The sequence below is a fragment of the Crotalus tigris genome, unplaced genomic scaffold (assembly GCF_016545835.1).
Source record: "Crotalus tigris isolate CLP2741 ecotype Arizona unplaced genomic scaffold, ASM1654583v1 scf7180000023713.2527936, whole genome shotgun sequence".
Taxonomy (NCBI): domain Eukaryota; kingdom Metazoa; phylum Chordata; class Lepidosauria; order Squamata; family Viperidae; genus Crotalus; species Crotalus tigris.
The window spans coordinates 1,483,938-1,543,270 of NW_024100135.1; the positions used below are offsets into that span (position 1 = coordinate 1,483,938).

Consider the following 59,333-nt stretch of genomic DNA (forward strand, 5'->3'; position numbering starts at 1 on the left):
TGATTCTACAGTTAAAAATTCATTTTTTCTCAATCTACATTCAGTACTTCATAATGATAAAGTGTTCCTCACAGTCTGTGTTTTGCCCTGAGAGGCTTCCGTCTAGCCACTCTGCCATAAAGCCCAGATCGGTGGAGGGCTGCAGTGTTAGTTGTTCTTCTGGAACCATGTCCCACACAGGATCTCTGCAGCTCAGTCAGAGTGACTATCAGGTTCTTGGTCACCTCTCTTATTAAGGGCCTTCTCCCCCAATTGCTCAGTTTGACTGGGTTACCTGCTCTTGGAAGAGTCCTGGTTGTGCCAAACTTTTTCTATTTGAGAATTATGGAGGCCACTGTGTGCTTAGGAACCTTCAGTACAGCAGAAATTTTATTGTAACTTTCCCCAGATCTGTGCCTTGCAATAATTCTGTCTCTGAGCTCTGCAGGCAGTTCCTGTGACCTCATGACTTTTGCTCTGCTACAGTATGCATTGTCAGCTGTGAGGCCTTCTATAGAGAGGTGTGTGCCTTTCCAAATCATGTCCAATCAATTTAATTTATCACAGGTAGACTCCAATCAAGGTGTAGAAACATGTTAGCAACAATTAAGAGAAATGGGAGGCACCTGAGCTAAATTCCAAGTGTTGTTGCAAAGGGTCTGAATACTTATGCCAATGTGATATTTCATTTTTTTTTCCTTTTTAATAAATTTACAGAGATTTCTAAAATTCTGTTTTCACTTTGTCATTATGGGGTACTGAGTATAGATTAATGAGAAAATAAATGAATTTCAATAAGCGTAGAATCAGGCTGCAGCACAACAAAACTGACAAAAGTGAAGGGGGTCTGAATACTTTCTGAATGCATTGTATATTTGTTTGTGTGTGTGCATGTGTATTCTTTTGACAGCGAGCATTGGAATTTCATTTTAATGTGTGTCATTGTGTACACAGAAAAGTAACAATAAAGATTATCTTATCTTATATCTTATCTTCAATGGGGCATCTATTTGTTTTCTTGGCAGTTCATACTGGTAGTATTCACCAGCCTTCAGACTGCATCCCCTGCAGGAACATATATGGGATTTTAAGTTCTTACTTGATTCAAAGCAGAGGTTCAGTGTGTAGCAAGGCTTGTATCTGCCAGTTTATTTGCTAGATATATTTCTTCCTGGGCCAGGGTTTTAGTTATCCATGGTTTTAATTATATTTAATTATTTATGGCTAATATACATTGCCGTAAGATTGCTAGAAGTACAGCCAGTACAAAAAAAATTCTGAGGTGTATTATGGAGGGGCAACTAAAATCATATGAGACAGATTTGTTTATCTGAGCTATAGCTAAAGTCAAATGTTGACATTTCCATATAAAGACATATACCAGGGGTGAGAAATGTGTTAATGCCATACTCTACTTGAACTTTGCGCAGACTGCCGGAAAACCCTGCCTAATTGCAGTTGAACATTAGCAGTGATTTGGATTTCAGCAACAAACCACTGGGAAATACTTTCTATAATGTTTAGAATTGGTGAATTACTTATTTAATAGACAAGTGGTTCTCAACCTGTGGGTCAGGACCCCATTTGGGGTCAAATGACCATTTCATGGGGGTCGCCAAACAACACAGTCCACCATTTTTCCCCCTTTTCCTTAGCTGTGCTACTCCCTTTTATTCTATTGGCTTTTGAAAGCCAATAGAATAGACTCTCTTGAATAGAGTCTAATTCTATTGGCTTTCAAAAGCCAATAGGAATTGTCCAGGCTGTCTCTGCCCTGCTGAGCCCACCAAAAGTCCCATTCTGCAAACGGTGCTGCACCAGTTGAGTAGTCCTCGACTTACGACCAGTTGAGTAGTCCTTGACTTACGACCGGTTGGGGGTCGCGGCATTAAAAAGGTTGAGAACCACTGTAATAGACTGAATGGTAGTATAGGAAAAACAACATCAATGCATGAAAACTATTAGATATTTCACATGATAGCAAAATGGATCGATGCTTGTTTTCTTTATTATATAACCATGCCCATACACATGCATAGCTTTGTTTTGCTTTGAAACATTTATTTTTAATTTTTAGAAAAAATGAACTATAAAGAAACCATTTTACATTGAAATAAATTGTCCTATCTTCCAATGCCTCTCTTCTACATTCTAGAAGGTCTTTGACTTGCCATTTCCAAAAATAAAACATGTGTTTCAATTATTCATGTACTTAATTTAACTATCAATTACTATTTTAGTTAATTGTAATCCCAACCCCATGGGATAAGATATCGTCAATATGTTGATGATACTCAGCTTTACATTTCCATCCTGGTGACCCAATGATGCTGTAACTGCCCTTTCATTGTTCCTGGAGGCTATGGGGACCTGGATGGGGGACAACAAGCCTCAACTGAACCCTGGTAAGACAAAGTGATGTGGGTATGCAGAGCCTTGGGATCTGGAGGCTTGTCGTCTTTAGTTTTTGGATGGGTGGCACTACTAGTAGCCCCATATAGAACATGTTGTAATAATCCAACTGTGGGATGACCAGGATGTGAGTGACTGAGCGCATGTGAGGTTCAATTGGTACACCACATGAAATTGTGTGAAAACTTTTGTAGCCACAAATTCCACCTGCTATTTGAGCAGGAGTCATGAGTCTAGGACAGGGGTAGGCAACCTTGGCTCTTTTATGACTCGTGGACTTCAACTCCCAGAATTCCTGAGCCAGTATGGGAGTTGAAGTCCATGAGTCATAAAAGAGCCAAGGTTGCCTATCCCTGGTCTAGGAGAATCCACAGTTTGCACACTGGCTCCTTCTGGGTGTTTAACCCCTTCCCAAATCTATGTGCATTTGTATGACAACCAGGACAACCCCATCGTCTACACCCATTATTCAGTTAAACATGTTTTGCTGCAGGACCAAGAAAGGTAGAGCCAATGTGAGAGCCAATGTGGTATAGGAGTTAACCAGGATTTAAAACAGAAACTCCATCCTCAACCAGAGACAAACATGGGGTGATTCTCGGACAGCTACTGGACTGGCCCCAGTGCATACTTAGTGGGCCAATGATATAGATATGTTGTTCTAGACATTTTTTAGCTCAAAACCTATCTGGGATAGGGCAAGCTAAACTAAACTCTACCTAATCTGTTTTTTGCTACTAGTCTTCAAGAAAAAGAGCTGGAAAGAAAGAAGAGCCGATTAAAATAATATTTCTCATTACCCATTGCTAAGGCTTGGTAGCACAGAACAGAACCTAAGCCACATCTATTACTGAACTGCCTACCTGGCCAGTAGTGAAGAACCTAGTGATATAATTTATTTATGAGACTTATTTATTTATGAGACTTATACACCGTTTTAAGTGCAAGCACTCTCTAAGCGGTGTACACCAGTAAGCAATGTATATATATATTTACATTGCCCCCAACAATCTGGGTCCTCATTTTACCTACCTCGGAAGGATGGAAGGCTGAGTCAACCTTGAGCCGGTGAGATTTGAACCGCTGACCTGCTGAACACAGTCAGCTAAAGTGAACTTTGCTAATAGTTTCCTGACACAAGTGCTTATGGGATAGCAGGAAGTTCCTGAAGAAGTAAGTGGGGAATTTGCATTTCCTAAACAAAAACTTTTGACCCAGTTACTGTGATTGTAGACTATCAGAACTGCTGGTAAGAAGATGTGACTAGGTTAAGCATGTGGATGGGACAGGGCCACCAGCTTTCAATCCAACCCAAACAACTCATGGGGTTATTCTTGTGGAGAAAAATTGGAGAAGGGAGAATTATGAATAGCTCCTTGAGCTTCTGTAAGAAAGGCAACATAGAAATCTATTCTACAGTATATATTTAAAAGAATAGATAACCATGGGAATAACAGAAGACCGCTGGAAGAATTCAAATGGGAGGAATCATATGGAGAAGATTTTAAAGCCATGGTCTTGATCCACTGGCCCAAATTTACAATTTCCTATATATTTTATAAATTGTTTTAAGGCAGAAACCAATGTTAGATTTAGATTTGTTTAAATAAGGGGCTCTTTCTCTTTCTTATATCTACCAAATAGACACTGAAACACATTTTCTACATCTGATGAAATAACTGTCATGCAATCTTATGAAAAAATGGTCATTTGTCACTAAGAGACCAAAGGTCATATTAAGATGTTGTAATTCTGTATTTTCTTGTCTAGTTTACAAAATACATTATTTTTCAAAATACTGTAAGATAAATGGGTCAGTATGGCACAGCTTAAAGAGAACTGCCCTTAGGTTGGAGAAACCTGGAATACTTCTGGAGAAATAATGTATTACTCAATTGCCTTTCCTTGTATACAAACCTTTATACAGAGCTTAGACAATTTTCTCGTACATTTGTTACGTGCCATGTTTTTTCCATCAAGATATTGGCCTTTTCTTTCACCCCAAAAATAGCATAAGGAAGTAAATAGTTGCCAGTACAAAGAGCCATCAGCTTGGAAGCAGTACCTAACTTCAATTTTCTGTCCTATTCCTTTTAGGTCCCTTATTATTCTGTACTGCACTGCAAAATATGGAAGGCGTTGTGTTGGTGAAAGCAACCCTTTTGTCAGTCAAAAAGCTTGTTTCTCTTAAGTAGTAATCAACATAGATTTCTCAAGAGCTGCTTTGACAAATGAATTACTTTATTTCATTATCTGATTATTTATATCCCGCTTTTAATATTTTTACAAATAACTCAAGGCGGAGAACATATCCAACACACCTTCCTCTTTCTATTTTCCCCACAACATCAACCCTGTTGGGGGTTGGGCTGAGAGAGAATGACTGGCCCACAGTCACCCAGCTGGCATTCATGACTAAGGGGAGACTTGAACTCACCGTTTCTCGCTTTCTAGCCTGTCGCCTTAGCCGACAGGTTCTTCTTTTGGATTGCACTGTCAAAAGCCTAATCAGAAGGACACAGAGGCATGTTATCAAAAGACATATGGATCAAGTGCTCCAGGTACGTCCGTGGCTACCAGATAACTGTCTCAGTCCAGAAGTAATCCAAGAAAGGAGCTTCTAGGTGGTTATTCAAGAAACAGTACAGTTAATCTGAAATATGTATGTAAATAGATGAGCTTGGTTTTTGGCAAAGACTACTTTACCCCCTTCAACCCAACTTCTTTCTAGAGACATTTCTGCTAGATATCCAGGAACAGCTCGAAATCGTAGGCAGGTGGGTTGGAAGGAGAGGTTTGACTTTTCATAAGAACTGCATCAAGAGGGAGTTTTACAGCTGAGCAGAGAAGAAAGAGTATGCTGTATTATGTAGTCTTCCAGTAGAGCATTGCAGACACCTGGTGGCTATTTAGACAATTACATATGGCAGAATTAAACTATTTCATATTCATATTCATCTATATTTTGAATTAATTGTTATATTAAAACGGGTGGGTTAGGTCTCCCAAAGATAGCAAGGTTGGCACCTAGCTAAACAAAAAGGGTCCAAACTGATCTCCACTTCTAGACCAGAACATAGCTTTAAGGAAATCAACAGATGATATTCTTCATGGCTGGAGCTATGCAGATTTCCTGCCAATTGTTGAAGTGCCAATTCCTACTACAAGAGCAATCAGGGCCCCTTCTCTAAATTTAACTTCCTTTTTTTAAAGAGTTCTCTGATTTTGGTTTTTTCCAAAGATACATAAAGAAATATGTAGTTCACGATCTATTGAAATACTCAATAAAGAACTATTTTCTTATGGTTGCATTTTAAGGGTTTGCAATTTTTCAAACATTTTACCTATTATTTAATAAGCAGGTTTTTATTTATTTACTTTATCAAATTTTGAAATCATCCATCTTTCACACAGAGGGACTCTGGACAGTGTATATCAGTGGTTCTCAACCTTTCCACCTTGGTGGCTCTGTTGGTGCGAGCAGCAGGCACTTGCATGTAGCTCCACTCACGCGAGAGGAGGGTGCTTGAGCAGAGGGAGCTTGTGCTCACACACGAACCTCATTCATATGAGTGGACGGTGCTCATGCGTGAAGCTCCATTTGTGAGAATGGAGCTTTGCACGTGAACACTCTCCACTCGCACCAGTGGAGCTCCATGTGCGAGTGCAAGGGTCCTCCACTCACCCGTGTGGAGCTTTGCATAAGCACGCTTCCCCATCGCTCTTGCGCTCCAGTTTTGAACAAGTTGCAGCCCACTACTGGGCTGCAGCCCTGGGGTTTGGGACCCCTGGTATATATGGACTGAACTGAGGTTTGTGCCCTTTTGTTTTGAAGGGTAATGAATTAAAATTACCTCCACATCCCAACTCCATGGGATTTAAGCTGTTGCAATTATGAAAACAAGAATACTTCCAAATAATTCTGAGGTGACAAAAAAAGCCCTGGGCATAAATGTTTTGTCTTGGTGTGCTTGATAAACAAATCCCATGAAAAGAAGGAAGCCCAAATTGAAATGAAGACTTTGACTGCACTATCAAACTAAATAGAAGGGCCATGTAGTACCTCTCAAGATTGGTGTTAGCCTTACTTGTAAGGGAGTAGCAAGGTTTTTGAAGCAGTGGCACCAGCAGATGGGTCCAAGAGGGTTCCAACTTAAGTCAGCAGCATCTTGACACATTGCAAAACAAGTCACATCCCCAACACATCATCATATACCTCAAAGGAGTAGAGTTTGTGGCCCAGTGCTGTTTTATCCTTCTGACAGAAGCTGGAAGCCACTATGGGCACTGCTACTTTGAGTTCAGAGAAAGATGGGTGAATTTAAAAATAAATTATGGCCTATATATGCTGTAGTGACTAACAGTCACACACATAATAGTTTAAAGATGCCTAAAATTGTTGATAAAATTATGCGCTAAATTAATACATTTTTTTGCATCTGCAATGTCACAACCTCACTCACAAAGCAGCAATTTAAACACTCACATGAGTTGAGAAAAGGGAGAAAGTCAGTTATATTCATTGGCAAAAGATGGTTAACTGAAACATCAATTATAAAACAGAACTAAAAAACACAAGTTTACCAATAAGTTACTTCATGTTTCTACATCAAAACAAACATTCAATATACTGTAATAACAAAGAGCAGAATACTTTTACATATATCAACATTACCAAAAGGGATACTATTTGTACAGCATTTTCAGATTTAGTTAACATCAGGACGAGTGTTCTTCAGTTCACAGGAGGAATCTTGCTTTGTGTGTGTGTGTGTGTGTGTGTGTGTGTGCGCGCGTGCGCGCGCGCACGCGAACACACACACAGGTAGGTAAACAGATGGTTTTTTGTATTATGTTGCCATTTTAGCTTTGTACTTACTTAAGATAGAAATCACACATAAAGTTAATGAGATAAAAATCATTTATATCACAGCTACCATAATGTGTGTGAATTTCTCTTCCCAGACATCTTGGTAATTATTTCCCAGGCCATTTGGAGGCAACAGATTATTTGCTGTAGCCTAAATATTAATTTGTTGCATCCAAATGGGAAATAGTTTTCAAGCAGTGTTGCAGAGGAATCCGAAATTCTCTGGAAGCTTTACCAATTAGAAAACAGACACAATTTCCAGGGTTGCCAACCACTACACAACCTTTCCTGTGACTTGCAAGAGATTGGATGATGAATTTTAAGACACACACACTGAGTCATGTAGCATTATAATATATACTATACAGCAGTGTTTCTCAGTCTTGGCAGCTTGAAGATTGCGTGGACTTCAACTTTGAAGTTGAGAAACACTGCTATACACTATTTCATTTATGGTTCGTGTCAACCAGAAACTGACCACCTCAGAATATGACCCAGAATCTTTGACTATGTGCAAGATTCCATAGCAAACCAACAAGAATTCCTTCACAGAAGAGGAAATGTGAAGATAGTTCACTGAAGACAGAAAGTTCAAAAATCCCCCCTATTTTATGTACATTATTTATGGAGGCTTTGATCTGAGGGGGAAAAATAGTGATTTGGGATAATTACAGGCATGAGAAATCAGGAATCACATTACAGTAATTGGAGTAGTTTTACATACAGAACTCAGTAGCATGCTAAAATACAGGTTTTAGCAAACACATGTGTGATGGCCCCAGCTGATGGGTGAATTCAGTTGCAGTTGAATTATCTTCTTAAATGTTAACTGTTTGTCTGGGTGTACAAACTCCAGCTCATGTCATTTCAGTGGTAGTAGTTGCTGAAGGCATGCAAAATATACAGCAGGGTAGTGATAAACGCAAAGAACTGAAAAAGGAAAAAATGGCAACGTTATTACCTACAATTTCCCCATTCCCAAAGCAAGTTAGCATATCAGACTAGGAATAGTTTTAAATTCAGTTTCAAATTCAGTTTCAAAATGAGGCAAAAACTAACCTTACACCTGTTTCTCTCTCAGCTACCCAACTTGCTGGGTTGTTGAAGGATAAAATGGAGGTGAAGAAAATCTGACAGAACACAGTAGAAACCAGTTTTGTCACATAGTTTTTAACTTTCCAGGCTCCTGGCCTCTAAAGGTGTTAGCTGTAGTCCCTCCCCCCACCGAAAAAAAATCCAGGTGACAAAGAGCAGGCCTTCCTAATGAACCATGAGTTTCTTTGTATAGCTGTGGCCTGGAAAGCAGATTAAATTTACCATTAATCAAAAGGAACATATGGGATGAACAAACCATCTTACGCCAGCAATGCTTCTCTGATGCTCAGGGCTTTGTCTTCCCCAGCACTCAGGCTCCTTGTTGAGTTAAACTCCTACAGTCTGATGGAGTAGTTTAGTATTCAAGTCCCTTTCATTGTTTACACTCATCCACATCCTGAATTAATTACTTTATTTATTAATTGGAGAAGTTAAATATAGAACAATTGACAAGTCAATATATTTTATCAACTCTAGCTCTGTATTTTCATGTCTTGTTTGGCTACAACTGTATGCCAAAGGAAAAAGAAGACTTCTTCCATAGAAAAGTGTTCTTCATTATAAATCCAATATTAAATAGGTAGGGATAGACATGCTTGAGCCAAAGCACGCCATGTCCTACGTGAAAGTTAATACTGCTTTACAACGGTGGATTAAAGGTACCGAATTTGAAATTATATTATGATGCGGTGGTTTTAACATTAATTAGCGACTGGGTAAATTTGACAAATCTTGAGGTACTCCATCTAGAGGGATGGGACTTACTTTTTGGGTGGCATGCCTATTTAATATTTAATAAAAAAGTGGATTGGGCTTTCAAATCTCACATTTTAAGAATTTCCTTACTTAGGATTTGGAGAAAATATTATAAAAGTGATTTTAAAGTACCATTATGGGCTATACCTTGGCATGCGATAGAAGGAATAAAAAGAGGTATTAAAATAGATATGGTGTCTTATAGACACCTACTTAGTTGGGATGGACAAAATTGGCAGTTAAAATCACGGGAAGAGTTAGCACAAGAAAATATTATTTATTCTTGGTTTCAATATAGGCAATTAGTAGATAGATGGAAGGTGGATTGTAAGGTAGGTTTTCTCAGAGAAGATGAAAATTTTATTAGGCAAGTGAAGGATCAAAGACAAACTCATATTAAGAGAATTTATGAGGTTCTAGTTGAATTGGACTCAGAAACGGAATTAATTAAAGACTGTATGATTAGATGGGTGCAGAATTTTGGTGAATCAGTTCCACTGGATACTTGGGAAATTATTTGGGTGAGAAATGTCAAATTTACACAAGCACAGAATTTAAGGGAGAATTTTTATAAAATGTTTTATAGATGGCACCTTGATCCACAAAAAATGTCTTTCATGTACCCTGACCTACAGCCTAAATGTTGGAGATGTGGTTGTTTGGATGCCACCTATTATCATATTTGGTGGTCGTGTAGAGAGATAAAAGCCTTCTGGATTAAGGTATGGTGGAATATTCAGAGAATTTTTAGTAGGAGGGTAAAATTTACTCCACAACTATTCTTGTTAGGTATAGTTACTGATTGTGACACAAAGGAGGTTACATTGATGTTAAATTTGATTACAGCCGCAAGGCTGTTAGTAGGACAATATTGGAAGAAGGAATCTTTGCCTACAATGCAGGAATGGTTTCTTAAAGTGTCTTATTTGGCAGAAATGGCAAAGATTTCGGCTTTTTTAAAGGAACAAACGCAAGAGAATTTTCTTGCTGTTTGGGATAAATGGATAAAATTTATACAATTTAGATTGGATATTAAAAATACTATATAGCTTTTCTATAATTTTTATTTTCATATATATATACATATATTTCAGTGTTATATTTTTCTTTTTTTATATATATATATAATTTTTTTAAAAAATTCTTTCTTAATAAAGCCTATATTCTGCTCTGGGAAGCTCAGAGGGGGGGGGGTTTGGGGGGGGGTTGGGGAAGGGGAGTTTTGTTATGTCATGTTTAGTTTTTTTTCTTTTGTATATGTTGTTTTTTGTATTATTATTTTGTTTTTCTGTAAAAATTTATAAAAAATTTTAATTAAAAAAAATACTGCTTTACAACAGGGCTTTGTTCATACTTGAGCCATTAAGAGTCACATTTGGCCTTTGATGGGGGGGGCTGTATTCCAAAAGGTAACAGTTGCAGCCAAACCAAAACTAAATTTACAAATTTGTAATGTAGTTTAATTTAATTTACTCATATTAGGTGCCACCTGATAAGGGGGCTCACAGTATAACAAAAATGTTTTTAAAATCAACAAAAACAGATGAAAAGAAAGAAAGAAGAAAGAAAGGAAGGAAGGAAGGAAGGAAGGAAGGAAGGAAGAAAGAAAGAAAGAAAGAAAGAAAGAAAGAAAGAAAGAAAGAAAGAAAGAAAGAAAGAAAGAAAGAAAGAACACTTTTTGAAATGTTGAGCCTAGCAGGGGCTGCCCTGCTATTTTCATTCTGGTTCCAGCAATAAAATGTCACCAGCAAACACTGAAATGGGAGGTTTCGAACAGAACAGATAGATGCTCAGGTGATGTGAGATTCTTACTGTGGCTGCAGTATTGAGCTGATAGTAGCGAGGGATATGTACTGTTGGCACTTCAGTCTCTGAACGGATTGTTGCATTTGCCTGCAACACAGCAGCACTCAAGTAAAAAATGCCTGTGGCTCCATGGTAAAGGCTATCCTAAAAGAAGAGAGAAGTAGATGTGGACAGTGTTAAAAAAAAACATTAAGGAAATGTGGAATTCTTCAGCCTGTAAAGGTCATTATGCAGAATTGCCCATTAAGTACAGACGAAAGTCATCCTGGTAAGCAGCCCATTCATCATCTGAGATACCCACTTCAAATCTCTTTAAGCTGCAGGAGTTGTTGTCACTTACCAGAATTTTCCAGGATTCAAAGTTTTTATGGAAGCCAAACAGATAACTCAGGAGGAGCAGGAAGGAGATGACAAAGGAGCTGACCGAGACGTACATGACCCATCCTTGCAGCAAAGGGAAATATACATTGGTGGCTGCTACAAGGATCCAAACCCAGCAACCAAAGATCTATCAGGGTGAAAAAAGTTGAAATACAAATGATTATCACTAAACTTTTTTCCATTTCATTTCCATTGGTTTAGTCTCTGGTTTATGCCTTTATTTATTTATTTGGTTGATTGGTTGATTTATACATTTCATTAAAGTGTAACTCTGGAGCAGACAGCTAAAGTACAAATAACACCATCATATAAAATGATCTATCTTAAAACAGCACAGTAAACACACTGACAGCAACACATTGATGCACAAAAAGTCCACCTGAAGCTTAGTTGGACAAGAATTCTTTTATATGTAATCTTAAAAGTTAGCAGGCCACTGCACCAATCATTGTTGGACCATTGCAGTGTATCTCAGGCTCTAAAAACTGAATGTGTGTGAAACCAGTTCTAGCTCTTCCTTGTCCAGGATTATATTGGCTATATAAAGAATGACCCTCAGCAAAAATAAGTATTTGTATTATTTAAATAATGGATTGTAAATATCTTTGTAACATGCTGTTATGATAATACGCAATATCAGCAGGATTTTTTTCCTAAGAAACGTCTAGTCCAAATTAAAAATATTTCCCCTGGATAAATAATATATGCATATATTGTGGTTAATATGAAGCAGACAAAGTTCAAAACCACCAATAATTTTTTTCAAAGAGGGCACAAAAGAGAACCAGTCCCTCATCTCTTTCTTTATTTTTTCTTTGAACAAAAAAATGACAGAGCAAAAACTTTTTTAAAAGGTTAAATCAAGAACAACATGTAAACAAATGTATAAGAGAGAGAAAAATGAACTAGAGAATGGCAATAGAGTGTTTATATTATAAGAATGTACATTGAATCCTAAGGAGAAATACTAATATTTTAAACATTTATATTCAATATTTCCATCCTGAACAACATATGGTACAAACCAAGGTAATTCGTTAAGAAAACTGTTGTTAAAAAAATAAAAACTGAAGATGCCAACTGGGGGAAAGGGGTTGTCAGTTAATGTCTATTAAATCCAATTTTAAGTAAATGAAGTAATTAATGTCACTTGCACCACTGAGTCATCATTTGCACAAATGACATAAATGGATGCATATTCCATTGAAACACCAATTATGGTGTTACAGTATCAATTGTCCAGTCTGCTTTGGAAATTAAAATGTGAAATAAAACCAAAATCTGAAGAAAAGTGCAAAGTAAAATTTTGTCAATTGCATTCAAAGTTCACTAAATGGAAGTCTGAGGAATTCACCCTATAGCTAATAGCTGGTGACCAAACTGGACTATAATTATTCTTCATTGCAAGGTTTTATCAATGATAACATATCACTGCTACGTTATCTGCCAAAACAATTTCCAAAGAGGGTCAATCTTATTATTGAAGTATTTTGAAAAATCAGTAAATGACAAGTTATCTACTTTAATGTTGTTTTTGCTGCTGCTGCTGCTGCTGCCACCAGAGCATTTTTGAAAATAGCAGATGGAAGGAACTAGGACGTTCATTCATTCATTCGTTTGTTCATTCGTTCGTTCGTTTATTTGAAAGCTTGATCTTTTTTGTCTATTATTTATTTATATCCCGCCTTTATTATTTTTACAAATAACTTAAGGGAGTGAACATTTCCAACACAACTTCCTTCTATTTTCCCCACAAAAACAACCCTCTGAGGAAAATTGGACTGAGAGATAATGTAACTGGCCCAAAGCCACCCAGCTGGTTTTCATGGCTAAGGCAGAACTAGAATTCAGGGTCTCCCACTTTCTAGCCCAGTGATTTAACCACTATGCCTAACTGGCCTTATGCAATAAAAAGGGAGCTATTTGCTGTTCTATTTGAAGCAGTAAAATATCTATACAGTTTGACATGGAATAGTATTTTGTAGTTGAAAAAGAGTACATCATTTTTTCTCATAGGTTTACAGGTTTATGTTAAAGCTACCTCCCAGGGCTGATGCAATCAATTAATGATACAATTACTCATCCAAGATCAACCACACCCTTTCACATTCATGTTCAGGAATTCAATCATCTGATTACTTAATTTATTTATCTTATCTTGACACTGGAATATAGAAACCAGAACCTGCAAGGTTCTACACTAATTTAACAGCAAAGGTGTGTATTGGCAGAATATAGAATATATGATTAGAATATGAAGTTGGCTTCATATTCCAATCACATTTGTTCTTTGTGAATTTGGTAGAAGGTTAGCTCCATGACTAATGGCCAAAATGTTTGACTTGATCTATCTCCTTGGTTATGAACAGCAGGACAATTATGAAAAAAACTGTGTGTCAAAAATGTATTAAAATTTGCTTAAAATGGTAACATAGTTTAGTCTATTTTTTTTCTAAAAATGTTCAGACATTACAAATCTTTTATTTAAAAAAGCAATGTGCATAATTATAAATATTTAAAATGACTTATTCCATAGAGAATAAAGCAGCCTTGCAAGTATATAAATAATTGTGCTAAACAAAGGGTGATCTTAGCACTTTAAACAACAAAATCCCTCATCCTCATCACCACCATCTGTCACCATATTCTGAGCAGTGGAATAATAGTACATTTATAGTTCAGTTTTGTGCATATTTATTGTATTCAGCGAGGTTTCTCCTTTTAGAATTGTGATCTAAATAATCATCATATATACTTTAAAAGTATAATATTATATTAGGATCAACATAAATTTGAATTCCTGTCTCACAAACAGCCTGCTTTATTCTTATCCATTTCTCACTCATCTTGACTGTGATTGTCCTCAAAGGGAAGGGTGGACAAATGACATCATATGCATCATTATGACAGTGCAAATGATACTATGACATCATTCTGCTTATACAAGACCTCTGGCTGGCTTAAGATTGCAATTCTATCTTTCCAGACAACAGTTGCATGTATACTTGCTTTTATGTGCAAGCTCTATGTAAACATGCATAAAGTTATGTTGCAGATGCACCTACCTATTTTTCCCTGCTAAAGACACATGTTTCTAAGCTCTCATGCAAAGAATTGTGTTACATAGGCACCAGTACCACAAACCTAGCCAGGTTCAGTGTTACATTTGTTTTGGTGGATGCCACCCTTGAGTGATATTGACTACCTGTTTTCCCTGTGTGTCATCAATAAGCCATTTCAACAAATACGCATTAAAATAATAGCCAATTGCAATCATGATCAACCAGACCACAAGCCTGCCTAGTCCAACATTCTTTTTCTAGTCCAACATTCCCATGGGAAATAGGACATATTAACATCTTCTTTGTTATTTCCAGCAACAAGTATTAAGAAACATGTTGCTATTCATTGGATAGAGAGGGAGAGAAAGTGTAGGATAAAGGTTAAGCCTAAGAAGGCTTCTCCAAGAATTATAGCAATATGTGACGATCTAAACTGATTGTAGAACAGGACATAAATAGATCTGGCCACTATTTTACCCAATCTTCTCCAATTCCAGGCTATATTAATAATGAATTGAAAGCAAATGTGATTATCTCCCTAATACTAGATCCTAATAAAGCAAATTCTTGGTATTGATAATATCCCAAGACTTGTCTCTGGCATCTGTAGGTATAACAAGAAGAAACAACTCACTCAAAATCTTGAAGAAGTCAATGTAAGCAAAATTCTGGGCTGAACAGGAGCAGTGATCTGATATCTGATTCTGATCTGTTTTGCACAAAATGTCAATTTAGAATCAGAAATCCTTAAATAGGACTTCCTGAAATATTATATGTATAAAACTAGTTATTATTCAGGGAAAAGATTATGAAACAGACAAGGAAAAACACCTATGATTACATTTGGAAGATATATCATTTGTAAAAATATTTCAGCATGAACAGATTGTGCCCCTTAAGAGTCATTAATTCCAAAGAACATGATTGCCCTGCAATTCTCTTCGTCTGTCAGGTTCTTGTATACCTATTTCAGCATACTTTGTAATGGTATATGCAGAGGTACCCAGCACTCCCACTTCATTTCCAAGAAAAAAAGGGGAAAAAAACTTGATCTGAAGATGTTGAACTCTTTATTACCCACCAACCGGCACACACCCATGGAATGCCAGTGAGCAAGGATCACTGCCAAGAAAGCTAATGCTCCCCCTTGCTGAGAAATTATCAGACAGGTTCTTCAAGGTGGAGAGTGTAGGAATGCGCAATGAAAATTCAAAGCATTCAAAATGAAAAACTCCACATATTATTTCAAAAGCCATAGTGTTATCTATGTTATTTTGTTTCTAAACTGCAGGTTCTTTCCAACTACATTATAATTGTAGTTTCTACAAATTCTCAAAAAATAATAGCTGGTGCAAAATTCACATATACAAACACCATGTTGTACAAAACTACATTCTAAACTGAACCAGCCTGGTGCAGGTTCAAGTCTATTCTTAGCTAAAGTTATTACATTTTGTATGAATCATTTTTACTTTACAGAGTTGTTATAATATATTAGCGTATGTAGCTTTGAGCTCCTAGATAGAAGAAAGGTAGGATAAAAATGCAATTAAGAAAAAAATGTGATTTAATTGAGCTGAAGCTAGTTTTGAGTGCAGAATATGCTGCTTTAGTGACATTGTCTAAGTTGCTTCTGCCACACACACACAAAAAGGAAATAAACATCTGGGACCCATATGTGCTTGAATATTTTAAGGGACAGGAACAAATAATAAAGATTTAGGGTAACAAAAATCAAAAGGTATGTTCCTGCATTTCATCCTAACTTACCACATAAGCAGCCTTATTTCACTTTATATTTAGTTTTTGTCATGATATTCTTCATGAATAGCTTTCCTTGCCCAATACTCAAAGAACTAAATATTAATTTAAAATATATGTATCATGCAGAATTATAAATTTTAAATTGACCTCTTCCCATAAGCTTGTTATTTGTAGCAATTCACCAAACTTTCATGTTGCTTTCTCATGGCAACTGTCAATCATTGTGTCAGTTGTGAAAATGATAATGAAAAACAGAAACCCTCTTTTCATTTTTTTTTATTTTTATTTTTTTTTTTTTTGCCTGAGCACAACCATTGTTACTATAGTCATTGGGTTCTTCTGTTCTATCATGAACTTGAAGATGCATTGCCCACATTGAGTAATGGTTTCTGGAACAATATTACAAAGAAGGCATTAACTAACATGCCTTTTATTTTCTTGCTTGCTTCATTTTTATTATAAGCCGTCAGCCCCACAAGGTAGACCAGACAAAAACATCAACTCCACAAGAAGGCTAAAACTGTTTTTATTAAGATTCACCATGATAACAGAATCTTCAAGTCTGGTTTTAATGTACCCTTCCCACTTTTATACTTCAGTGAATTAGGGAGGTCTCTGTCTGTACTGCTTTCAAATGTTATCTGAGTAGCTTGGACTTAAAATATATTTTACCACTGGTTGCCTTGGCAACCGAGATTGCATCAAGGTAATCTTCCTTACTATTTACACAATCTTTGCTGAATAGTTTTCATATAAATAAAAAATACACAAGCACCCATGCGTGCACACACAGAAACACACACACACAACTCCAGTTGAGTTAAAATCCATGCCTCGTACAATGAGAATGCAATTAACATAAGGAAAAGAATCTCTCTGCCATGTTTTATAATTCTTGAATATAACTTCCTGAAAGTTCTCGAAGTGAAGCATAATACAAACTGCACTGCTGCTACTTCCCAGTGAATTTCATTATCACACTATGTAATGATGACAGCTACTTTGATCTGCTATTTCTTAAAAAATAGAACAAATTCCTGAATGCCAAGTTCCACAGATGGATGTAACCATAGGGAATCTCCAAGACTGTCAACTTAATCTGGATTCAACTGCATTTAAACAAGGACATTCTATTAGGGTTCCCCCCCACACACACACTGGACATATAAAATCCAAGATACTAGCTGAATCCTCAAGAGATAATAGTTCTGTATCTTTTGTTACCCAAACCTTGATGAGACTGACATAATTATTTTTTGTGACTCAAATCTAGAGACTTATTAGGAGTAGGAATGGGTGAAAGGGCAGAAAGTCCTATCCCTCTCTCTTCCCCTTTTCTTCTCCCCTACAAACAGCCCTGTACAAGTCTGGGAGATCCTGTTTAATGAACTAGACTGAAAGTGACAATGCTTCCATCTCTCTTCTTTAGATATGCTATTCTTTTGGCTGTTTTTAAAATTCTTCTTCTTGTGCCATATCCATTATTGGATGTTGACGATCATGTTGGCGATCCTGTTTTTATCAGCAGCCACACGAAAAAGTGCTGCTGAGACTTTTTAAATGAACTCTTGAAATTCATTAATGAATTTTCTAAGTTGCTACATGGACCTTCCTTCTGTTCCTGAATTAATCAGCTCTGCTGTTTCTCCTTTGTGAAGCACTTTTAGTTGAATCAACCTTTATCCAAAGAATCACATGCCTAGCTACAACTAGCCTGTAAATCAATCCTTTTTGGATTATTAATTATGAATTGTGAATATCTCCACAATTCACTGTTTGAAAATATTGACTCATATCTTCAGAGAGCAAGTCCTATGTGAGCATAGCATCTTACTCAGCCTCACAGTTGAATAATCGAAGAATAATTAGGGAGGGTGGAAGAAAGATTCCACAAACCCTTGTAAACCAGGTTGAATACTGTAAAGCAGTATTAATATCTCCAAGCTAACCATTCCATTGCTGACATAGTTTCTAGCTATAGTTTTCTGAAAATTAGGAACAAAGAGTCAATCTTAATATACATCCAAACTACTATCATATGATCAGCTTCATAGTTAGGATATTATATGCTTTACATATATGAATATATAAAGAAGTCTATAAATTTGTACTTATGTCCTCATATCCATAAGTCCTCACACTTATGACAATTACTGCATCTCTATAGTCAAGTGATCAAAATTTTGATGCTTGGCAACCAACATGTATTTATGATAGTTGCAACATCCTGGAGTCTTATGATCATTGTTTATGACATTCCCAGTTAATTTCCAACAAGCAAAGTTAATGGAGAAAGTTTTATGTGTTTATCAACTGCATGATTCACTTAACACTATGACAAAAAGGTCAGAAAACAAGGTTCAACTCACTTAATACATGCCTTACTTAGCAATAGAAATTCTGGTCTCCATTGTGGTTGTAAGTCAAGGACTAACACAGCTCTCTTCTAACAAAGCTACAACTTTGTGCTGTTTGCTTAACTGTGGATAGATGCTTTAGCTCCTTAAAGTGCACATTTTAAGAGCAATGGGAAGAAGATATAAAGCATATGCAATTCTTGAACCATAAAATGAAGTAGGGAAAGTTTACCAATCTTCAAATAAACCATTCATTAACTATGACCACAATTAACATAAAACATATGTGCATAAATCTGCATATATCATATAAGTAGCTAGTACCAGGAATCATCCCTATGACTTTGTACACTATTTTGGACTTATAGGGACACTACATAGTTTACAAAACTGTTCCATTTTAAATTGGAGATAGGATTTTAAAAAATACAACAGAATTAAGTTAGCTGACTTACCAGCTCTGGCAAGATTAAAGCATATGGTATTGTTTTTAAAATGGCCAGTCCTGAAGGAGTGTCTTCAGGTGCTGGGCATCCAGGCGTTGGTCTTGAAGATTTGGAATCCATTTCTATTGTCTCTATGTAGCTGTTGTTACGATCTGCTATCCACAATTACTTCTGCAGCAGAACTGTTGGCATGTGAAGCTTAAAATAGTATCCAGTGGCACACCCATGTGGACGTCAAAGGTGAAATCAGTTCCAGCCTTGCAGGTAGCTGTAATCATTGTGGAAGAATTTCATACTATACCAAAACTAAGGCAGCTCATCCATAAGAGATCAGAGGTCAAGTATCCTGGTGGATATATTTGTATGTGATTAAATATCCTTTGGTAGCAGAAGGAGATGAACCTACAGATTCTGACTCTTTCTAAAAGGGTTCTTTTTTGAGGATTGAGTTCCCCTTTGGTTCCATTCCGAAGCATTGCTACTGGGAAGTTTCTTGCTAGAAATCTTACGTATCCTCTAGTCCGGTGCCTCTCAGTCTTGGCGCCTTTAAGATGTGTGAACTTCAACTCCCAGAATTCCCCAACCAGCAGTTTCCAAGGTTGAGAAACATTGTTCTAGTCCAAACTAAATGGAGAAATTTGGTAAGTCATCCCCAATATATGATTATCCAGCTGAGCCTCTGTTTCAAAATCTCCAATGGAGCAAGTTGTGTGTTTAATTTTAGGAAGTTACTCCTAATATTGAGCTCAAATTTTCCTTGATTTCTGCCCACTAATGTCCTGCTGCTTCAAAAGAGAACAGCTTTTTTGTTTTCCCTTAGACTTACATTCTGCACCCTAAATATGCTTAGCTCGCAGAATATGCTTGCAAGTCCTTATCTCATCCTATATCTTTTCTGACTTCCTCCAATTTCTCCACATCCCTTTTAAAGTACAGTACTGAGTACTATACATAGCATACGAGCGTAATTTATCTAGAGCTGAATAAAATTGAACTATTGTTTTCTTGCCTGTGTCTTGCGATCTTAAACCTCTGAATTAGTGACGCTACGTGACCAATCCTACAGCAGAAAGGATTAAAAACTCAAGTTTCTTTTAACTGCTTATTTTGGAAGGTTTTGCTGCTTAAGAGCTACTTTACAAGTGAGCATGCTACTAGGAAAAGCCAACAGGGAGGGGTAGCAATAATTTAACAGAACAAAAGGCACAGAGAGGAAGAATCTAAAACATGCTTGTGGAATTAATGCCTGTTTTGTTGTTTTGTTCTGCAATCAATACATGGTGTTATACATGGTGTTATACATATGGCTTCAGAAACTCTCAATGCTAGCCTTGAACTCATTTATTCACCTTTCTAAAGAATGCAATTTGTCTTTGGTTCTTACATGGCCTTTCTTTTTAATGGGGAGCAGGAAGTAACAGGCAAATTAATTTTTACTGTATTTGAGCATCTTTTGCCAATCCTTCAGTTAATGCGAAATAATAAGAGGCCACCCAGTGGGCACAGGAATGCATTGTATAAGAACTATGAAACATACAATTTCACTTGTACAATCTTTCCCAAAGGGTAGGTAAATGATCACTGAATTGATTACTGAACCATAGTACTTTGGTAATGGGGACTTTGTTGTTTTTCCCTAGTTACTGTCCTCATAGTTTGTTTTTAATTCCAATGCAATTGAAATTGAATCCCGTGCCCTTTGTTTCAGACATTCTTTCATTTTCTGAGCATTTTCTCCTTGGGATAGAATAACAGAATAACAGAGTTGGGGGGGACTTTGGAGAACATCTAGTCTAACCCCATACTCAGGCAGGAAACCGTACATCATTTCAGACAAATGGTCATCCCAATCTCTTTTTAAAAACTTCCAGTGTTGGACCGTCTGGAGGAAAGTTATTCCCAATTAATTGTTCTAACTGTTAGGAAATTTCTCCTTAGTTCTAGATTGCTTCTCTCCTTGATTAGTTTCCATCCGTTGCTTCTTGTCCTGCCTTCAGGTCCCTTGGAGAATAGCATGACTCCCTCTTGTTTGTGGCAGCCCCTGAAATATTGCACAGTGCTATCTTGTCATCCTTAGTCCTTCTCTTCATTAAACTTTAGTTCATAGCGAAAGTCTAGTAACAACATACTGAATTATTCTCAACTTTTTAACTATGAACGTTTGTGCTCTTTAAACAAGGATGGCTTGTTTAAATTTATTTATTGGCTGGGGCACATTAGTTTGTGTACCCTTCTTCTATATTTTTGAGAATAGTATAAAGCAGGGGTGGGGAATCTTGACTCTTTTATGACTTGTGGATTTCAACTCCACAAGTTGAAGTCCACAAGTCATAAGAGAGCCAAGGTTCCCCACCCCTGGTATAGAAATAAAATGAACAGAGGTCCTTCATTTATACTCTATAAATCTATTTTGCTAACAGTTTTGCAAGCCGCTATCAATCTATACATAGATATATCTAGAATAGATGTTTTGTATTAATGTATTAGAAATTATACATCATACAAACCCATATGGGGAAAAACCATGCACCTCCAAGAAATACTGTAGTGTTGAGGATTACCGTATAAACCTACCTACTCATTTTCTACATGTTTCTGATCTGAGAGGAAGACAAATACACAGCAAGGTACTTAGCCTAAAGTATGTTTAATTTTATACATATTTTAATTGTGGAGTTTAAGGCAAGGAATTTAAGTCTATTAACTTAACTATTTTCTAACCATTTTATGGGCAGCACTGACATGTTTGGTTGAACAGATTCCATCGTCTTGCTGTTAATTGATTGGGAACACATCCAAAAACATGACTAGTTCCAGTTAGCCTTGTTGAACCAGTTTCTTCTCTACAGCTATATTTTTGTTTTGGGATCATTATGCAAATTAAGGCAATTGTCATTTATTTCAGTGAGATGTGTACCTAGAGATCAGGGCAAAATCCAATGGTGAGTTTCTGAAATAAATAGTTGGTAGATAATAAAAATAAAGCAATTTCCCCTTCTCTAAACCTTTTAACCAGTATGTGCTTTCAGATATACTCCATCAGGTCTTTCAAGTTCTGTGACACAGAATTTGCTTTTAAGTCTTCAGGCCAAAACAAGAAGAAAGCCCTCTGCACAGGGAAATTCCATCTGCGTAAAGTTGAATTCAGCACCATTTGGGAAACTTTCTGCAAACCAGTCTCATTTCATTCTCAAAAAACTACATCAGTATCTTTGCTTATCATTCTGGAGCGATAAAATGCCTGGCAACACTGAAAAAGGAAAAGATGTTGATAAGCCCCACTAAAATACTAACATAGCAACACAGATCTGTCAAGTCTACTTCTATCCTACCAATCAAAAGGCAGTGGGAATACATGTAGTTCTCGTTTAGCACGCGCGCACACACACACACACACACACACACACACACACACACACATCATGAATACAAGAATTGGCCACAAAGTCACTTTTTCATTACCACTGTAACTGGTTGCTATATGAGGCAATCACTAAATTAGAACTATCTGTATAATTTGTCTCATATTCAGTATTTGAGTAGATACCAACATTTATCAAATGAAATTTGCTTAATGTAAAAAAATATAAATGAAATAGGAAAATAACTCCATGAAGACAAAAACATGATAAAATATCTTTAGTATGCATTTACTTCCTTCATAAATATACAAATCAATAACCAACATGATAGTTAAATTTTTAAAAAGTTTATCAATACCTTGCATTTATGAACCTGGTATAAAAGTTTTAGCCAAATGATAAAAATACATTTTGGAACACATTATCAATTCTATTTAATTAGTTCGTGTTGGCTTGGCAATTGGTAGATGAATAGCCACAAATGTCTTTCATATTAGAGGACTATTTTTTCTAGCCTCTCCTAAAAAATCATATGCAGTTTCCATGACATCAAAAGCTTTGTGAGGGCTTTCCAACGATAGTAGAGAAGATAGACTACCACCTCTTTCTTGATTTTTCTTCAGGAATTCAGCTATTATTCGCCAGCGAGTGCCTTCAGATTCTTCTTCTGCCCACTTATACTCTGGGAGCAACACAGACTGAAGAAGCGGATAGACGGTGTCATGGTACACCAGGACAAACACTGATTTCAGAAATTCCCGGTCTCTCTAATTAGGAGGAAGAGGAAGCAGAATACTTAAAATGTATTATGCCCTGAGAGCATCCTAAAACTTTATCTTTTTTGTATTAAAACTGTCACTCTTTATCTGATGATACTGATTAGAAATTACCCATTTTTATATTATATGTTACATAAATGTTTGCAAGTCACTGGGAAATAGGACTTGTGCTTTCTGAAGTTTGTATCTATAAGTTTGTATCTCAAGTTTGTATCTATAAAAACTGAGTAAAAGGAAAGATAAATTATCCTTAATTACCCAGTTTCTGAAATATGAATGGTAAAGAAGCTGAGCCTCAAAGAATTCAAAACTGTAGTAAATTAGATTACAATAAGACAAGAATAATCCTTTTCGTCTCCTTCACTTTTACTAGCATTAGAACCACTGGAAATTCAACTCACCAAGATAATAGAATGTTGCAAATTAAACTAATTACACAAGAATAACATTGACATTATTAGATATTGATATTGTTCTTACAATTGCTCAGCATAGAGACACTTTAACATTGCTGATGTTATAAACAATATGTTTTGGATCAGGTTATTGGATCAATAAAAAGAAAAGTCAATTGCTTATATGGAATTGGACAAAAGAAAAAAAACAATGTACATGCCAAATAACCAGATTTAACACTGATAATAAGAAGATAAAACATTAAGGATTTTTCTTGACAAGAAACAATAAAGATTTATTCAAGAATAATTATTTGCCAACTTGCAAAAATATAACTGATATTCTTAGATGGAAGAAATTAAAGTTATCCTAGTTAGAAATTACTACAGCCATTAAATGAATATTCCATTAAAAGCTAACTTCCCTTTTCATATGATTCTAGTTGTCATTGAGAATAAGTTGCTAAATAACTGGCATAGATATGAATCATAATTATAAACACTAAGAACCTACAGGATTTAGGAGAACAAGGTGGTGTTGCAAACCCAAATTTCAGACTACATCATCATGACAGCTATTTAATATGGATTTCAGAACAGATCATGTCTTATATAGTTCTATAACCCTTATAGAAAGGTAGATATTCCAAATGGGCTGCATGGATATATCTGAACTAATACCAACAGCATAAAAATTCTGTAATAGGATAGGTAATGTTAAGTAATCTACTGAATATATGAGATAAATACAGCAAAAGAGTAAGACCAGGCTTTCTTCTCCTTGCACCATTATTAAACATTTATTTTCATGAAGCTGAATTTACTAAGGAATATGTTCAGCCGAAAGACAATAACCTGTTTAGACTGAAAGTTTTTACAGGTAGTCCTTGCTTGATGACCACAACTGAGACTGAAATCTTGGTCATTGAGAGAAATGGCTGTTAAATGAGACTCCCACATGACTGTTTTGCTCAACAACAGCAATCCTGGCATTCTGGATTGCAGTCATTAAGCAATCTCCTTGGTCATTAACCAGATGGAAGAAAGAACTGCCTGTTGAAGGGTTTGAGCTCCACTTTCTTATTTATTTATCTAAAAGATTTGTATGGCTATTCATCTTAGAATACAGCTCTAGTGGCTCACAATAACAAAAAAAAACATGATTCAGAATCTGAACAAGTTAAAGATAATATGATGAATGGATGAAAAACTTGAACATTGTTACAGAGATGCAACAGTGGGAAATTCAATAGAAGGAGAATACTAAATTTACTTGGAACATTATACTTAGAATTGGTACATTCTAGTGTTGGATATTATTCAACTCTTGATTGCTAAAATGAATTCGAATGGTCATTGACTTATAACCACAGTTGGGACCAGAATTTTAATCACTAAGAGATGCAGTTGTTAAGTAAGTCATCATGTGACCAAACCTGATTTTAAAACCATTTTTACTGCAGTCATTAAAGAAATCAAACAGTTGTTAAGCAAACCTGGCTTTCCCAATTAGTGTTTGTTGTAGACTGGCTGGTAAGATCACAAATTGCAATCAGGGGGCCACAAGATGTTGCAATTGGTTATAAATGCAAACCACTTACCAAGTGCCCGAATTGCAATCACATGACTGTAGAGATTGTGCAACAGTTATAACTTCAAGGACAGATACTAAATCACTTTTACACTTTTTAGTAACTTTGAGAAGTGTTTAAATAAATGGTCCTTCAGTCAAGGACTACCTGAAATTATTTTTCTAGAAAATGCTGGAAATGTACTCAAGAGTCTGGGTCTCTTTTTATATGTTATTGCAGTGTTGTAAAGCTGAACAATATGGAAAATCACAATTGTAAGCAACACATTAAGAGATAAAGTCATAATTCCACTGCAACCTGAGATATTCTTATTATATTTCACTAGACCATATGTCCCTTCAAAATATACAGAATCAGTATTGTATATGCTAATAGCCGGAAGAATGTTATATCCTTTTTATTGCAAAAGACCTTTGACTTACTCTTTGAAGAATGACTGATTAAATTGTGGAAGTTTGCTTTGATGTCCAGATTAGCTTCTTGCATAAAAAGTAAATCTGATGCAGAATTTAATTCTAATTGGAAATGATTCTTGGATTATGTTATATCTGGATCTGTCACACATGCAAAATGTGGGTTTTCTTATCTATAGAATTATATATTATTCTGATTTATAACTTTCAGTGTTGATCTGATGTACTGTTACTGTTTATAGCTTTGTCAATGATTAATACTGTGCTAATCAAACATGTTCAATTCAAAGTCCAACAGGAATAATTATCCACATCTTATTTCCTGTCTTTCACATGCTCAATATTTTTTTTATATTTCTTTCTACTTAAATTCTTTCAAAACATTAAATCAAATTTCAAATTCAAAAATAAGAAAGAATAACAAAAAGAAAAAAGAAGGAAGAGGAGGAGGAGGGAACTAACCCAAAGTAGACACATATGATGAGTCTTATCTTTATTTTTAATGCTTCCTATCACAACAGAGTAATGCTCTGCTCTATCTTTAAAGTAAAATTATAGCAGTAGATATCCTTATAAATTAGCTGAGTTCTTCTTATTCATATACTAAATTACAGCAAATTAAGCCATCAATTTAACATTTGTAACACTTCCGCTTTGTACCAGCTTGCCTTCCAGTTCAGCTGGAAAAAAAAAGGCATAACTTGAGCTTCAACTTCTTGGTCAGGTCCCACATGTCAACTATGTTCCTCCCTAAAGTAGGCAACTTTTTCTTTTTCATACCTTGTATTTAACTTTAAAAGGGAGAGAAGACAAAAAATACAGAAAAAGAAAGAGAGAGAAGGAAACTGAGAAATTTAAAAATGCAATGTAAAATTTAACAGCAATTCCATCATCACAGCTTGTCATGTCGGAATAGATTCTACTCTAAACAGTTTGCAATAAAAACAGCTGAATGAGATGGCCAAACTAATTTTCTAGCTACTGTGATCACTGAAAACAATTTAGACATGTGCTGCAATATATTGTGGAAAGAGAGCCTTTACATCCAGTTAAAGTCAAAGCTACCTAGACATAAAGATTTGCTGGACAAGACACTAAGGACTTCTTGGGGGAAAAAACTCTTCAACAAAATGCACAATTTCTGCAGGATTCTTTCTATCAAGAAGCTGTAGGGTGCGGGTGGGGGGAGAAGGCTAGGTTCCCTGAATGAGCACAAGACAGGACTGAAGCTGTAGTCTTCTTCATTTGGAAGTTTCCTGCGCAATGAGACATAGGATCACAATTTCATTACATGTTTAAAGTACTGTTTTCCTAATTGAAAATGCTTACCTTTTCTGATCTCTTCAATGTACTTTCTTTCTCTGCCCAGGAACTCTAAAAATAATAAATTTCAAAACTTTACAGACAGTTGTCCAATTTTCAAAGTGCTTTTATATAGGTACAGAGGAATTAGAAGGACTGTGGGGTTATACACTGTAATTCTTTGTGGTTTGTTGTTTTTTATATTACACCAACAGAAAGTTGAGGGTTCTAACAGGATTTTCAAATCCTGAAAAAGACACACTATTCCAAAACCCTCTGAAAAGCTCAAAGAAAGAAAAGACCTAGTTTCTGGTTTACTATAAGAGATATGAGGTGAGTATAGTTCCTCAAAATATAATTCAAAACTATATTTTGAATCCTAAATCCACTAATATTTTCCTTTTTTTAAAAAAAAGAGTTGGATCTATAGTTCTTATCAACAAAATTCCATCAATGGGGAATATCTATTACGTACTTCTGTTATAAGCAATAGAAAATAATTTCTACCTGTCCCTCTATGTCTCCTGAAAAACTGCATTACAGGACTGTGATATCCTCTTCAAAGTAATAAAAATAAATAAATTTCTATTTTAGTGGTAATCTTCCTAGATTGCATTTCTTTTCATTAATAAGTATACCATTTTTAATCTAATTGAATCACTGAGAGTTGGGCAGCATATACATAAATTATTATTAAATTATTATTTTCGCATTTAGCACACTCTTTCCAATAATTGAGTGCTATCAAAAGACACCCTCTTAATCTACTTGCCTTACTCCAGCTAGGCAAATGCACGTTTTCCAGGTTTTTCTCACTGGAACCAATATTTATATTCAATTTACATCAGTGGAGAAGTTACCAGAAATCATTCCTGCTATAACGAACTACTAGAAATTTTATAAGTTGCAGAGCTTTCGTTTGAACACACCACACCCTGTAGTTGAATTCCAACCCCTCCTAAGCCAATCTTTGTAAATACTTGGAGCATTTTCCTTCAACTTCTATTTACTTTACTTCTATGCTATTTCTTGAAATTTAATACCATAGGAGTAGTGTCTCAGAAGAACTGTTGATAGAAATACGTAAAGGAACTGAAACCTGTCATCTTGAATGTTACATTTAATCTGAACTCTACTTTCATATTTAGCAATGCAATACATTTTACTCACCCTGAGTGCATCCATAATATCAGGCTGTTCCATGAGTTTAGGAAAAGTTGCCAAAATTGGATTGCTGATCAAATCTGTAAGGGGAATCAAAACATATAACCTATTCTTATGGCTGCTTTGGTGACATTTTACGTATGACAGAAGCAATTTAAAGAAAACTATAAGCACTACCCTTATACAAGTAGTCCTCGAGTTACAATCAGTTGCTCAGCAACAGTTCAAAGTTACAATGGACCCCAAAAGTTCTGACAGCCCGGATTTATGGCCACTTGCAGCATCCCTTGACTGCGTTTTGCAACATTTTTGCCAAAATTGCCCCACAGCGAACAACTATTGTGCTTAACAACCATCCTGTTTGTTCCCTTTGTTTGTGTCAAAACATTTCTAGGTTGAAAGGATTAGCTGGTGACATCACCGCTGCCTGGGGAAGGCGTCTGGGGGAGCTTCTTTCATGTCCCCGTCAAGGAGCTGAAGCAAATGACAAGAGCTCACCCCACCATACTGAAGCACTCGGGTCTTGAACACATGCTCGCTAACCTCCAACCTAGTGTCCTAACCATGTGAGCCACTGTGCTCTTATCCATGTTGGCTTAATGACCACCACAAAAAAGATTGTAAAATCAGATTGATCATGAGATGACCTGCTTGGTGGCACAGAGTCTCGGTGGTGCAGTGGTTAGAATGCAGCATTGCAGGCTAATTCTGCTGACTGACAGCATTCAGTTCTTACCAGCTCAAGGTTGACTCAGCCTTTCAGTCTTCCAAGGTCAGTAAAATGAGGGCCCAGATTGTTGGGGCAATATGCTTACTCTGTAAACCGCCTAGAGAGGGCTGTAAAGCATTGTGAAGTGGTACATAAGTCTAAGTGCTGTAGCTATTGCTATTTATAACTGTTATGATTTACAAATGTGCACATTCCATTATGGTCATAAATTAAGGACTACTTATATTTTAAAAGAGCTGACTTCCATTTCTTGGAATACACACACACGCACGTATATAATTAAATAGTACAAGTAGACCTCAGTTACGGCAGCAATGGATTGCTGTCACTGAGCAATGTAGTAATAAAGCAAAGTATGACATGACTGTATTGTTTAGTGATGGCAATTCTGGCAGCCCCAACTACCATCATAACCCCAAGACATGCAGGTTGTTAAGTAAAAAGTTGGCAGGAGTCCCAAATAAGGAACATGGAGATGCTGCAAAGGGGAGGGAGGCTGAGAATGGCTTAGATAGCCCAGCACAGGCTAAATAAGGGAGACCAGGGAGGACCTGGGAGGGTCAGTAGAGGTTGCACATGGAGGGAGAGATGTGCTGTAAGGGGGAGTGACTTACCAGAGCAACTTGTAACCTTTCCTGCTAGCTTCCCCATTGACTTTGCTTGTGGGAAGATCATAAATGGCAATCATTTGACTATAGCTCCCTGAAACAATGCAATTATAAAATGGACAGCCAAGCATCTGCAACGTGATCACGTGACCACAAGAGTGCTACGAGGGCTGGAACTTCAGGGACCAATTGTATGCCCATTTTTTTCAGTGCCACATAACATTGAACAGTTGCTGAACAAATGGATGTAAGCCAGAGACTTCCTCTATGTCATAAACTGGGCTTCCTAACTCTCTTTTGCTCTACAAATGAATGAATTTCATTTGAATAATCTTATTTATAGTTCTTGACTAACAGGAAAATTATTATCCTTTAATTTGTGCACTTTTTCAAATAATTCTATTAAGAAAATATGCATAAAAATGAGTATGTTGGGAAATATTATCTAAAAAATTAAAAGCAGATGGATGGAAATTAGATAGGATTGACCCATAACTGAAGACATATTGTATATGAGATACCTAAGAACAAAAAGAGAAAGTCACCCATTCCTAATATGAAAAATGAAAGAGAGCAAATATTGCCAACTCTTACCAGGCTAAGCAGGTAAATTGAGTGGGTGATTTCTATTATTAAGCTGCAGTTACTGGATGTTATTTGTTTGTTCTAGAATAACTTTATGCAACTTTAGGTGACATAAAAAGTGCCTATTCATGGATTTAATTAATTTTCCAGAATGAGCTGTAAAATGCAGTATTTGTCAGAGCTTTTCTTCCTTGCAAGGTGTTAGTGCATCCCACCTTCCCATTAAGCAAAAGAACTCATTGTCCAAATGCTGACCCTATGTAAAGAATTGGTGATACATTATAGTTGACTTTATTGCCATATAACCCCAGATCATTCACCAAAATAACAGCAACTGGTAAAATTAGAACAATACTGACACATGTGGTATATAATACGTGCAGTTCTGTAAAAAAAAAGATGAGGAAAGAAATGAGTTGCTATAGAATCATAAGAAACTGTCTACCTGCAAAAACAATTCCCTCCCCTGCAAGAAATGGCACATTGCTGAATCCATGGGCAAGAAAGACCAGTTATACAATTTAGAAAAAGGGCGGGTAATTTTTTTGTCACAGCATTTCTAGCTGCACTTACCTTAATAGATGAGTATTATTTAAAAAAAAGTAATAAAAGAAATAAAAGAAAAATAAATGCATTTCATTTTACATTATCATTATCATACCAAAAATGGATTTGAATCAGAAAAAAAAGAAAGAAAGGGATTTCCAGACAGAAGACCATGACTACTAGGTGGTCCTCATCCAGACTGCAAGATGCTTATTTGGTCCAGGCACAGACTTGAAATACATGTTTGGTTTCAGCAGACTCAAAACATTCATGTTTCAGGGGAAAAAAATGTGTTCTGGGGTGGGAGACTGTGGAGAAAATGTGATGTCACCCATAGCAGCTGCAAGGAACAGAGATGGTCAGAAGACTGAGATGGGATGGAGAGGCCATTCAGGTATGATGTGCTTGAATTCAAGCAGAGTGGCAAGGCACTGGGTAGATCAAGCAGGTGAGTTGCTGCACAGGTCATGCAGAGAGAAAAGTGGAAAGGGAAATGAGGCACAACGTTCAGCCATAAGACGCCCCCCCTCTCCAATATTTTTCAAAGGAAACCCAGAACAATTTAAAAGTTCTGGGTTTCAGTTCAGCCAGGCCAAGACCTACTTCAAGCAATTCAATCAAAGCTCCAGGGCACAATTTGTATTATGCTTTGAAACACATTTTCAACCAAACTGTAAGTCACAATGTATTTTGTAAATAGCTTACTGAGAGGCTGTTACAGTCACATCTTTGTTACAACATTAAAAATAAATGACCATAGCCAACCAAAAGCAAAAGAAATATGTTTTATAAGACTGCATGAAATATCACTGGGACAACATCTTTTTATCTTGGAAGCATCTCCAATCCAAGCCTGAATATTGAAAGTATTTGCTGTATTTTCTGCTCTTCAAAGCTGCAACTCTTACCTGCATGTTGCATATTTGGTCTGTTTTTCAAGAGTACATCACCAAGGATCTGACGATAAAACAGTATGAGATGCATATAGCACATGCTGCCAATTAATACTTCTGGTAATAGGCTAATTAAAAAATAAAAAATACAGCATGCATTTTAGGCATAATCTCAAGTGATATTTGGACACATCATAATATAAACTTTCTTTCTGACCGGATCTGAATGATTGCTATGGCAATCAATTAGTGATTTTGGCATTAAACATAGAAACAAATAATTCAACTTTAAAAAAAAAACATTTAATTCAGAAAATTCCAAAGCATTTCTATTAATCAAGATCTAACTATAATGCTTTTTTCTAGATTACCTTTTGAAAACTATAAACACCCTGCTCCCAGTAAGGTAGATAATATAAAATTTTCTTTCTTTCAACATGTTTAATTTCTTGTGCATGAAAAAAACTGTCATCAAATCTCATCAGGCTAGTACTATTTATTAAAAAGAATTAGATTTCTATATTTTATTTTATTTAACTTATTTAGAGACCAGTTATCTCTCTCAGAGCAACATATATCACATAATCCAAGAAGAGTATTTTGTTCTTGTACTTATTTGCTTTTAAATATGCAAACCTATTTACTAAGAATATTTTTTATTAAAATGTTTTTAATTGTTCAATTCAATTGATTAATTAAACACTGTTGTCTTTTTGCATTATACTGATTTGACTTAATTTTATCATGGAAGCTTCCTCTATTTTTTCTTCTGGTTCACAATTTGAGATACTTCATTCTTTTTCCACTATTATTTGATGGCACCATTTATTACAGCTGGACACACTTTAGAAGAAATTTGGAAGAAGTATTTTATACTTAGTCAAAACATAACACTTTTCTGTTATTCATTAAAGGAATATGAATAGCTGATACTGCTTTAAAATATCCTGACTCCTAAAAGTTAATACAACTATTAAAACAGTAGCACCATTTTTCAGAGTTAGAAGTTAGAAAAAAAAGTTACTTTAAGGAAACAGAGAGAGATACTATATTCATGAATCATTTTTGAATATTTTTAATTGTTTAATTTGTACATTTTAATTGCTTTTATACATTTAGTAACCTTGAGACAGTTGACATTTGATAACAAAAGACATTTAGTATTTTATATGTAATAATAGAGCCAGTTACATTTATTGCAGAGCTTTATTTCAAGTTATGAGGCTTTCAACATGATCTGAAAAATCTCAAAACTGATTTTGATGGTGTGAAATTGTAGGCATAACAAATTATCTATTTACACAGTAAAAGGTAAGCCACAAAATAACTAGTAACTAGTAAGTAGTGTTCACTTACTTCATTATGCCTTTCGATCTTGTGCTAATAGACCTCAGTTTTAATAGAAGTTGTGGCTGCTTCCTCAGTGTTATTATATGATGAAAAACATTGCTGCTGGCTTTAGTAAAAGAAGCAATACATACAGTCAAACATACTGATAGAAGAATCCCCATAAATTGTTTTTTTTTCCTGTTGTCAGCAATTTCTCAACCTAATATGATATTTTATTCTGATTTCATTATCTTCAGGCTTGTTTTGTTTTAAATTATTCTAGTCATATATTTCAGCCCCTTTTATCTCTATAGATAGAATACAAACATACTGCTATTCTGTTAAGAAATCACTCTTTAAATCACTCTTTTCTTGATGATTTTTGCTGCTTGATATAACATTGCATTTTCATCTACTCTTTACAAATGGTTTTATTTCAGTAATAATTTTCTGTTTCTATCACCAATATTTGTTGCTCTTAAATTATATACAAATGACAGAGAGCTGAGAGTTTTGCTTTCAATTCCCATTTAATCTGAGCTTACTGCCACATTAGATGTTTCCAAATCTAACAATAAAATTCAAATAGGATTTCTGACTTTGTAAACTGAGAACTTTCATTTGCTTTTTTATTTTGATATAAAATAAATTATACCTCTCCTTGAAACTGAGGGGTCCACTTCCACCCTTTTTTCATATGGAGTCCCACCATTCAAAAGCAGCTCATATGTTCTGCAAAATATTTAAATGATACATAATACAGGAAAATAGTAATTCTTCTGTAACTTACATTTCTTCTGAATTAGCAGAGGATTGAAAATATAGGAAAAATGTGTTTTTTTCTTGCACTAGGAAGACTTAATGAATTGTGTTGACTTATTCTTTTGTTGTTTATGAATGTATTGGTTTATCATAGGAAATAAAATACAAAATAGTAAAACAAATGAAATGAAACAAAAGTATACATTCAATCCTAATAACAAAAAAGAAAAAAATAGTGTACAAAAAACAGAGGAAAAATGGTCAAATTAAAGTGCATAATTACAAAGCATATGTATTTGCCGACAATTTGGTATTGTGCAAGACTAGCTAGAGAACACTGAACATGTTATGAGGAAGATTAAAATGTCTGGAGAAATGGTGGGTTTAAGAATAAATAAATCAAAGACAACAATACTGACTAAGAACATAAAGATGGAAGATCAGAAGAAATTAGAATTTAAAACTGGTTTTAAAGTTGCAAAAAAGGTACAGTACTTGGGTGTACCTCTTACTGAGGAAAATTCTAAGTTTTACAAAAATAATTAGAATAAAATATGGAAGGAGATAAAATTGGATTTAAATAGATGACAAAATTAGATTTGTCATTAATAGGAAGAATTTTAATAATTAAAATGAATATATTACCTAGAATTTCAGTCTATAACTATATTGATTAGAGATTCCACTTTCAAACAGTGGCAGAAAGATATATCTAAATTTATTTGGCAAAATAAAAAAAACAATAATTAAATATAAGTAGCTACAAGATTCTAAAGATAGAGGAGGTCTGAGTTTGCTGAATCTTAGATTATATTATGATGCTTGTTGTTTGGTATGATTAAAAGATTGGATAACTTTAAAAAATTCAGGGCTGTTAGATCTCAAAGGTTTTGATTTGAGATTTGGGTGGCATGCCTATCTCTGGTATGACAAAGTAAAAGTTAACCCTGGTTTTAAGACTCATGCTATTAGGCAATCGATTGCACGTGTATGGTGGAATATAAAAGATTAGCTGGTAAAGTGTTACTTTGGCTATCATCTCATGAAGCACTACATACCGGTAGAACAGAGATGATTTTGGAATGTAAATGGGTGACATATCGAGACTTACTGATATTTGAAAAAGGGGGATTTAAGATGAAGACAAGAGAACAACTAGTAAGTGAAGGATTTGCTTGCGATTGGTTTATTTATTTATGAGACTTATATACCGCTTTAAGTGCAAGCACTCTCTAAGCGGTGTACACCAGTAAGCAATGTATATATATATTTACATTGCCCCCAACAATCTGGGTCCTCAGTTTACCTACCTCGGAAGGTTGGAAGGCTGAGTCAACCTTGAGCCGGTGAGATTTGAACTGCTGACCTGTTGAACACAGTCAGCTAAAGTGGCCTGCAGTACTGCACTCTAACTGCTGCGCCACCTCGGCTCATCTGGTTTAATTATTATAGAATTTTTGAAAGTTTTAAACTTGATTTAAAAAGTTTTGTTTTCATTTTTAATGTGCGTCGTTGTGCCCACAGTAAAAAAAATGGCAATAAAAGTTATCTAATCTAATAAAGGTTATCCAATCATATGTGGTATGTGGTGGTCTTGCAAATATGTAAAAACATACTGGATAAACATAACAATGACAATGCAAAAAATATTTAAGATACAAATATCAATGAAACCTGAAGTTTTTCTTTTAGGAATGATAGACAAGTCAATTGGAAAACAATTTGGGGTGCTATTCCTTCACATGGTGACAGCTGTGAGGATTCTACTTGCCAAACACTGGAAAGAAAAAGAGATGCCAACTGTTGAAGAATGGATTTTGAAACTGACTGAATAGGCAGAGATGGTGAAATTAACTACTTTTGATTAGAGATAATGGACTGGACAGCTTTACAAGAGATTGGAAACCATTTGTGGACTTTCTATGTGCTAAATATAATAACAGATGTTTAACGGAGAGATTTGAAGATTAGTGTAATATTTAGCACAACCTTTTGATTGCTTTTTCTTCTTTCTTATATATAGGTAAAAGGGGAGGAGAATTTATTGCTTTTTCTTTTCTTTCAGCACCCAGCCAGGGTGAATCCTACATGATAAATTTAATTGACAACTTTTTCCTCTTTTTTGTGGGTTGGCATATTCTTGACGATTCCATAAACATAATTACTATAACCATGTAAAAGATTTTTAATTTTTTTAATGAAGAGAAGGACGAGGGGGACATGATAGCAGTGTTCCAATGTCTCAGGGGTTGCCACAAAGAAGAGGGAGTCTGGCTATTCTCCAAAGCACCTGAAGGCAGGACAAGAAGCAATGGATGGAAACTAATCAAGCAGAGAAGCAACCTAGAACTAAGGAGAAACTTCCTGACAGTTAGAACAATTAACCAGTGGAACAACCTGCTTCCAGAAGCGGTAGATGCTCCAACACTGGAAGTTTTTAAGAAGAGACTGGATGGCCATTTGTCCGAAATGGTATAGGGTTTCTTGCCTGAGCAGGGGGTTGGACTAGATGACCTCCAAGGTCCCTTCCAACTTTACTATTACTACTACTACTACTACTACTACTACTACTAAAATCTCATTTATATATTTATATAATATTCCCCTCCTGATACGCTGTATTGCACACTGAATTAAACAATATCCTCACTGCATTCTTCCCCTGGCAGGACAGAGTTCCTTGGGGCTATGAGAGAAAAAAAAGGAGATTCCTAAAATCTAGGTAATGCTTTCACTCACAAAAGCTATCTGAACTTGATTTTCAGAAATGTCTCAAGCTTCTGCATCCCATTCTCTTCTCTGTTTAGGAAAGGCTATACCAGTGATTCTCAACCTGTGGGTCGGGACCCCATTTGGGGTCGAACGACCATTTCACGGGGGTCGCCAAACAACGCAGTCCACCATTTTTTTTCCCTTTTCCTTAGTTGTGCTACTCCCTTTTATTCTATTGGCTTTTGAAAGCCAATAGAGTAGACTCTCTTGAATAGAGTCTAATTCTATTGGCTTTCAAAAGCCAATAGGAATTGTCCAGGCTGTCTCTGCCCTGCTGAGCCCGACAAACGGTGCTGCACCAGTTCAGTAGTCCTCAACTTACGACCGTTTGGGCGTCACGGCATTAAAAAGATTGAAAACCACTGGGCTATACCCAAGTGGAATATTTATTTTTATAATAATAATACTAGTAGTAGTAGTAAAGTTGGAAGGGACTTTGGAGGTCATCTAGTCCAACCCCCTGCTCAGGCAGGAAACCCTACACCATTTTGGACAAATGGCTGTCCAGTCTCTTCTTAAAAACTTCCAGTGTTTTAAAGCCTGTCACATTCACACTGAACTCTAAAATGTGGATTTAAGCCATTTTTTCATTTCAAAAGTAATTTTTACGCTGGAATTTCTATTTGGCATGCAATACCTGCACAGTTCTCTGAATTATGCCCTAAATCACCAGTTGAATCTTGAAAGACATCTCTGATGTCATACATACACCTTAGGTGCGTTTATTGGTGACATTTAAAGCAAAGCTCTTTTGAACTAAATTTACTTTTGTTTTTAGTTCTATTCTAGTTTATTTATTAATTTATCTTATTAACTTCTTTTTTATAAAACATGTCTGACATGACAAAAACTGGGAATGAAAGGATCAGATTGGTTGTGACAAAGGAAACCTGTAACTTTGAATTTGTACATAGGTATAAAAGAAAGCTCTCATTTTATTAGTGTCCTAATTTAGGAAAATTTGTGCTAGGTAATCAATCAGTAGTGAATTATCTATTTTTATCCTATTTCATTCTATTTTTTTATAAATATTGCAAAATGATTTTTAAGTTAAAAAGTTTTTTAAGTAACTTTTTAAAAAGTAACATGAATACATTTAATATATAAACACCAATCTAATAATAATGACTGAATTATGTCAGCTATAAAAATTCTTGTTGTTATATTAGTGCTCCAGACTTGGTGGTAAATGGTAATGAAATCGTTTTCTAGTACTCCCAAGCCTGTTTTTGGATTTAAGGGGAGCTACAAACTGAAATTTGTTTGTAAACTTCAGCTTCTACTAGTCACTTTGTAGTAGTTAGAATTTTATCTTTAAGTTGAGAGCAAGGAGAACATTTTGGTCACTTTTATTACACACACAAAAATGTTTTCACTGGAAATATGGTAACACTAAATTAAGCCAATCAGAAAAAGAAGTTTCCTCCTCACAAAAAAGCTCTTTACAGATGTAATTATTATTATTATTCTGATTTTAGGTTTAGAACTGAATAGAATAGAGCTGGAAGGGTCCTTGAAGGTCTTCTAGTCCAGCCACCCAGAAGCATAAGAAAAGTGAAATTATTAAAACTGGCAGATATAAAAAAAGAAAAATATTTCCAGATTATAGAAAATCTGTACAGAAAAAAACTTCATCAATTATAAATAACAATAACAATAGCACATGGACTTACAGTACATACTGCTCCATAGTGTTTTTACAACACTCTCTGAGCTGTTTACAGTGTCAACATATTGCCCCCAACAATCTAGGTCCTCATTTTACCAACCTTGGAAGGATGGATAGCTGAGTCAACCTTGAGCTAGTCAGGATTGAACTCCTGGCAATGGGCAGAGTTAGCCTGCAATATTACATTTTAACCAATGTGCCACCGTTACTCAGTGGTGTATAAAACTATACACAAACACTTATATAGCAGTGCTTTTCAAGGAAGCACATGATTTGGAGCAAGAAAAATTCACTATGTGCCTGCTTCTCAAAAAGCTGCTACTATTGCAAACCAAGTATTTTATAGGCAATATATCTCTTTTACTTCTACTACGGTAAGCTCTTGGAATCTTTTCCTGTTCAGTATTTTTCTTCTGGCGCAACCCATTTTTCTAGACAAGATTGCTTCCTGATTAAGGATTCTAAACAATGGTATTTGCTGGAGGGACAGAATTTCCTCCAGCTATCCCGATTCAAATTTGTTGGGGGGGGGGGGAATGAAAACCTTCTGGAATAGATTTGGGATATATCTGCAAAATAAAATGGTGAAAAAAATAAAGTCTCATTGGAGGAGTGGATTTCTACTCATTTAACATCAAGTATAACTTTAACTATTATCAAAAGACTGTGAAGCTCAGGGCTGTAATTTTTAATTATAATGTTCCAAAAATTAAAAAATTAAAATACATGGCTCCAAATGTAAATTATTGTCATAGGTGCTGGGCATCAAAGAATCCACATGCAGAATTCTGGACTTATATTGGACTAGGACTTCAGTTCTTTGTCAAGGAACCACATGGCAAGCATTATTTTCAGACTCTAAATAAAAATAACCATGCCATTTTCTTAGAAACTATCAATATAGCATAAAATAAATATTATTATATTTGTACATTATTCTTTCTCCCAGAGAAGGCCACATACTATCTAAATACATAAAAATAATCTGAAATCTTTTGATTTCAATGTAGGCTTTTTCATACCATGAACTGTAATTAAAAATATAATTTCTATTGTGTATTACCTAGAAGCACGATCAAAGAACACAGAATTTCCTTTCCCTGCAATGGGAAAATGTAATCCCTATAGCACAGGAATGTAACTTAAAGATGTTTAAACTGAAGAATGTAATAAAAATTAACAAACATGTTTACAGACTTCAAGGCAGACCTCCCTTATTAGAATAATTGACAATATAGATTGTCTGTGTATATTAAAAAAAATTGCTTAACACAAAGGAGTTTTATTTATGACTTCAGGCAATAATATTACAAATTAGGAATAACACAATAATACAGTAAACTCTTCAAAAAAAGGAACTTATTATCTATTTCTAGCTGGCATATTCTCAGACCATATTATTTTAACATCTTTCAAGCAGTAAGACTTGATTAGCAAGATTAACACCCTTAGAAACTATTAAAGGGCTGCATACCTATCACATGACATTATTAAAACTAGACCATACAACACATATTTAGTACAAGCCTTAGAAAAAAAATGTTTTTTGTGACAATAGCCAAGCCTAGCTGAGAGATCTCGGTATGTCAATTTCCCTGGACTGAGTTCATGGAATGCAGAAACCATCATCATATTTGGGTGGGAAAAGGAAATAATGAAGAAGAATTAGTCAGTTTTGGGGTGTGCGAACGTGTGCTTTAATTATATTGAATGTAAAATAATACTAAATCAATTTGAATGAAGCTGGTTTAATAAAGTTTGTCAGAAGAAAAGATAAGAATGCATACTGATGTATCTTCATACTTCTTGGCAGAAAAAAATTGAATATATAAAACATCACTGAGTGAGTGACAAAAAAGAGCAAATAGGATTTGGTAAGAGTTCAGTGGAAGAGGTCAAAGAAGAAGATGGAAATGGAGGGAACGGGTCTCAAGCGCAGGGGGGATATGTCATATTTGTTTTCCTCCCTGAAGGTGACAAAACATACATATGCTGAAAATGGAGGCTGACTATCTTTGTGGAAGAAAGATGAAGGGGCTAGGAAAGACATATCCATTATCCATCTTATCAGGGAAGATGAGTTGTTTCTAAATTGGGCAGAGAAAGTACCTGAACCGGGACAATATTACCAAGAAACTACACAGGAAACAGAAAAGGTAAAGTTGTGTGTGTGTGTGTGTGTATGTGTATGTGTAGGGGGATAGAAAAACATAACACAAAGCACCAAGCCTGTCAAGTAGAACTTTTCTCTGGAGCTTCAGAACAGAAGTCAGAGACCTCCCATTGCTGATGATTCTAGACCTCTGGGTAAACAGCAGCTGCTATAAGCAGCAATGTCTAAAGAAAATTACTGAGTAAGCTCTGCCAGAAATGAATTCCTGTTCTGCACTGAACAAGAGGAAGTGACAGACGGCAACTCAGTGGATTGAATCACCAATCTGTTGGCCTGATTTTCTATCAAGACAGAGTGTGCTAGAGTCATGCCAACAAAAGATCTGAATGATGTCCTCCTGGACTAGATTATACATGTTTCAACCAGGAGACACACAGTAATAATGGGAAATTTCAACTGTCTAGTGCACAGGTCGGCAACCTGCGGCTCCGGAGCTGCATGCGGCTCTTTGAGCCTTCCCCTGTGGCTCCCAGCCTCCTCTGCCTTTGCAGAGAGAGACAGAGACAGAGAGAGGCAATTGCGCTTCCCTGCTTTCTCTCTCTCTCTCTCTCTCTCTCTCTCTCTCTCTCTCTCTCTCTCTCTCTCTCTCTCTCTGTGTGTGTGTGTGTGTGTGTGTGTGTAAAAAAGAGAGTGGACTCACAGTGTTCTCCGACGAGCTAAAAAGCTTACTGGGCGGACTCCTCCCTTTGCTGCGTCTCTGCAGGAAGCAGGAAGGGCAGGAGAGAGCTAGCTAGCCCAGCTAGGCTGACTCAGGAATTCTGGGAGTTGAAGTCCATGAGTCATAAAAGAGACGAGGTTTTCTACCCCTGAGCTTGTTGGACAACAGCTTGAAGCTTGCCAGGTGAGCAGCAGATAGGAGAGGGGGGAGAAAGAGAGAGGGAGGGAGGGAGAGAGTGTGTGTGTGGGGGGGAAGAGGAGTGGTAGACCAAGGGCAGATAGAGAGGGAGGGAGGGAGAGAGACAGAGAGAGAGAGACCCTTTTGACATCTAAAATGAAGATAACACTGCATATATCCTTTTTTTACCTGTGTGTGTATGTAATTTTATTCTCTTAAAGCATTCTCTTGGTGATCATTGTTTTAATAGTATGGATATTCCCAAGAGTCATATTTTTACTTTTATTTTTAATGTGTGTGTGTGTGTGTGTGTGTGTGTACACACACACACACACATACACAAACACACACACACACACACCTATAATAAAGGTAAAAAAGGATATATGCAGTGTTATCTTCATTTTATATATCAAAAGGGTTTTGCGGCGCCCGGTGTTTTGTTTTTGGTGGGAAACGGGTCCAAGTAGCTCTTTGAGTGTTTTGGGTTGCCTACCCCTGGTCTAGTGCAGAGAAGTATGGAAATAGCCTTGAAGAGTATAAGCAGTAACTTGATTACTCAACTTTTCTTTGGTATAAGAGGGGAAAAAGGAGAAATGCTGTCAGGTTTGAAGAATCTTTTTTTATAATTCATACCAATAGAATTCTAATATTTCTTGTGGCAAATGTTTCCTGATTTGGTCTATCATAAAAGGCTAATACCTATATATTTGCTGGAAAATCACCTCAGCCAAAATTCCTCTGTCATCTTGTTCACTTCATTTCCCAAAAAGTTGAAACAAAAATAAGGGAATTAGATTTGTTCTTAATCTACAGGGATCATCTGGCAAAGAGATAAAAGCACTGGAAACCATGACAGGAAGTGACCAAGATCTTGAGTTTCAAGATATTACAGAAAAGGAAATGTCAGCATAATCAATACAATTCATACTTGTCTTAAAGAGACACATTTTTAAAAAAAAGCTTAGGGAAGCTATGTGAGACCCTATGATTAGTAATTCTAATTCTAATTCTAATGATGATGATGATGGAGGGACCTTGGAGGTCATCTAGTCCAACGCTTAGTTCAAAGGGAATGCAGGAGGGAATTTCAGATCAATATATACTTTGTACACCCAAGGTTTTTGCTACTCATAAATTGCATTTGTTACACTGATATTTGCATGTCTACAAATATTTCAGAGTCTAATAGCAGGAAACAATTGAGGATTTTCTTCATTCTTGAGCAAAAATCTCCGCATATAATATTAGTTAGGAGATTCCAGGGCACCTAAATAAAGCACAAGTCAGTTCCTCCAACCTATGAGCAATAAACATGTGATTTATACTTGTAACATTTGCAGTTCTGAATACTGGAATTTCTGGGTTAACTGATGCGATATTTTTTCACATCTGGTACAAGACTACAAAAAGGAAATTCAACAACATTTATCAACTGAATTGTCTTCTTATTATGGCTCCACCTTTTCTCACTCTTCACAAAAAAAACTTACTTGGAAGGAGTTGGAAGTCCACTTGAGTCAAAGAGTTTTAGAAATGCCCAACCACAGCTTAATTCTCCTCTCTCACCTGTTGACTAGAAAAGAATGAGAATGAAATTAGAAGGTAACTTAATTAGGCACAATTCAATCTCAGATCTGCAACACTTGCACTATGTCTGTTGATGGCTACAACCCCCAACCCCATTTTGCAACCCTTAAAGTGTTCTCAGATTACCCCACTAAAAGTAGGAATGCGATTTCCTGATCTTTTTGCCCCCAAAAGATGTAAAGTATGTCCACACTGAATATTAGATTCACAATCTCCCTAAATAGAAAGCTTGTAAATGATAGGCTTCCCTTCCTCTCATTTACATACCAATGTCAGGTTGTTATTCAATACTGTTAACTATGCAAACAAATCATGACCAAGAGAAAAACTACTCAGAAGAATACTGGCTATTACTATTAAGAAGATAATCAAGCCTACATATTCGGACAGACCATTCATTCATTACATTTTAGCATAGTGTGTTTTGTGAAGCAAACTAGTACGGAATGTAGAATGTAGATTGTGATACTTAACACAAACCTATTTCTAACCTCACTGCAATCCCAAGTGACTAGTCATTCTAGAAATAACAAAGTATCAGGTACAGGGAGTTTCACATAATACTATAAACAGTTTTTGATATTTCATGACCAACAAGAACAAAGGTGGCAATGAGGATATCTTGATGGCCATTATCATTGCTTAATTTTTGTTTATATAACTAGACCCTTTTTACTCTTATTGTATCATTTTTATTTAATCTGCTAAAAGCCCTAATGTCTAAGATGTTTAATCTCAAGACAAAGCACCTAAAAAATAAGCTGCTTGACCATTCCATGAAAAAAATTACAAAGAGCACATATTAAATTGTGCCAGCTGCAAAAGAAGTGGATTTTTAAAATACTGAAATCTACTCCTATTTCATTCCTATGGATTATCATGCCAAACACTCCTCTTGCTAATCCTTTTGTTTTTCCACCCAACACAGTCTACTAATAGAGTTTCATATACTGAGTCATCTTTCTGAACTTACATTGTGATAGGTGATTCCAAGTTCAAACAATAGTCCAATATCTGGAGATGGATTATTAGATCTAATGAAACAATCACCATCAAGAATACAGGGCAAAATGCCAGTAACCTACAAACAAACAAAACAAAATGATCTATTTTTTTAAAATACTTTTAAAATTCTGTATAAATCTGTCTTGTAAACATTTGCCCTTAGTTTCTCATAAAAAGAGCCAGGTTGTTTTAAGGTATCAGGCTAGAAATCGGAATAGAGTTCCAGCCCAGATTTAGATTAGAAACTTTGGGCCTGTCACTCTCTCTGGCCTAGGAAGAAGGCAAAAGCAAATATTTTCCCAAAAAGTTGCCAAGAAATCTGTACGGCATTCTCTACACAGCTGCCCAGTAAAGGTGCACAGAAACAATCTCCCAAAGAGCCCCATCAAACTATCACAGAATCCTAGGGTTCCATGGGACACAGTTTAAACAACTCTGTTTAACTGTATAATATTTAGTGAAACATAACATATAGACAGGAAGTCCTGGAGGAATGTTGTCCGTGGGATCGCGATGGGTTGGACACAACTTTGCAACTAACAACAACAAACATATAGAAATGGCTAGTATATATTATGTAAAAGTAGAGGCTGTACCTTATTCAACTGTGCCAAAAGGAGTCAGAAATCAATGCTTTTTTTTTCCCCTTTTCCCCGTTCCCTACACTTTTTCCTCTTCCCCTTTTTCCCTCTCTTTCCCCATTATTTTCATATTTCTTTGTATTTTATATTCTTAAAAACTAATAAAAATATCAGATACAATACTATCATATTCGCCAAATCTTCTCGGCAGGTAAAATACACCATACCAAATCTATCTAAAGTACACTTTATACATACCCTTGGAGAAAACGTCCATGTTTTGGGGTTTTTTGATTGCCATGTAGCTCTTACAGTATGAATGTTGCTCAGAATCTAGAATAACATAAAGCAAAGGGAAAGCCCACTGCATCTAGTGCATCTAAAATAATGAAGTAATAAGGGGAATGCAACATAACATCAAGAAAAAAACTGGTGGCAAAAGGATATAGTTATAGGCAGTTATTAGAAAGATTTAAAGTAGACAACAGTTTATGGTTTTGAACACTATAAGAATGAATTTGAAAGTTCAATTATATTCAAATGATGAACATATAATTGCTAAATGTGTGAACTTTCACTGAAATTTGAAACAGAAGAACAAGTGAAAGAATGTATGATAAAGTAGGCTAAAAGTTTTAGTTAAATGAATCAATGGAAAAGCATGTGATTGAAAGGACTGAATTTTACATTATGTTACAATCTTAAATAGAACTTTTAAAAAATAATGTACCTTGGTATATATCATCAGAGAAACTGTCTACAATTTATAAAGGCCAAATTTATATTGGAAATTTGAAAAACAAAGGATATCATCTTTATCGTGTTGGGTGGCCATGTCAAAAAGAAAAAGAAAATTCTGAATTCATTCACTAATTCAAAGGATTTTAAAGACTAATATATAGTTGAAATCCAAGGCTTTTCTTTTGGGATTGATAAACAAACAACTGGAAAAAAGTCATGGAATTTTATTTTTCTATTTGATAACAGCAGCAAGATTATTATATGCATGACAATGGAAAGATTCAGCACACCCACAATAGAGAAATAGTTAGTGAAGGTGATGTGATTTGTTAAGATGGCTAAATTGACTTCTTCAATCAAAGAAAAGACAACATCTGTGTTTATTGCTGACTGGAAACCCCTCATGAACTATTTGCATTAAGCAGAAAAAATAATAATTTATGATTTATAGTTTTGATGGTTAGACAGGACAGATTACAGAAAGAAGAAAGCTACATTATAATCATAAAGTAAGAAGTAAATTTGTAATTGTATTTATGATGTAAAGAAGTTTGGAAGCTACTTAGGATATCCTTTTTCTTTCTTTTCTATTTTTCTTTTACTTTTTTTCCTTTCTTACACTTTTAGCTTGCTCTTCTATTGCTTTTTCTTACTTTATATTAGTTTGTACTAGTTTTTATCTTCCTTTTTAAAAAACCTTTATAATAATGAAATGATAGTAAAGAAAACACTCCAATTACTCAGTATTGGTTTAGAACAGGGGTGTCAAACTGCTGACCCACAGGCCGGACACGTCACGTGGAAGCCGCACCCACCCCATTGCCAGCAATGGCAAAACCGGCCCAATACATTGCACGACGTCACGTGATGTCACAAGTTTGACATGCCTGGTTTAGAGTATCAGCTTTCTCTATCAGTTCAAGTGAATTAAAATTATGGATCCCATTTAACATAAAATGGTGAAAGATCTTTTCAATTATTTTTATAGTCAGGTGAATCACTTTATTGATATTTAGCTACATAAAGAGCATCATATCAGTCACTGAAAACTCTGATAGAAGGAAAGACTTAAATCTACTCAATGTGACATCCTAACAGCAACATGTACAGAAAAAAAACTGGTAAACATGTTCAACTTACCCGGTTGCCATCAAAAAGGCAGAGTCGGATATGTCTACTGAGGACTTGTATACTAATACCAGGAAAAGGAATGCCTTTGCAGTTCCATAAAGTCATAACTAGGGCTATCCGAGTTGGTCTTGGTTGAATCTGAAATAGATAAAATAGGACCAACCATTAAAAATATTTGGAAAAAAGCATGTCATGCATAGAACATTGTTCAAAAGAACTTTATCTGTACAAGACAGCAGCAATCAGTGATCTTCACACTGGTCTTTGTATCACATATTCATTTAGCAACTATTTCACTTAATAACAAAGTCACTGAACTAGATTGCAGTTGTTAAATGAAGAGAGAGTGTACTTAAGAGCTACATAACAGATTTTTCAAACTGACAAAGATTCTCAAGTACCAATCACCAATTCTGAATATTTTCAATCTGTATCCCAATTTGGTCTTTCTCTAAATTCATTCGAGTTTTTCCTACTGCTTATCAACTTGATGATAAGCTTCCTCTTTGACTGGAAAGATAAGTTTAATTCTTAATTTTATTCATATGGTTATCCATAAAAAGAAACATACGTTCTTCCTAGGGCACATATAGTCTTAACAGATTTGTGCATTTATTTATTAAATTTAAATGCCACCCATCTCACTATGCATGACTAGTAGATTAAACTATCTGAGTACACTATGTCCCCAGCACTCACTTGGTCTAATCACTTTGTCAAAAAAAAAAAAAAAAAAAAGGAGTAAGATTTGTCTAGCAGGATCTATGTTTACAAACCTATACTAGCTTTTACTAATCACCTTTTTACTTTCTAAATGCATGCAAACCCACTACTTGACAATATTTTGTAGGATTTTCCTAGACATTAATGTCAAACTGATTGGTCTGTAGTTTGTTGGATTCACTTTTTTTCTTTTTTAAGGTCTGAAATGTTAGCTCTTCTCCAATCTTCTGGCACTTTCCCTATACTTCAGTTTGGCACTTTCCCTGTACTCCAATCCTCAAAGGCTGCAGTCTATGGCTCTGAGAACCAATCCACTCGTTCCTTTACAACCCTGGTCTATATTTCATCTGGCCCTGACAAGCTGAATTTATTCAGAGCAACCAGATGTTTTTTCACTACTTCCTAGTTTTGACCTTCATTTCTCTTCTATCCAACATGATGCAACTTCCGGTTGCAACTTTTAAAAGATTGAGTCACTTTTTCCTTTTGAAAAAAGACAGAGGCAAAATTGGAGTTAACCAGGCCAGCCTTCTCTCTGTTGTCCATCATCATGTTGCCATTCTTTCTATCAGCAGACTGACCATTTCCTTGACTTTCTCCTTGTTTTGCACGATGTCTATGGAAATTCTCAGTCATCCAGGTCATAGTTATCCCAAAGATGCTTTTTCACAAGGCAACTGGACTTTCGCTTGGATGAAAGCGAAACGTCTTCAAAAAAAACCAAGAAAGTCCAGTAGCCTTGTGAAAAAGCATCTTTGGGACCTTGTTTTGCACATTCATTCATTTGTTCATTGAATTTCTATGGCCACCCATCTCAGTAAATGACTTTGGGCAGCTTATAATTCAGACCTTATATACCAAAGAATTATTTTTGTTATTTTTTGCATTCATTTCAAGCTTAACTCAGACTTAGACTTCCTCACACCATCCTTAGATTTAGGTTATTTCTTGATACAGTTTTTGCTACATGTCCTTGTTTATATTTTTTTAAACTTATTCTGTGTGTTTATCAGAGAGTTCTCTATGCAAGCACATTGCTTCACCACTGTCTCCCATTTTTCTTTCTATCTGGTAGTGTTTGTATTTGGGCCTTTATTATCTCATTTTTCAGAGTCTCCCAATTTTCCTGAACTGTTTTCCCCTTTAGGATTTTCATGCATGGAATCTTTCATATTTATTCCCTTACTGGAAATGAGCTTTCCTAAAGTCTAGAATGCTAATGTGACTACCTTCAGTTCTCCCTGTCTGCAGTATGATGAATTGCAGGATCACATGGTCAACCTCTCCCGAAGTTCCTATAACTTCCACTTCCTCAAACTTTACATCCACATTAATAAGTGTTAAATCCAGTACAGCTAATTCCTTGGTTCCTTTCCCCACCCTTTGTATGATAAAGTCATCTGAAAGAACCTGTTGGATCTCCCATTTGCTACAGAGTTTGATTCCCAATTGATGGTAGGTAGTTGACACACACCATTACCACAGTTTATGTTTCATAGACATATTATGGCCACCTGATTTGTGATGAGTTCATCTATATGTTTGGCTGATTGGGTGATCCGTAGTACACACGTACAACAGTATCAATGTTTCTTTTTCCATATATTCACTCAGACATTTATGGCAGGCTTTTCATTTTTGGTGTCACAAATTTCCCTATAGTTATTTCTATATATGCCATCACCTTTCCCTTTTCTTGGGTCTGATTTTTTTGTCCTTCCAATATCCTTCCAGTACTTATATCCTTATATAATCTTCCAGTACTACATTCAAATTATGACTTCCATTCCACCAGGATTCCATAATATCAACAATGTTTGCCTGCTTGTACTAGAACTCCCTCTTTGTTCTCACTCCCTGTAAATTCAGGTAAAAGCATCTGAGTCCTTTAGTACTGCTTTGTAATGTTATTATATACTTTATGACAGTCTACCCAGACTTTTGCACCATTACACACAATTTCTTCATCATATGTTATCTTGAAGACACTAGCCTTTAGGTGCCTTCTTAAGAACAAGTACTTACACTGCCTTTTTCAGGGCTCCAAACTAGATCTTGGAAAGAAAGGTTGGAAGGTGTAAGCACTGGTTGTAGGAATGAAGATGCCTGAAATTGATTTCCTAGGGAAAAAAAATAGATAAACACATTAAATTGGGTTGATTTCCCTTCACCTTTTATGCTTACTGGGTACATAGTATTTGATAGGGTTTAATAGTTAGAATTTTCAAACGTGAAGCTATGCTTTTTTTAATTTATAAACTAAATAGCATGACTTGAATCACAGATAATAGCTTTTTTTAACAATGAAGCTGAGATCTGGAACCAAATTATGAGAAGGAATCTCATATCTCAATTACTTAACATATTTAGCTAACTGACATATATTTTCAAAGATGTTTTTATTTCATTCAGTTTATACTGTAAAATAGACACTTTAAACTATCTTGTTTTAATAGGAAGGAGGCATTTAAAATGCTGTTATATAATTTCTATCACTATGGCTGTCCAAAGTCTAAAGGGAATAATAATAAATCAATTCAAATAGCATTAAAGCCAACAATCTGTGATAACATTCTTTAATATCGTTATATAATATTTAATGTTGTCCTATCAAGTTTCAGTTCTCCTTAGAAGCATCAGACCTGATTTAGATTTAGTGGAATAATTTTGAAGACCTACCTTCATCCAAGAACTGTGCAAGAGTTGAAGGTCGAAATCCAGCAGGCACGGCTCCCATACTTGTCAGGGCATCTAAGGTATTATGCTGTTCATTTAGACAGATATTTTATTAAGGAAAGGCTTGTCTGAGTCAGTAGAATGGAAAAGATAGCAAAAAAAAAAAAAAAGTATTTAGAGCTTCATGAGCAAACTACGGTTGCTCGTGGAAATGTGGAGAAGGCAACCCACTTTATATTGTGGCATTAATTATCTCGATGTCCTGACCAATGTCACTCCACTCTGCTGCAGTTCCAGGGAAGATATCAAGATCTATCCAAGATTTGCTGATTTTCAATTTACTTCTGTTCCCAACAGTGGATATGGCAAAAGATACTCAGTGAGATGCCTGCTAAGGAGATAGCTTCTTCCATTCTGCCTGTGTTTTCTGCACCTGCTGCCCCATTTTCTTTTTCTAGTGCTATCCTTCTGTTTATTCTGCCCAGCCTCCAGATTGCTTTATTATCCTATTTTCATTCACTTTCCCAGGTAATTAATGAAGTTGTCCCATTTTCATTTTTTTTAAACATTTAATGAAATGTCTGCTGCTGAAAGTTTCAGCAATACTGTTCCAAGATCATGCTAGAAATTAGGATGGTAATTTACTCTGAGTAAATAAAGAAAAGATTGTGCTGCTAATATTTATTTCAGTGTAAATATTTTCAGCCTGCTCACTGCATTCCACAGTAGGAATAAAGTCAGATGTTTGCTCCTCAGTCAAAATCTTTTGACAAAACAAAGGTGATGCTTCAAATCATTACTGACATATAAACGTAACTTTGCAAAATACAAACTTACCTCTGTGAGGGCCTTTTTGACAGCACTCCAGTGAGAGTCTGTTCTGCAGACAGTACAAACATCAGGAAAAAAGTACAATCATACGTGAGCTTATGGGAAATATACAGACAAGCAAGTTAGCATTCAAATCAGATTGCGTTATGGGCCCAATTCAGAAGGCTCAATATGGTGTTAAAGCCTTAAACAGCTTGGGCCCAGAGCCCTTGAAGGAGTTCCTAATTCTGTACAGGTTTATTCCACACATTCCACACTTCAGTAAGACTTTTTTTGTAAGTCCCATCATGAATACATCTAAAACCAAGAACTAATTATTTTTTTATGGTGGGTCCCATATTATAGACAACTTTGGGAATAAGATTGAAGCTATGATTTTGGATGATTTTTTAAAAAATTTCTTACACATTGCATATAAAATTGTTTACAAACTGAGTAAGTTCTCATAATATACCAGTTGATGATGATGTATGTCTGTATTAAAGCCTACAGTCTACCTTTTCAGAATATTGGCTCCACCTGCTGTTTCATCTGCCACCTCAATGTCATCCTCTGTTTCCTCTTCACTTGGCTCTTCTTCCTTGTCTTTTGCCTACAAAAGACACTGATCAGCCAAACTGCATCCTTATTTTTGTAACGGAATAGATGTTCTGACAGCATGATGCAGAGTGTTAGCCTATAACGAGCCTGATACCTTTATTTAAAAAAATAATACTCCATCATAAACAGCAGAAGCTTCTAATGGACAAAGTGGGAAGAAGTACTTTTCACAAATTCCCCACACATCTAAAGCCCATCACACTACTTTTCAAACTGTTCTAGAGATTCCCGGATAAATCAGGAATAGATTGCTACCTGACAACCCGAACTAAATAAATTTTTCACCTTCATCATCACTGTTTCTTTTCTATCTAAAGTGGTTGATGCATCACTTTGTCCACTCAAAACCTAACATCCAGAATAGACAGTGCCCTATTATTACTTGTAAAAATCTGCAACTCTCTATTACTGTGTTGTGATAATTGCTGATTTTGAACTGATAAGATGGCATTTATTTATTTAACCCAGGCTAAGGTTCTTAGAATAGTACTCAGGCCATAAATATTTCTATAAATAACTACTATAGGTAAACAATTTCCAGCAAATCTTTGTAAATGGACCGATTACAGAAATACTGTCTTTCTTCCATATAGCCATGTTCAATCAACAGTAAAATTCAAATATAGGCAAGTTTTATTTCTATCAAAAAATATAGGTTTTACAGCAGGCTAAGGAAAAATATTTCACTTTTATACAGTGCAATGCTACCATTCTGCCATCTTACAAAAGAGCAGAGATATCAACAATAATTAAAACAGTTAAAACTGAATAGAAAGGGAAAACGCACACCAACCGTAAGATAGGTTTTAGGGACAAGACCTTTCTCCCCTTTCGAATTTTTAGCCAACCACCAACCATCAGGCTTTTTCTCAATGATAAGAAGAACTTCTTCTTTCTTCAATAATGAAAACAGAGAAAGTAAAAGAAGGTAAGTATATTAACACTGAAAATGTTTGAGCACTCCAATACAATGCACAGAACATATGGTGTATGTTTAAATGTTTGTTTAGTATCTAATGTGGTCATTATTCTCATTTTACCAACTGTTGCAAAATGTTACTAAAGATGCTAGAAACAGACATAAAAAGAAAGCCAAATTGTTTTGCAGATATTCTGAAGAAACAGGAAATCTAAAAGTTAATTTGAAGTCTAAAAATGTATGTTCCATTCAGCTTGATATAAATTATTTTCTTTAAGAATAAACATTTCAATCACATGAACACTGATAGATTTATATCACTGCACCTATACAAACCTGCTGTTCCACTTGGCCCCTCTGCTGCAATCTAAACCATACTTTAGACCAGGGATAGGCAACCTTGGCTCTTTTATGACTCGTGGACTTCAACTCCCAGAATTCCTGAGCCAGCCATGCTGGCTCAGGAATTCTGGGAGTTGAAGTTCACGAGTCATAAAAGAGCCAAAGTTGCCTATCCGCTTTAGACAATGCATACAGCCCAGGCCAAAGTTAGGGATAGCAATGATGGGTTGGTCTCAATTCTCCATGCTGCATTAAATGGTATGGGGCACAGATCACAACAAAGAAGATGGAGTAGAGGCAAACAAATGGAACTAGTGGACTCAAGAAATGCTAGATTTTACTTGCTTTAAATGTCAAATCCCCTTCTTGCTGTGCAGCAAAATCACCAAGAGCGATGAATTCTGTATTAAATGAAGTGTCTAGTTTACTTTCATCATCGTATTCATCATCCTCATCATCCTCGCTATCTTGCTCTTCTTCATCTTCATCATCATTTTGGGTACTTTCTCCTTCTTCCTCATTTTCTGTCTCTTCATCCTTCTGCTGTTCCTCTGGGCTGCCTTTCTTTTTCAAATTCCTAACAACAAAGAAATAAAAACAGAACTAACTGGTGTTTTGAAAATCATTTATTTTAATCAGTCCTTGGTTTGATTAATACATAGCTTGAATTGGCAGTACACAAATACAGGAAATAAATAATCAATGCTTCTGAATTTTTAGGAAAAAACAGGTTATATTGTGAATGCCCAAAGCAAAACTGATTTATTGAACATAATTTTATCTTATTCTTCTTAAAAATACCAAATGCATTACAAAAATCATTAAAAATATAATTTATAAACATATTTAAAAAAAATTAAAATGTATTATTTTTAAAATGTATAAATCAAAAATAATACAACATTTAGAAAATAAACTAAATGAAGCCAGCAATCCAAAAGAAAACAGGCATAGCTTTTCCCTATTCCTAAAAACTATAAAATCTGGCATTAAATGAGGTTAGGCAGCTTCCACAAAATAGAAGCAGGTATCAAAAAGATATGCACAATGCATTTTGAATGCATTTAAATTTCTAAACTGTCAAATATCTTAATTTTATGTTATAGGAAAGAAGATATCCATATTTGAAATCCATGCTGCATTTGCTTCCAATCTTTGTAAGAAACATTTATACTGGTTCTGAAACATGCCTATATTTAAATTTAAGCAGACTTGTAATAGTTGGCTATAACAAAAAAAAAAATCTCTTAAATTTACCTACATGTTGGAGTCTTTGACTACATTGTCCTGGTTAAGGACTGCAGCAAGTTTTTCCAATTGCTGAGAAAGCTTGAACAATTGCTTTTCTTCTTCTTCTTTTCTCTGATTATAATTTCCTACTGGTGCAGGCTCATCTGACTGTGAGATTAAAAAACACATCAGAATTTTGAGAAAATCCATATGCATATTAATATTTACCAAATTTTATAATCTGTTTATATTTATATCTTGTCATTTCTCTGGAAGCTCAAAGTAAACATGAACATTTCCCTTCATTTTAGTCTCAGAGCACCAATCCATTGAGATAGAAGGATCAAAAACATCCATGTGAGAGCCATGGTCAAGAGGGAGTTAAACTTGAATTTTTCCAATGTTAACCTCTGCATGATACTGGCTTCCAAATCACATTTAGGAAAGATGTGCTAGTTATTTATTAAATGTAAACATTCACATGGTTCTTTATGCTGAAAAAGAACACATTTGTTCTGGTGTAGGTTATTAGTATTATTTCTATTTAAAAATGGATTTAATTTAGAATGACAGAAATTCAGATAGCTAATATATATTGGAACCTGGAAAAAAGTAGCTTCTAATTTTGATACTACTTTAGCAAACAATATCTTGGAATCTTTCTTCTCTAATTTTTGGATAAGTATTCTACCTCTATTGGAAAATATATTCAGTGCCGTGATGTCTATAAAGATCAAAATCATGAAAGCCATGGTATTCCTGTAATACTTTATAGAAGCAAAAACTGGACTTTGAAAGATGGTAGGATGTTTTGAATTTTGGTGATGAAGAAGATTCCGGAGAATTCTGTGGACAGCAAAAAAATCAAACAAATCGATGACTGAATAAATCAACTCAGAGTTCTCACTCGAGGCACAAATGACCAGGCTCAAATTATCTGACTTTGTACACATTATGTGAAGACCAAACTCACTACAAAAGGCTCTAATGCTGAAAAAGATGAAATGAAAAAGATGATGATCAGCAACAAGGTGGATAGACTCAGGTACAGTAGCACTGAGTGCATCATTGGGAGATTTAAAGAACGTGTTAGAGATAGATTGCACTGGAGAAAATATGTGTGTGGTTAGTAGGAGTCAAAAATCACTTGCTGGAACATAATCAATCAATCAACTGTACCGCTAATATTTACTTTCTTTAAATTCTGAAGAGTTAAGGCATTTTCATCCACAGATTTCTTCAGCGCCGAACATCTATAAACAGAAAGACCATATTTAATATGCTGTCTACCAACCATCAAATATACTGACCCCAAAATATTATAAATAATACTCTGCTTAAATTTAATAAACAAGTTAATAATGCCAAGGTGAGCAGGTATGTTAATAGCATACTGCCATAATCAGAAATTCTTTATATATACATACCTCTAGAGAAGGAATAATATTGATGCTGAAAGCTATTAAAGCCTGTTACATTTGCCTAGTTGAAGAATAATTAAATGCCTCAGTTGCTCATTCTCCTGCAGAATCTCCATGACAAAAATCTACTTCAGGGTAACCAAAGATGAAGCAAAACCACCAGGTACATCCTGGCTGCTATCATTTTTGAAAAAAAATACTATAGTTCTTTGGCTTTGATCTTATCTAGAAAAACAAATTAATTCTTAAATAAAAATATACCCCTGGAAACATGTACTGTAGATAAATACTAACAAGTTTGTTCAAGGGAAAGGGGGATATTTGTTTTACGGTTTTTATCATTCTAAAATATAAGCTACCTGAATTCTTTGAAGTAACTAGCATATCATGAACAAATAATCCTGAATATTTTGTAAATTGGCCTTGAATCTACTTTCATAGTGAAAGCAATATAAAATGTTTTAAAAATTAATGATAACATATAGCAGTTAAAGTGAACCAACTCACCGCAAAGGAATGGTATATACTGAATGCTAACATTAAAATATAATGCATTTGAATGTGAAAAATCATGACATTAAAAGCTGCATATTAATTCACTGATACTCCACTGAAGAGCAGTTCCAAATATTTATATTCATGAGCACTCTTCAGTTTTTTATTTTGAGAAGGAAGGACTCACTGGAGAAGGGCTTAATGCTGGGAAAGATTGAGGGTAACAGAAGAAGGGGATGACAGAGAATGAGATGGCTGAATGGAGTCACTGAAGCAGTAGGTGTGAACTTAAATGGACTCCAGAAGATGGTAGAGGACAGGAAGACCTGGAGGAATGTTGTCCATGGGGTCGCAATGGGTCGGACACGACTTCGCAATTAACAACAACAAAATGAGACTAGACAAATAACATTCTATCACCTTTCATCTTTGAAGTAAAATACACAAGTAAAAACAAGTCTTCTTATTTTTGATAAATTTTCTTTCAAATAAAGAAGAAAAGTTTTAGTCTCAACTATTTTTAAATCACCTGTTTACATTTTAGTACCATATAAAATATTACATTTGCTTCTATCAAAACAATACTGTAGCTAAAATGTACATTACCTCTCATTAAGGCTTTTCTTTTTTTCAGAATCCAGAGCTTTCACAGTTTTGCTTTCTTGAAGCAAAGTTCCCACCTGAAATATTTTATAATTAAGACATAATTTGTTGAAAGAAAGCATTTGCACATACATTTAAGACCTTTATCTATATTGTATTTAGGATAAAAATCAACACTCCCAAAACAAGTTTCTCATATTCTCTAATATTCACACATATACACACATCATCTGGCCAATATTAATAATGTTCACTAGACCAATTACACTCCTAACTTCCCCTTTATTATAAACTTCAGAGTAGGAAATTCACTAAGTTTACAAATCTGTACTAAACATAGTTATCTAAATCTCATTAAGTTCTATGTATATGTAAATTCTTCTATACTGCCCTCTGCAGGACCTTGCTGCTTTAATCAGTCTGGCCCATTTGTTCTACTTTATGTGAGATGTAACAGTTGCACTAATGATATGAGAAATTTATGATATGAGAAATGTAACTGTGTTATCAGATGCAATTTTTAAAGATTAAGTATCTGTTTGAATATGTTTAAAATATAACATGGATTAACTAATTAATAAATATCAAATGGAATAGAGTCAAAAAATGAAAAAAATGGGGGATATAAATGAATTTTAGTTTGAGAGAGACATGTTTTTCCTTTTCTTTTTTCTTTTCTGAGTAGTACTGTATTTTTTTTATGATATGAGAAATGTAATTATTGGGAGGACTATCATGCGGGAAGTAGCTTAGATATTTAACTGTAAATATATATACACACAAAGCTGGTGAGAAGTGCAACACCACCCAGCCCCCAGCCTGCCGTTTCAGCAGGCAGCAGGGCGCTCTCCTCACAGCTCCAAGAGTCTGAGCCGGGCAGCGCAAAGCTGGCGAGAAGCTTGCTAGCTTCGCACCACCCAGCCCAGCCTCTCAGTGCTGTGAGGAGAGCGTCCCGCTGCCTGCCGAAACCGCGCAGGCTGAGGGCTGGGAGGCGTTGCACAGGTAACGTCAACTCTCATACTGCTTGCAACACCCCTCCCCCGGAGCCCACCAAGCCAGATATGTGAAGTAGGCAAGGGCCATTTGCTGGCCACTTCCAGGCGATGGTGCATTTCTTCATTCCTCAAGAACGGTGACACCTCCCCAGCTGCGTTTTTTGCCTGTTTTTCTCCCTCCCTCATTTCAAATATTTTCCCGCCACTCTGTTTTGAAGGAAGGAAGGAAGGAAGGAAGGAAGGAAGGAAGGAAGGAAGGAAGGAAGGAAGGAAGGAAGGAAGGAAGGAAATTGGAATGAGAGGGAGGGAAGGTCTAAGGCAGTGGTTCTCAACCTGTGGGTCGGGACCCCATTTGGGGTCGAACGACCATTTCACGGGGGTCGCCAAACAAGGCTGTCTGCCATTTTTCCCCCCTTTTCTTTGGCCACGCCCCTGGCACCCGGTGATGTATAAGTGGTTGGGGGGTCACCACAACATGGGGAACTATATTATGGGGTCACGGCATTAGAAAGGTTGAGAACCACTGGTCTAAGGGAAATCCTGCCTTAGTCCTGCCCTGCTGCCCTTTCACTATCTCCTTGCCCCCTCCTCCTGGCCTATTCTGGGGATCCCCCTCCTATTGCTAAAGATGCTTTCGTTACAAAGTCTCCATGCATGGAGAGAGAGTGGGCCTTCCTCTGACCCACTCACTTTGCCCTCCTGCACCCACCATGAGCAACCTGCCTAAGGAGAGAAAGCACAGCAGCAGCAGCCTTGAGGAGAGGGTAAGGGCAGCTGGGGGAAGTGAGGGTGAGCCAGATGCTGCGGGAGCTTGAGAGCCAGGCTGGGCATTTGACCTCTGCTGCCCAGGACTCCAGGCAGCCTGCACCACCGTCCAGCCCACCCACCCCCCGCATGGCCTGAGAAGGATGGTGAGGCTCCTCCAGTGGATCATGTCCTGGCGCTCGCTCCAGTCCTACCCCCCTCTGCCAGAGACCCTCGGATCTGCCCCAATCCTGCCTAGGCCCCCACAGGCACCCCTGATGTGAGCAACATCGAGCTGCCCACACCCACCCATTAGGCCACATCCACCCAATATGCCATGCCTGCCTGGCCACACCCACCCATCCTCCCCAGGGCAACCACAATGCTTATGTGGCCCTCAATGAAATTGAGTTTCTGACAACCCTGTTGTAAACCATCAAGTCTATTTTGCTAAACAGTCAAATCTCATTTTCCTAATTATTTCAGAACATTGGAACCTTTACTTGCTGTATTCACTCAGTTTCATTTTATAAATAAAAATGAAATACTGTATATTTTTAAAGTAAAAGATAAACACAACCCTATTAGCTTCTTTTTACAAACGTCCATTCCTGGCCTCAGGCTACCAATTACTTTTCTGTCAGCATTTGCATATCAACATTTTTCCATTGTTCTATATTTCATGAACTTTCTACTAAGGCTTATAGATTAATCTACTTGCTCTAGTTTACTGGCATATATAGTTAAAGCATATATAAAGCATATAAAGATAAAGCTCCTCATTGAGGGAGCTAGGTGGTTTAGAAATATGAAATGTGTGTATGAGTGTGTGTTATCATTTACTCAATTTTCCCTGTTGAACACAAGTTTATTTTAATAGAAATGGAAAACTTCTTTAACCTATTAGATTAGCTTTTTCATTGTTGCTAACAGTTTTTCTGAGAATGTCACTGGGAGAAATTACTTGTCTCTAACAACTCTTTTTTACCAAATAACTCTTACTAACTTTTACCAAATAATTCTTACTAAAATCATATGCTTATTTGCAGAATAGGATTACAATCTAGGATTACATTGAAAGACGGTTCAGTCAAGACAGTAAAATTTTGGATTTTGGCTCGCTAGGACTTAAGCATACATCTCCCTCTCCCTCGCCACTTTAAGATACACGTGCATCTTCTAACTTCAGAGTAGTTTTCTAGGGATTCACATATTCAACAATGAAAACGGAGGGATCACATTTGGGAAGCCATGTCAGATTTGCACTGAAACAAGCCCATACATGAGCTCCACCAAATGAGGTTTGGGGGATTTTTTTTTTTTCAATGAACCGCCACCCTCTAGTCTAGTGGGTCACAACCGTTGCGAAGCATTGGAAATTTGTCTTCTGCAATCCCAGCTCGCTCTCTCCCTCTCTCCGAGGAAGATAACGCCAAAAGATATTTTACCTGTTCCCGCAGCTCTCGGCCCCGACGCAACGCGCTCTGCAGTGGGCCCCTTCGGCTCCGACGGCTGGGCATTTGTATAGACATTGCCGAGGTTGCTTTGCGCAAATACAGCGGCCGCCACGGTCGCTAAGGAGACCAACCCTGTGGCGCTTAACTAACAACGTCATCAATCGGCGTTCCGAAGACCCAAAGCGCGATTTAGGAGAGAATCGCGCTAACGGCGCTACTCGTTTCTTCAGGTATCAAAGCTGAGGGAGCCGGATGTTCCCGGTTAAAGGGAACAGCTGAGGGGCAATTCCCAATTTTGCTGTGGTCTAGTAAGAAAAAGAATAGGCGATAAAATACCATTGTTCATTATATTTCTTGTAATTCGATGGTTTTAAGAATTCTTAACAGTCCCATCCGAATAGACGCCAAGAAT

At 36.0% G+C, this 59,333-nt stretch overlaps 2 protein-coding genes across 5 annotated transcripts; both read right to left on the reverse strand.

The window, feature by feature from the left end:
* Positions 1-2,019: 2,019 nt before the first annotated feature.
* MALL (mal, T cell differentiation protein like) lies at positions 2,020-19,804 on the reverse strand. Its single transcript, XM_039320893.1, has 4 exons — positions 18,938-19,804; positions 11,259-11,426; positions 10,925-11,062; positions 2,020-8,191 (listed from the first exon to the last, which is right to left on the reverse strand). The coding sequence occupies exons 1-4, from the start codon at positions 19,046-19,048 to the stop codon at positions 8,129-8,131; spliced, it is 480 nt and encodes a 159-aa protein (XP_039176827.1). The 5' UTR covers positions 19,049-19,804; the 3' UTR covers positions 2,020-8,128.
* A 1,571-nt stretch (positions 19,805-21,375) lies between these two features.
* On the reverse strand, positions 21,376-59,063 carry NPHP1 (nephrocystin 1). Of its 4 annotated transcripts, none has more exons than XM_039320890.1 (21): positions 58,913-59,063; positions 55,729-55,802; positions 54,399-54,459; positions 53,238-53,374; positions 52,322-52,553; positions 51,509-51,610; positions 50,613-50,707; positions 50,122-50,164; positions 49,288-49,372; positions 48,634-48,728; positions 45,895-46,023; positions 44,272-44,346; positions 43,401-43,508; positions 42,331-42,413; positions 33,282-33,358; positions 32,654-32,753; positions 31,313-31,425; positions 27,942-28,015; positions 26,799-26,843; positions 22,892-23,057; positions 21,376-22,178 (listed from the first exon to the last, which is right to left on the reverse strand). In XM_039320890.1, the coding sequence occupies exons 1-21, from the start codon at positions 58,994-58,996 to the stop codon at positions 22,132-22,134; spliced, it is 2,025 nt and encodes a 674-aa protein (XP_039176824.1). In that variant the 5' UTR covers positions 58,997-59,063; the 3' UTR covers positions 21,376-22,131. The 4 variants fall into 4 exon arrangements, 3 of the variants coding, with proteins under 3 accessions (XP_039176824.1, XP_039176823.1, XP_039176825.1); XR_005553897.1 differs by lacking the exon at positions 21,376-22,178 and adding an exon at positions 30,114-30,243 and having other exon boundaries at positions 22,961-23,057; XM_039320889.1 differs by lacking the exon at positions 21,376-22,178 and having other exon boundaries at positions 22,551-23,057.
* Between the last annotated feature and the right edge of the window lie 270 nt (positions 59,064-59,333).

What these genes read in the sequence shown, in the direction of transcription:
- MALL (XM_039320893.1), bottom strand. Translation starts at nt 19,048, where the DNA reads ATGGATTCCAAATCTTCAAGACCAACGCCTGGATGCCCAGCACCTGAA. An exon ending in CTTTAATCTTGCCAGAGCTG is followed by an intron (nt 11,427 to 18,937) that starts GTAAGTCAGCTA and finishes TCACCCTGATAG; the next exon opens with ATCTTTGGTTGCTGGGTTTG. An exon ending in TTGAATCCTGGAAAATTCTG is followed by an intron (nt 11,063 to 11,258) that starts GTAAGTGACAAC and finishes CTCTTCTTTTAG; the next exon opens with GATAGCCTTTACCATGGAGC.
- NPHP1 (XM_039320889.1), bottom strand. Translation starts at nt 58,996, where the DNA reads ATGTCTATACAAATGCCCAGCCGTCGGAGCCGAAGGGGCCCACTGCAG. An exon ending in GCCGAGAGCTGCGGGAACAG is followed by an intron (nt 55,803 to 58,912) that starts GTAAAATATCTT and finishes AAAATATTTCAG; the next exon opens with GTGGGAACTTTGCTTCAAGA. An exon ending in CCCCTCAGTTTCAAGGAGAG is followed by an intron (nt 32,754 to 33,281) that starts GTATAATTTATT and finishes CTTTTACTAAAG; the next exon opens with CCAGCAGCAATGTTTTTCAT.